The following is a 72089-nucleotide window of genomic DNA, read 5'->3' on the forward strand; positions in this document are numbered from 1 at the left end:
AATCATCTATCATTAGTAAGGAGTAAGTTTATTAAATAATAAGTATCAAAATATATATATAATTATCAGCAAAATTTTGATACCCTAGTGGTATGTATACATTCTTAACTTGATATAGACTCATTCTATGTCCAGAAACGGTTAAACCTGTAGTGCTCTGATACTAATAACTGTAACACCTATGACACGTATACTTATGTCAATACAAGTTATAGATGTCACATGAATTTCTTAAAACATTTTCCAACTCAAAAGTGATTTAAAATTTATTTTCTCCAAATTAAATTAATGATATAAAATATTTATATCACATAAAACTATCATATGATATTTAAAACATATATTAATATCAAATATGTCCATTTATGAAGTAATATTGGTTAATACTATCCATAATGAAATAGAGTAAAACAATTTAGTTTAGCCTTACAAACCAGTGCCAAAATAGTTCAACAGAACAACTAGGACATTCATAAGTACATGCCATAAACTAAGCCAAAATCACATCAATGATGTCTTATTGATATTGTAATATACTCCTCGATGCTCGATGTTGCTCAGTAATCCTTACTTCTACTCTTGATCTTTACCTACGTGTGAAAATCATTACATGCTAAGTATATACTTAGTGAGGCAATTAAAATAATAAAACAGTGAAATACAACACATGCATGAAATTAAATGTCATTTTTCTAATGCACTAAGATCATCTTACCTGCATGTTCAATAATTCACCATAATCAATATGACAATGATATAAGTATAATCATTTTCACCAATAACTATAGCCCAAATTATTAATCCATTAAGAACCCAGTATAGGAGTCAAATATTGCACAATAGTTCTGAGGTCGAGCCTTGCTCACCTAATAATGCACCATAGTGCTGAGGTCGGACCTTGCCCACCTGACTTGTACTATGTGTCTTCACTAGACACTCTAATACTACTTAAATTTGCAGCTGCTAGACTCTATGGCATGCCATTAATACCACTGAACCTCAATAACATACTTAGGTATCTAGTCATGAATTAAGTCATCCATGGCAATGTATAACGTATATCGATATGGATTTAGCGATGGTCAGTTCATACCCGAATTATCATCCATGGCATATCATTACAATATGAGTAACCAATGCATTATATTTTCAATCTTGACATTTTTAGGATATGTCAATAATATGATGAATAACATAAAATTTCATGCTAATAATAAAAAATATAAGGCATACTCATCACAAATCTTTCTACTGATGTATCAACATCCATGTAAAATATCATGCATGCATTGTACTCACCTTGACACTTTATAAATATATAGCAAAATATTAGCACCACTAAGCTTCCAACTTGTTCCTTTTTATAAAGAATTAGTTCCGAACACAAAATCAGTCACGATATTTACAAAGTCACAAATTATATCGATACATATATCAGTATTGTACTAAAATAAATACATTTCCAAAACAAAATCCATAATCATACTTGAAACTTATTCACTATCAAAATATTTCAACACTTATTAATTAGTTTAGTTTTGGCACCAACTTTTCCAACTTATATAAAATGGTCCTTCACCATTTTACCACTTAAATGTTGAATACCAAAATTCCAGCTTTGAAATAATTACCACCCAAGTACATTTATAAATGCATAATTACATTTAAACACTCCAAACTATTCAAATATTGCATATAAATCACTAAACTTTCCAAAGTTCCATAATGATCCAATTTCACATCCTAACTCTCATTTCAATTCACAAACAACAATTTCCAGCATAGTACATCAACTATAGAATAATTACACAACACCCATGATTTTCTAAAATTATCGATTTGGTCCCCTAACTTTTCAAAAATGACCAAATGGTCCCAAAAGTTTTATCAGGATTGTAGAATACTTCCTACAACATTTCCAACCCTTACATAATTTTCCATAATTTTTCTTATCCATTTAAGCCATGACCGAAAGTTACAAAGTTCCTAGACTAGGTTTTTCATGATTTTGCTCAATTTCGATTCGATTCGATTCAAGCATGAAATCAACCTCCATCCAACCTTATAACATCTCTACAATCAAAGTCCTAATCAAATTTCATCAAAACATAAAGTTACCCAACTTAATAGTTTGGTCAAATCATAAGGAAACATTTATAGTAAGATTGAATATGGTTTAATCATCAAACAAGCTTGAAAATGAATCTAAAACCTTAAAAATATCAAGATTCATCATTAATTCGATAAACCCCAATATGAACATACCCCTAGAATTTGATTTCTTTGAAATCAAGCAAGATTAACTAGCATAAATGGTTCCAAAAGATAGCTTTTTCGCGTAGAACAATTTTCTTTCTTACGGCATAACCCAAAATCTAAAGGAAATTGCTCAAAAATTGAAAATAACCTTTATCTCACATTTGGAGGAGTTCACAAATTAAAGGAGAAAATATTAACAAGGTTTCATGATATTTTAGATAAATTTCATGTTAATTTACCATTAATTTAAGCTTAAATGAATATTTTATTCATTTAATTGGGAAAAGACTAACTACCCTTAATGAAACTTCATATTTACCATAAAACCAAGCCACATCAATCTTATCATCTTCCAAAAGTCAAATATAAAAAAATATTTCCCACTTTACCATTTTACCCATGCAACTTTCCAAAAATTATAATTTTGTCACTTTAATCCACGATCCAGATTTAACATGGAATTAAATCTTCAAATCTAATGATTTATATAATTTTCCGTAATTTTAAAATGTGGAAATAATATTTTTAAGCCTAATTTTTCATCCTTCAAATTTTCCCAAAATTTCTATTCAATCCGATTTACCGATTTTTTACCAAACTTTAACACTTTTCTATTTTTTAACACAATTTCCAGATCAAGAATATGATTTCAACAAAACCCCACTCTCAATAGTAAACTATCCATTTATGGAATAAAAATTATTTTTTGGGAAAATTACTATTTAGGTCTCTAAACTTTTCCTAATTTTCTACTTTGGCCACCAAACTTTTAAATTTTACATTTTTGGTCACTAACCAAAATTTTGGGGTATTACACTACTAAATCTCCTCCTCCTCTTGCTTCGGCATTTGGGTTGCCAATTGGATCAACGAGTTGGTCTCCCATTGTTGTTCGTTGCTCGCATCTTTTTCTATAATAAAAAACTTACTCTATTTCTGGTTCAAATGGATATTTTGGTGATGTTGGTCTCGTTCTGGTCATACACAGATGAAAAACAACAAATTGTAATCCCCTTGAATCTAAAAATAAAGAAAGATGATAATAATAATAATAATTAAGGTGCGAGAAATAAAAATCAAAGTCGTTATTGTCAATTTCCCACAACTGTGCCAAAAACTTGTTGCGTGATTTGAGTGCTTCGCAATTGATGACAGTATACACGTCGCAAGTTATAGTATATAATAGATATCACCTCCACAGGATTGGTGTAACTCTATGTTCTACTTCCTTGCACTGTAAAAAGGAATAAATTGATAATAATAAAAGTTGAATTAACGAGTAAAATAAAGATGCAAGTAATAAAAGAAGATTATGATTGAATAAGAGAGATGACCATGTTATCGTGAGTTGTGGTGTGTTGACTGTATGAATAGTTTGAGTAATTTATTGTCGAGGTAACTCGATTACCATGACAATGATTCGGTTGTTATAGCAACGGGGTTTCTTCCTTCAAATCTCGGAGAAGCGTTATTCAATGTCTTCTTGTTATCTCTAACCCGAAGAACTGGTCAATTGTGAGTGCTTTGGTGACATATCCCTGCGTTAACCATGGGTGAACAACAACCGATATTGCACTCCTTTTAACCGTTGAAATTTGAATCTTATCCCTAAGATGGATTAACCTTCACCAGTGTTCGTTAGAATGAAGATCATGCGCATTTGTTTCTTGAATCCAACTTTTCTGATATTAGATAAATGGATAATTCTCAAGATCATCTCCCAATTCACTCGAAATCAAATTAAGAACCAAGAATGAACAAACTTTGAATTAAAATCACAATCACAGAACTTAAACAAATCCAAAAGTTTTAACAACCATAAAAACCCAATAACCCAATCCAATTTAGTTTAGTTCATGGTTGGGTGCAAAAGAAACATAAGATAAAAATTCTCAAACATGAATTGAAAAGAAACAATGAAGGAATGCGCTAAGCCCTTATCTTTTCTCTCTAGACGATCACCTCTTGTAGATTGCGATTTGATTGATATTTATAGGAGATGATTAGGTGAAATTGGTTTTTAATCAGGAAGAGTTTTAGTTGGAATAAAAGATGTAATAAATCTCTTTTATATTGATCCTTAAACTCCTTGCAAATCAGACTACTTTATCTCCTTAAATTATGTGTGGATTTCCAGATTTTTAGGATTATTTCCTTGTTTGTCGTTCTGATTAGAAACTAGCATCCAATGCCACGAAATTCCTTATTGCCAAAGCAATCCCTAACATGCACAAATTAACACACACCAAAAGTGTTTGTTCCAAAAACAAGAACCAAAATGTAATATCAGCTTAACAATGAAGAGTGAAGGAAACTATGAAATCGTGCATGAATGGCTAATAATGCAACTAAAATGGGCCTAAGTCTAACAATAATTATAAGTAAAAGGTAGAAAATATAACACTTTTATGCACTTAAAACTATCGTAACCAAATTTTGTCCGGAAGCCAAATTGGATTGAGGACATCCAAAGAGCAATTTGAAGATTACTCGGATGTCAATTCAAGGGGCATTATTGGCATTAGAGTAAGTGATTCGTGTCAAGGTTTAATTAATTCAAGTGGCGAAGGGTTTTGGTGAAATGCCAACATTGGAAATCGGGAATGGTGGCCATACGTGATCGTTTTTAAAATTTGGAGTTCAATTGAAATAAAAAAACTCATTAGAACCCAAAAGAACCAAACATAAACCAATCCCAAAATTAAGTGTCCATTTACATTAAACTCCAAGTCCATAAAATATTACTACCAAACAACCAGGACCCAATTACACCCCAACCCAAATTGGAAATAGCCCATTCAGACATTACCCAAATCCTTGAACCCATTTACATAACTCTTAACACAAAGCCCAACAAGCCCAATGTTTGTGAGTTAGGGAAACCCTAATAATCAATCCCTCCGATGCTCAAGATTCCAGAGGACCTCCACCGTCCGATTAAGGTTCCATGCACAAAGATCATTATCTGACGGTCACCAGAGCTCCACGTTAGCAGTCCCCTCTTCTCACGTGAACCGACCTTCTATCCCTAACAGCAGTCACAATCGCTCGTGCTCCATTGTCGCTCCTGCCCATTTTGTACCAAAGGACCACATCAGGTCCCTCTCATGCCAACCGAGCGTGAGCAGCCACCACATCATCACCAGCAGTGGTCCCTCTCCCATTCTGGTCTCCTCTCCAGCAAGCATTCAGCATTCCCTCGTACACCAACAACGAAATCAAGATCACATGCAAAACAAGCAAGGAAAAATGAGGTTTTTTATTTTATTTTTATTTTGATTTCCTTGTAATCGGGTCTATAAAACCCACAACAAAAATTGTAAAAGGAAACTCCCACGAGTCGAAAAAAAGAAAAAGAAAAGCCAATGTAAGGAGATTTCTCCCTTGAAGTTTTTTCTTTTCGTTTCAGCAACCATATTTGTCTATTTTCTTTTATTTTGAAATAAAAAATCAAAAAGAAGGGTTCGAATTTTTCATTTTGTCGATGAGGAGAGGTTAGTTTAGCTTCTAGGCTTTTGGTTTTAGGGTTAAAAAAGGCAAAGCAAAGAGAAAGGGGTAGAGTTCACCTTAAGGAGAGAACCATCGTCGTTGAAGTCCGAGAAGTGTCGGGGGTTGAACATTCGTCTACGAGTTCTTGCATGTTGGTTTTAGAGTCTTGTTTGAGGGTTAGAACCGAAATAAGGAGTCACCGCAGTCCTGGGTCACCGAAAAGGGTGTAGCCGAGGGGTCGGGAAGATTTTTTTAGGCCTTTTTTGGTTCAATTTTGTAACTTCAACACCAAATCGGGGTTTGTGGTTGTGATCGAGTGTTTTTGGTCAGTTTGGGGAGTCGATTGGGGTCTCCGGGCGTCGTGGACGACGATCGGAAACAAGGGATAGTCACCGACGTACGGTGGCCATGTTCTTTGGGAGCTTCAGCCGGCGAGGGAGATGAGAGGAGGTTTGAGAGAAAAAGAGTTCTTTTTTGTGTGTTTAGGGTTAGAAATGGGATTAAAAAAATCAACTTTTATAGTTGTGGTTTAGGGTGAAATCGCTTAATGGTCCCTCTAGGTTTAACGTCATTTTACGTTTTAGTCAGCTGTGATGTTCTTTTCGAATTTAGTTTAATTATGATGTCCTGATTTCATAATTTCACAGATTTCATTTGTTGATGTATTTTAGGTTTAAAATTTTGAAATAATTATACTTTAGTCCCTTTAGTTTAGGCACGTTTTTACACTTACATCATTGCTATAATTTTTTGGGCTTAATTTTGACTTGTATTAATTTAGTCACTATGCTGATTTGTATGTCTTATTAAAATTTGGTCCCTAAACTATTCTATAAGCTTTTAATTTGATCCTTAGATTAATTAGTCCTAGTATTAATTTTGTTAGGTGAATTCATTTGGTAATTTGTGAATAATTAATTAGCATTTTTAGATTAATTTTGTATATTTTTAGCATTTTTTTACTTGTTTAAAAGCATGTTTGTTTTTAGATTTTATGGTTAATCTTTTAGTTTAGGTTCTTTAGTTTAGTTTGTAATTAGGCCCTTAGATTTTAGATTTAAACCTTAGATTTAGGCTTCTCACACTTAGTCTTTTAATTTAGGGAATAATTCAATTTGATTCTCGCATTTAGATGCATATGGTTCATTTTGATTATTTGATTCAATAGTTGGTAAAACTAATTAGAGTTAATGTTAGAACCTTAAATTTAGATCATTTACAATTTAGTCCTGGAACTTTTAATTAGGTATTCATTTGACATAATTAATTAGGCTACTAATTAGAGTTTCCACTTTAGGTTTAGTTTTACCTTAATTCTTTAATTTTGGGAATAATTTGATTTGACTGTCACATTAAGATGCCCGATGGTTCAAATTGATTATTTGATTCAATAATTGGTTAAAATAAATTAGAATTACTATTAGAGCCTCCATATCTAGGTTTAGACCTCTAAGTTCTTTAATTTTCATAATTTGATACTTTAGGTTAGAGGAATCCTTAATTAACCCACCTAGAGTAATTCGGTCTTTAAAAAGTTGTTCAATTGCATTTGGTTTATAGGACAAGGCAATGTTTTACCAAGGAGTTAATAGCGTATCCTCTGCATTATGCTCAGGGGGTGACTGCTGGTAATTCCTAAAGTAGGTGGACATTCTTTTCAAAACCTCATGTCATGATTTCTTAAACTCCGAGGCAATGTTCATTTATAAGGGTCAATAATTGAGCTTTCGCATACATGCTTGAAGGTGAATGTTATTGGTCTCAATAAACGAGTATCATTCTCAAATTTGCATCCATAATGATTTTTAAATTAAATAAAACCTTGAAGTCAAAATTTTCGATTTTAAATATAGGATAATCGACTAGGTACCAATTTCTGAGCATTTGTGGGGTTGTTAGTCATTTCCCACACATAATTGACTTTTGAACATGATTTATGGTTTTCACAGACAAAACTAGTATTTTTGATAAAATAAAATGTTTTATTAAAATTACCCGATATTTGGTCTTCCAATCGTACTTTAAAATGATTGGTGGCGACTCCAAACATTTTATTTGAAAATCATTTCAAAAACCCCATTGTTGCAACTAATCGATCTTTCCCCTGAAGGGTGGATTGCAACCTATCATAAAATATATAAATTTTTCATAAATTAAAGTTAATAAATAAAAATTAACAATTATTTCTTTCATTAACAAAAACTAAAAATATATGAAAAAAATATTATAAATTATAGTTAATAAATAAAAACTAAGAATTATTTCTTTCATTAATAAAAAATATATTATAAATTGTAATTAATAAATAAAAAGTAACTATTATTTCTTCCATTAACAAAAGTTAAAAATATATATAAAAAAATATTGTAAACTACGGTTAATAAATAAAAATTAAGAATCATTTCTTCCATTAACAAAATTTAAAAACATATAAAAATGTTGTAAATTATATTTAATAAATAATAATTAAAAATAAATTCTTCCTGTAATAAAATTTAAAAAATACAAAAAATATTGTAAATTATATTCAAATATGTGATTGGAGTTAGGATTGTTTGGTAATGCTTTATAAAAGCACTTTTAGTTAAAAAGTTCATTTTGACCGTAAAACCAATGTCAAATGTGTAAAATGAAAAAAATTCGATAGAAACAATAGTTTCAAATCAACTGCAAAAACTAAGATTTCTAACTTTTTCATTTTCTACTTTGAGTTTGGAAGCAAATTATGATTTTACCCTTAATAATGCATGGACTCCATTGAATTGTATATTTACATTTTATTTTAATAATTTAATACTAACATTCTTAAAAAATAATTATTATTTAATAATTTGTTTAAATTACTTAAAAATAAATAAAATTAATGATATATATATTAAAATATTAATAGTGAGTTACTATAAAATGTATTTTTATTACAGTTAAGCTGATATATTTTATATACCATAGTATTAATAAGTGTAAATATATAATTTAAATTTTATATTTTTATTTTACAACATAATGTCTATAATGTACCTCTTATATTTTCAAACTCATTTTTAATAGCAATCTTAAACAATTAATTTTAAATTATACTTTTAAAAAACACTTTTAAAAATCACTTTTCAAAACTAATACCACTATGATCCTTAATAGTTGAAGTAAATTCACTTGTGCTTCAAATCCATGTGCCTTTCAATTTGCATTTTTTACTTTTTCCCTGTCGTTAACTGGAATATATATATATAACATGTTGTAATATAGAAACAAATGTCGAGCTTAGTTCAAATCCCCCTTAGTGCATAATTCATTTTCTTACTTAATAAGGTGGTAAATATATTGAATAAATAAAAATTTAAGAAAATATCATCTAATCCAGCAATAACATGTGACACTATCTAATTAGAAATTAAATTTATTTTAATTAAATTAAATTATGACCAAATTGATACGATGTATAAATTTATATGATCAAATATGTAATTATACTAAGTTTTTAACTGTCACATCACTTCATCCATTAAAAATTGTTAGTGGCTTGATTTAAATATTTAAATAATTGAGTGGTCAGATGGATTAAATTGGAAAACCTTATTTGGGTTTTAAGTATAAACGGGTAATGAGGAAATTTGTCTCAATTTAGGTAAAATAAGCAAACTGCAGGATCTGCCATCAAGATTTCTAGGATTTTAGAAACAACAGCCATCTTTTTAGAGCAATTTTGATCTTGAATGCTGAAACTTTGTAATTTGGTATTGAATTTGCTAGGTTTCGCAATTTAACCCTCACACTTCTAGATTATTTTAGAAATATCCCAAACTTCAAAAACCTACAATTTGATCCCAAAGTTCTAAATCTTATTAGTGCATAAAATTTAAATTTTCCAAGTTAAGCCCCAAAATTTAAACTTAATCCAATAACGTTATGGATTATTACGGCCAAAACTGTCTAGTTTGGATTTTGGGTTGTAACATTATCTACTCCACCCCAAACTCAACTCGCCCTAATAAATTATGTACTCGTCCCAAAATTGACTTACATTTTTTATATGGGGTCTAAACATATTTATTTTGGGTAGAGACATTTAATATTAAAAAATTCACATTTTGAAATTTGTTTAAAAACATTTTTATTTTAAAAGTAATTAAAAAATTAGTGATATTATAAATAGAACAAATTAAATTAAAATAATTATTTTAAGATAAAGAATATTTAATTTAAATTAATTAATTATTAATAAAACATATATAATTATAAAAAAATATTATTAATAATTAGTTAGAATAATCCAAAGATTAATTTTCCTAAAAATAATGGTATGTCTTCAGGTAGAAATTGTTAGGTAACGGCTGATTATCTCAATCACAATGATTTTTGCTTGAGTTTGGTGGCTAAACCGGACGGGACAACCTACCAGCAGTTGCGGTTCTCTCAAGTGAACTCTTTTCCCATGCAAAATCGATTTTATTTAAATATATCATAATTTAATTATTATCTTAATGGATTTAAGGTGAATATAAATATTATTTCAAAAAAAAAATACAAATATCAATTATTAATGCTTCTTATCTAATTTTGTTTTCCTTTTACACATAATGAATTCGTGTTGTTATTAACAAAAAAATAACTTTAGCTCTGTAAAAACGAATTTTCTATTTGATTCACTTTAAAAAAAATAATTTTAATAAATTCAAATATAAAAAATGCTACTAAAATTGTATTTACATAGTAGTATTCAAATTTAATACTTATAATAAATGAATTTTATATTTTAAAATAGTTATTCAAAATCAAATATCATAAAACTTATAATGTCCACCAAATAATGATAATAATAATGAAGGTAAATTAAATATTTAGTCAGCTAACTATGTTTATAGTTTCATTTTGATCACCTAACTATTTTTTCAAAAGTGTAAGGGGCTGTTTGTTTGGCTCTGAATGGAACCATTCAGCGTTGAATGCTGAACCGTTAAGTATTCAACGTGTTTTTTTCACCTCTGAATGATTCAGAACTGACTGATTCAGCAAAACAATGCTGAATGATTCAGCATCAAAGTACATTCTGAATGATTCAGAGCCATTATCAAACAACATGTCACATTCAAAGCTAATTCATACAAAGCCTCTGAATCATTCAACATTTGAATCATTCAGCGCTTAATCATTCTGAAGTAAGCAAACAACCCCTAACTAAAGTTACATTTTAATCACCTGCTATTAAAAATTTAACGATGATGTTGACATGTCACCATAAGATAATGTCACATTATCATTGAAAAATAAAAAAATATATATAATGTCAACAATTTTGTTAATTTTTTTAACAATGAGTGATAAAAAATGTAACTTTATATTTGATTTTGAAAAGAAAATTTGTGACCAAAACAAAAATGCAAGAATAATTAGATGACTAAATATGTAGTTTACCCTATAATAATAGTGTTCACAAAATAATAATAAGAGTAAACTACACGTTTAGTACCTAAACTATTACTCTTGTTCCATTTTGGTACCCAAACTTATTTTTAAAAAAACCATACATAACATTTAGTTTAGGTTTCATTTTGATATCAATCGTTAAAAATTAACAGAACTATTGATGTGATATTTTTATGTTTTCAATGATGAAGTTGTATTACTTTATGGTGATACTCAATATCATCGTTAAAATGTTTTAACAGTAGTGGTACCAAAATGAAATCTAAACTAAACGTTAGGTATGATTTAAAAAATAGAATTTAGGTACCAAAACAAAATAAAAGCAATAATTTAGATACTAAACATGTAGTTTACCCTAATAATAATAAGTACAACAAGCAGCCGCAGTAAGAAAAGAGTGAATAAAATTTGCAGTAGTATTATATTACAATATATAAATGTATTGAGAGCGAAAAGGAACAACCAACAATCAATTACAATAAAAAAAAAATCTTTATAGACAGAGTGTATAGTAATAGTATTGCTATTTGGAAGGATTCTTTCCACTTCTCTCTCTGTCTATTTCTCCAAGTATTCTTCCCTCTAAAATGTCTTCAAATCTCCTCATTTCCTCCTCAAGTCTCTACTCTTTCACTTGAGGTATGCCTTTACTTTCACATAACTTCCATTTTCAACGACTCTTCAATTTCTCCATTTTCTCTTTGCTTTTCTCTTCAGATCTTCCCCATTTTCTTGGTTTTTACTCAAAATGGCGATCTGGGTATTGGTTTTTTTAGCATGTAAATTTGCTTCTTTTATATCTTGTTGTTAAGTTTTTTTTAATACTAGAAAATTACAGTCATTTGGTATGTTGGGGGATGTAAAAATGTAATCGAAATCTTAGATATTGGGCTCTGTTGTAGAAAAGAGAAGTTCCCTTAGGTGGTTCGCTATGCATGTGATATATGTCTCTTTCTTAGATATCCTCGATTTTATCCATTCCTGGTGAACAATAGGATGAGGTCCGGTTAGTTTCTTTGATTTGGATTGCAATTTTTTTTTCCTTCAGATTTTAGGTGAATGTAATAGATGTCATTCTTTATTTTATTATGCAATTATTACTTTGAAAATTGTGAAAGGCTACGCCTTTTAGTTAGTAGAAAGTCCCATGTTGGGTTTTGTTCTTTATGAGAAAATGTTTTAAAGAGAGATGAGATGCTAACATTGAATCTCAAGTTTCCCATAATTTTGGAGCTTTTTGTGGTTTTGTGTTAGATCTCATCCCCTTTTGATTTTGTTTGAAATGTTGTTTTGGGTGATTGATTCTGGTGGTTGATCACTGGAACATTACTTCTTATATGCTTTTAGTTAGTAGAAAGTCCCATGTTGGGTTTTGTTCTTTATGAGAAAATGTTTTAAAGAGAGATGAGTTGCTAACATTGAATCTCAAGTTTCCCATAATTTGGGAATTTTTTGTGGTTTTGTGTTAGATCTCATCCCCTTTTGATTTTGTTTGAAATGTTGTTTTGGGTGATTGATTCTGTTAGTTCCTGAGAAACTGTGCAATAAAGCAAGATAAAGAAGGCCTTCCTTCAACATTTTCTCATTGCACTGGGTTGTCATTCTCTTTTCATGCCTTGAGATCTTTTTGTTTCTTTTAACTTTCATTCAAAATCAAGAAATGTTTATATATTCCTTGATTGGATGTGGTTATTAGATAGATGACTAGTTTGTGAACTTGATTTCATTTATCGTTGTGAATACATACTTGCACATCTTCATATATTGACATTTTATGGTGCCATATGCTTCCTGAGTTGCATGTATCGTATTTTATGATGCCACATATTACATTTTTTTGCTTACTTTGTTTTAGTTAGTAGGTTATTATGCCTTTTTACTCAATTTAATTAAGCCGTGATATTTATCTCCTTTCTTTCGAGTGTTCAGCAACAAATTAGTGGTTATGTTTTGAAGCCGTTTCCTTCCCGGTTACTACTATTTTTGAGTCATATTTTCTGGGATCCATTGAGTTAAGCAGTTCTTTATCCAATCTGTGTATCTGTTCTGAAATGTGAATTCAGCCTATCTAGTGCAAGATTTGGAGTTGGTCACTGTCTTGGATGCTTTATTCTGGGGCACTGTTTCTATTGTGGTTTACTTGCTTGGTTTGACCAAAAAAATTATCTTTGTTACGAGGATACAATAATGCAATAGTCTTGAGTAATTTAAATCTAACAAACTATTGAGGGATGCTGTAGAGCATTTGGTTTTTATAGCGTCAAATGATTAATTTTTATTTCTGTTTGTTGGTCATTTAGCAAACAATGCTATATCTAAAAAAAATTTAATAATGCAGGTGTCATTGGTTAATTGCTTTGAACTGTTATTTTCATGAAGTTTTTCTTTTTAATAACAAGGTTTCTTTGGCGATAATAATTTAATGATTGTTCCTTGTCAAACTCTTGTCAAAGATTATAAATTTTCAAGTCTTATCCTTTATTTACCCCAAAAATTCCTATCCTTAAGATTGTAATATGTCAAATCTTCTTCAAGATCCTCCTAATCTAATATCAGCTTTTCTGCCATTGAATGCTTCAATAGAACTTTTGATCAATGATCTTCTATATAACCTTCTTATTATTGTGATCCACCCTTATACATGTATCTGATGAATATCCTATCTGAGTACCCAAAAATCTGCTTGCTCTAGCACAAATGTAAAGCTCAGATCAAATCTAATTCTGAAACCCTGTTGTTGCTTCTATCTACATGGAAGGAAATTTGCTTGAATAATTATATTTTGTATCATGGGCAAGATTAACTTATGTTCGCCTTTCTACTGCTACATGTATTTGTGCCGTTTGCCTCTTTTGTGTGTCAATTAGCTATTCAACTTTTGATACCTAGTCTGTGACAAGTCCATTTACATATATATCTATATAATATTTCTGTAATCATTTGAATAACTCAGTCACTTTCTGTGTTCTCAGGGAGGCTTTGAGTTTCTTGTGTGTGCTGTTGCTAGCAGTCTTTCTTTTGTGATATAGCGGTGCATTCTCTATATAGGAAGTTAGATGGGTCAAATTCCCATCTCATAAGCTCAGCAATGGGCTTTATGTATCAGGCAGACCAGAGCAGCCTAAAGAAAGGGCTCCGACCATGAGCTCAGTGGCCATGCCTTACACCGGTGGAGATATTAAGAAATCCGGAGAACTGGGGAAAATGTTTGATATCTCTATGGATGGTTCTAAGTCCCGGAAATCTGGACCTATAAATTCCGCTCCTTCAAGGAACGGATCTTTTGGTGGTGCTGCTTCACATTCTGGACCGATCATGTCTAATGCAGCACCTCGGGCAGGCTATACCACATCAGGTCCTGGTGCCACTGGAGGCATGTCCAGTTCAGCCTCATTAAAAAGGTCAAACAACTCTGGTCAACTGAATAGACATGGGGATCCTGTAAAGAGATCATCTGGTCCACAGTCTGGTGGTGTAACTCCGAGTGGACGTCAAAATTCTGGTCCGATTCCTCCTGTTCTCTCTACAACGGGCCTTATTACGTCTGGACCCATCTCATCAGGCCCACTGAATTCCTCTGGTGCTCCAAGAAAGGTATCTGGTCCTTTGGAATCTATGGGATCAATGAAAGTAAAGGGTTCTGCTGTTCATAATCAGGCTGTCAATGTTCTTAGCCAAGATGATGACATTTCTTTCAAGAGGAACTTCCCAAAACCAATATTATGGGCACTAATACTGCTTTTCATTATGGGTTTCATTGCTGGTGGTTTTATTCTTGCAGCAGTCCACAATGCCATTCTCCTTGTTGTTGTTGTGGTTCTTTTTGGTGTCGTCGCTGCATTATTTGCTTGGAACTCCTATTGCAGGAGAAAAGCCATTACAGATTTTATTTCTCGTTATCCAAACGCAGAGCTTAGAAATGCTAAGAATGGGCAATTTGTGAAAATTTCTGGGGTATGTAAGTTAAGTTCTTTATTTGATATGATATTTTTCATGATAACTATCATTTTTTAAACTGAGAAAGATTGAAAGAACTGAAAAAAAAAATCACATGATTGAAAGGCTCTATCTATAATTATTTCGGTCCTAAGCCTGTTGGATAAAAACCGGTACAAATGTAGGCATAAATGAGCATTTATTTTATGCACATAAGATTCCTGTGTCTGTTGCACATCATCGACTATGGGAAATTGAATAATTGGTTGTTTATGTTGTGTAGATCCACTTTTTATTGAAATAATTTGATTTCAACTTGCTTCTTAGTGTGTAGATGGAATTGATTAAGTGTTTGGTTTTAATTTTGAAGGTCGTCACATGTGGGAATGTACCTCTCGAGTCGTCCTTCCAAAAAGTTCCAAGATGTGTTTATACATCTAGTAGTTTGTATGAGTATCGAGGATGGGATTCCAAAGCTGCGAATCATACTCATCGCCTTACGTGGGGGCTCCGATTGTTAGAAGTGAGTAAATGAACTGTTAATTTTTATTCTATTATTTCCTGATTTTTTTAATGAAAAATTGTTATTTTCCCGTTGTATTTACAAGTCACAAAACATGTCACAACTGTTCTGTAGGCTTCTTTCTTGTTTGGAATTATCAAATTTATTAATACGGTGATCTGTTCACCAAGTAGTTCAGAAGCTTGGTCAACTAACTTTGTGATACTGTCCGACTAAAAAAACAATAATAATAAATTTTAAAAAAAGAAAGAAAGAGAGAGAAACGGACTCTTGTTTGTTATTCTCTGAGAAGTATTCTCTTTTCTGTGGCCTAAAATTCAAGTTTATCTTATTGTAATCGTAAGAGGGTATTCTTTACACTCTCCGTCACCATGGGATCTAAGTCGAACAACAAAATCTTTGTTTGTTTGTTTGGGATGTCTTTGAACATAACATTTGTGTATGTCATTTTCACAGAGGCGTGCAGTTGATTTCTATATCTCAGATTTCCAGTCTGGGTTGAGAGCGTTAGTAAAAGCAGGCTATACAACTAGGGTGACTCCTTATGTGGATGACTCGATTGTTATAGATGTCAACCCAGCTAATGAAGCGTTGTCGCCTGAGTTTGTCAGGTGGTTGGGAGAAAGGAACCTTTCAAGTGATGACCGAGTAATGCGAATGAAAGAAGGGTAAATGTTCTATCCTATTCATAGTTTACCATAATATTAACTGCCTATGCTGCAGAAACCTTTGGTACTCAAACTCAAATTTAAGTGTCTGGTACGGGTATGGGTATGGTCAGATATTTCTACGTCCTTTCCATCTATTTCGAGGATATTTGGAGGATATCTTTGTGTATCCTTGTTTCGGATATGAGTGCCAGACATGGGTTAATTCAAGGAAAACATAAGGAAATTGGAACAATTGATGGCTGATAGGGCTTATTCTTGAGTTTGTGAATTTTGAGAAGTCATCTTCTAAAACTCGGTTGTTTTTCAAGATGAGTAGTCTTTTTGCGACATTCTCTAGTTGTAAGGATCGAGTGACTCGGTGCTGGGATAGGGGAGTGAATACTGATGGAATTGGCCTCGGTAGAGGTGCAAAAATCTAATCAATCCTGTAAAAGTGTTTCGAATGATCCGAGAATGAACCTGTTTCTTTCCGAATTGAATGAGAAAGTCAAAACCAAATCTAAAACAATTCAAACCAATCCAACCTGAACTCTAAAACAGCCTGAACCTGAAGCCCTTGAACCAGAAGTAATCCGAACCTGCAATGCCTGACCAAGTTTGAGACCAATGCCATCTAAATCCCAAACCTATTCAAATAAAAACCAAAAATGAATTGAACTGTAATCAACCCAGGTTTGACCAAATTTGAAACAAACCATATATGATGGTCCAAAGTCGAGATGATCCAAAATTGAACTAGTATGAGTTGAAGACCGATCAGCTCAAACCTGCCCGATTGCTACCTCTAGGCCTAGCATGAGATGAACATTAAGCTTTATATTGGTGTGGATTGTAAATTATTGAGCCTGGTTATCATTGGGTTGTCTTATGCAGTAGCATCATATTCATTTATGGCTGAGCTGATCTAATTATTGAATTTAACTATGAAAGAAACGATACACAAACTTATGGCTGTCTCAGAGGGAAGTGTGAAAGGTTTTTTCCTTTGGGGTCGGTTTTCTACGACGGAACTACAAAATAAAAAGCATTTAAGCTTTGTATTTCTATCCCGAATCATCAAATAAGTTGGTTTCAAAAACTAGAATGGTGTTTTAAACTATTCTGAAACTGGAATTTTATATTTTTACAGGTATATCAAGGAAGGAAGCGCGGTGAGTGTGATGGGAGTTGTTCAGAGAAACGACAATGTGCTTATGATTGTTCCTCCACCTGATCCAATTACAACCGGATTCCAATGGGCCAAATGTATCTTCCCGTTGACCCTCGAGGGTATTGTATTGAGATGCGAAGATACATCGAATAATGATGCCATACCAGTCTAGAATCATGTGCATTGTAAACTTTTTTCTCAACCACAACTCTTTTAAACTTCATCGACGTCACTTTTTTATTCATATTTGTCAAAGGTGGTTTTGATATAACTCGGAGCAATGAGCCCGAGTCGAGAGGCAGCAGGGTGGTTCTTGATCCTTTTGAACTTGTTGTATAGCTTTTCCAGGTTGCTTTACTGTTATGCAGTTTGAGGATCTGATGTTTTAGAAGATTTATCAGATATTGTTATATAGAGAAAGATAAACGTTACGTTACATTACTTTCATTACAAGATATGTCTGATGTTTACTCAACTGTTTGGGTTGGTGTTTGTTGGCAATGACTTGATGAGAAAAAATGGCTAAAATTGGCATGAAAAGGCGAAATAAAATACATTAATAAAATGAGTCTGGATTTTATATAAGATTAGATTGTTAGCGTTAGGGAATACGACTCGATTGAAAAAAAATCAATTTTTTTATTTGAGTCGATGCTAAAAATCTCTTGACTCGATTTTTAATTTTATAAATTTGATTTGATTAAAAAAAATTATATTCGAGTCAATTTATAAAATAGAACTCGAATAACTTGAAATTTTTAATAATTAATAGATTGGTTTTCAAGTTCGAGTTGAGTTATATGTATATCAAGAGTTAAATTTAAGTGACACATGACACTATCTAATTTGACTGTTAAGTTTATTTTAATTTATTAAAATTACGATCAAAATGATAAAATATGTAAGTAACATGAAACAATTGTGTAATTAAATCAAGTTTTTTAACTATCATGTCACTTTTCTGTTAAACGTTAATGATCAATGACATGATTGCAATACATAAATAGTTAAGTGATTTGATTGATATAATTTTAATATTGGTGCTCAAAGTGAAAAGGGGCCATAGTTAAGTGGTCATATAAATAGTTTACCCATATTTTTCTTGAAAGGTTATATTTTATTTTATTTTTCTAATTATGTAATACTCTCACCTAGGATGGGCACGGGTCGGGTTTGGATCGGATTTCGATCAACCTGATCCGACCCAAAAATTTTACATCATCCACTTGACCCGAACTCAACTTTTTCAGATAAAATCCGAAATAAATTACATTTTTCTGAAAATATCTGGAAAACGTTTTACGGTGTTTGGAAGATGTTGTTTAAACTTTTTTTCTACTAGTTGATGAGTTTTTTTTGAAAATTATTTATTACAAATATTAAATACAATAAATAATATTATTTATCATAAAAATTTATATTATTATTTTTAAAATATTAAAATAATTTATTTTATTAAATGTTATTTTATAATTTTATTAACAAAAATTAATATTGGTATTTTTATTGAAATAAAAATATTTTAAATTAATTAATTATTTATTAAAGTAATAGTGTTTATTATATTTTAAAATATTAATTAGTATATTTAATATCTTTATTAAAATATATAGTATTAGATTAATATAAAAATAAATAATATTCATAATAATAATAATTATTTCTATGAAAATAATAATAATATAAATTATTAATAATTATTATATATTATTAAAATAAAATATATCTTATATTATTATATATAATTGATTATTTATTATAATATTAAAAATATATATTATTAGAATATTAATAAATATATTTTAAATATTTTAATAATTAATATTTTGATTAAAATGATGTTAAAATATTTTATTAATATTGAATTCATAAAATAAAATTATTTTGAGTCTAAATTTCATAATATATATATATATATATATTATGAATATATATATATTATGAAATTTAGCTGTCTGCATTGTGCATTTTATATCAACATTTTTTCGTGCATTGTGCATTTCATAATATATATATATATATTATTATTTTGCATGTTAGTGTATATGTTTTCCCTCAATTATACATGTTGTTTATTATTATTATTTCTAGGGTAGATGTAAGAAGATATAGTTTTTATATTTTTTATAATTTTTAACTTTTTAGGGGTATTTTAATCAGTCAGAGGTAATTAATTCGAATTGAATTTTTAAATTTAAATTTAAATTTCTCATTTCTCGTAATTAAGACAATCGATAAATTAATTAGTATTGAAAGGGCAGTTCAAGGGTGCTAATCATTCCTTGACTGTAACCGACTCCCGAACCCGACACATTTTGGTATAAAGCGCAGATCAGGTAAGATGGTGTTCGATCTACTTAAATATCGTTTTGAAAATGATCGGTGGCGACTCTAACACTTTTTATCTCAAGTCGAAGCCCAATTCTGAGTACAACCGAAAGACGATTTCAACACACTTCGGTGCAACACATGTACCTTGTATTCTCAGTTGACATACATTGGACAAAATAAAAGATAATTGGAAAAATACTGATAGATAGGTATGATGCTGTCAACACACCTTTTCGTCCGGGTACAACACTCTCAACAACCCTGATTTAGTAAGATTCATAAAACAAACATAACATTAGAGTTTTATTAGGATTCAAACTCCTAAAAATAGGATAAATTTTACTAGGATTCAATCTCCTAAAAATAGGATAGAGTTCTATTAAAACTCCTAAAAATAGGATCTACAAGCATTATAAATAACTATTGTAACTCACTATTGTAAGACACTATTTACATACAAAATACAGAGGAAAGCACGAAAAAAATACAAAGGCAAAGCTATTGTAAACGATTCAAAAAAGAAATAAAAGGTAGCATATTTTTTACATTGATTTGTTCATTTCTCGCATGTGTACGTTATTTTTCTTGAGATTTGGTTCGAATAGCCTAAAACGTGAGTTGCACCGATGACCAAAAAGGGGCGGGGTTTCGAAGTTTCGAACCTAGATCTACCCCTGAGGTGTGTTCCTATTTTTAAATATTTAATTCTCCCCCTAAATCATTTTTTGCTTCGAAATTTGCCTATCGATTTGTTTTTGCTTTAGATTCGGTCCCTTACATTTACGTTTTAATTATTATTATTTTATTTATTTAACTTTATTTATACACACATTTCCCTTATTACTCATTTTATTTAATTGTTTTGTTATTTTTTTCTTTTTTCTTTTACATTTTATGCATTTCTTTTTACTTTAGTATATATATATATTACATATATATATATATATTATTATATATTATATATTGTTTTATTAATTTATATATATTTTACTATTTTTATGTTTTATTTATATATATATATTATTTTTACTTTTTATTATTATTTTATTTATTTATTTATTTATATTTATATATTTTTTTCTTTTTTTTTTTTTTATATTTTTACTCACATTTTATCTTTGCTTTCTTTATCTTATCTTATCTTTTATTTAATTTGTTTTTTCTTCATTTTAATTTAATTAATTTAATTAATTTTTACCTTTTTTCAAACATGGTTTTTTGACCTTCTTAAGGGTACACCTTTAAAACTATCTAAGGTAAGTAATTGTGATCGTATTTTTACCTTTTAATTTTAAATTACATTTTCTTAATTTAAGACAACTGGAAATTACGTAGTACCCAAAGTGCAGTTCAAGGGTGCTAACCCTTCCTTGACTGTAACCGACTCCCGAATCCGACACATCTTTGGAAAGACGCATGTCAGGTAAAAAATAGGGTATCTGATCAACCCATTTGTTTTAAATAAATGATCGGTGGCAACTCCAATTAATTTAATCCATGTCGAAGCCCAATTCCGGGGCCTAACTGAAAGACGACTCCGACAGCTTGGCGACTCCGCTGGGGAAAGGTAAGTGAGTCAGGCTAAGGTAATTTCCAGTTATCTTTTTTAACGAAAATGGTAAGTTTAAATTTTAAGGTAACATTTAGATCCTTATTGCTTACTTTTGATTATGTTTTCGAGTAAATAGTTGTACTAACCATTTTCTAATGATTTTAGCCTTCCAAACTTGTTTTTCACTTAAGGCTCTAAACCCGAGCTTCGAACCCTATTTAAGTGGGGTGAAAGCGACACCTTCGTGTGAATTTAATCACCACACAGACCTAGCAAGTAGCCTTCGGGATTCATATACCTTATGTCTTCGTGTGAATTTATTCACTGCATAGACATAAGGGAATATGTCCTCTCGAGTTTAACTTAGTCCACACAAGCTTGTAATAGGCTTAGGACTAAGGGTCTGGCAAGCCCAAGGGGGCACCAGCAAGGAAAACTCGGGTACCGGTTTTTAGAACAAAAACCAGGAGACCATGAAGAATTAGAGCCCACCCAAAACCTCATTTCAAACCCTAGGCTGGTTCGAGATTATTTCCTGCTTTATTTTCCGTTCCAAAGCATGTGAACTAGACAAATATACAATTAGAATTTGTTTGAAATTAGCATGCGGGATAGAGATCATGTCCGGGTAGGAATAATAATCATGTGGGGTAGATATCATGTGGGGTAAGACTTTTATTTTCATGATTGTTTTGAGTATTTTTTTCCTCACTAACTCTTTTCATTTTTATTCTCTTTTATTTTATTTTCATCATTTGCATCATTCATAAGAGGTGTTGATCCACCAAAAATGTGTTCGTTAAGCGTAAATAGTCTGCATTAATGGACAAAGGGGTTGTAATACAAGAGATTAAAATACAGAGGACAATCTACAAGGCGACTATGTGTCACATTCAATCCCGAAGACATGGCGCCCACAAGTGAAGAGTATATCACTCTGTTGCGTTATAAAGGACTCAGAATGAATCAGGTCTATATTAAGCACAATGAAAGTCTATCTTGGAAGAACTGACTGGCAGAGGTTGCAGGGGCAAGATGAAGGTTACTGATCTTGGGAGTCTCTTCAAAGATAACAATGGCAAAACGATAGCTGAAATTGGAGACCATTGATGACAAATTCAAGAAGCAGACAAATGAACTTTTTATCAGTTAAGGGCTCCAATGGCGTATTCGTTGGGAACATGCTCAACAAAAGATAAATGCCCAAGATACAGTCATTCGAGACTTCTTGGGCCAGTACATAAAGCAACTCAACATTTGCACGCTTCATCCAGAGAAGCCGGAGCGGTTCGACAGGTTATTCAATCGGTGACAGACGAAGGCAGAAGACTAGTCAATATGTCAGAAGCTGTCAGGATATTTTTGTCTCTTAAAAGATAAAACACTTTTGTCCCCAATAAGGATTATTCATAATAACATAAACATTTTTTGGATCAAGGCCTCGGATATTTAATGCATTATGCATTTAAACATATTTTACATTTTGTTATTTTCATTTCTTTATATTTACATTATTTTTCTCTTTTTTATTCACATGTCTCATAAAAAATGAGAACATTTCGATCGCATTCCCATGACTTACAAGGAACTTTACCAATAATATTTTGACACTCACGTAGTGTCGTCATACCCGGTGAACCCCCATACCCCAAGTAGTATGATGAGAGTGCTCATTTGTGAATATCACGGCGGTGTCCCAAGGCATACTATTGAGAACTATTACGCATTCAAGAGAGTCGTACAGAAGATGCATAACCAGAACTGGATCGACTTCAACAACTTGGGGGCATCCAAGTGAGGAAGATCATTTCATCATTTGAGGCATTCTGTTTGAGTTTGTTGTTTTTCATTTTTTCTCAAGTTTTTGTAAGAACATTTGAATAAATTTATGTTACTTTAATGATGACGAGCAATGAATCATATTTGCAAACTTGCAATTCTTTGAATATCAACTGAATTAAGAAACTCTATAAATGATTCAAAGATACAGATCTTTGACAAAGTAACATGATTTAAAACAAGGACTTTGACCTTACCTAGAATATACCTTCAAACACCGTACCCTGCTCTTACAATTAACCAATATAACCTTTTCCTTTCATAAGGTGCAGACAACATGGGGCATCCTTTTGCATATGACATTATTATACTTTTTATTTAAGACGTTAAATGATGATCATGATCTTCACATATGGAATAATCGAGTAGGTAAATCTAGTTTAGGTCAGTTGCTTGGAAATTGAACTCTAAAGATGAGATTTCTTGACTTTAAAAAACACCTAGACTATAACATGTTCTTCTTGACAAACTTAAGAAATTGGATCCGTATACACAGATTATAATATTATATATACAATAAAGCTTGAGTTGTCCCTCTAGAGCAATTGGCTAAACGCCCCGGCTCTATGGATAATATTCAGCTAGCATGATAAATGTAATTATACTATACAATAAAGCTTGAGTTGTCCCTCTAAGGCAATTGGTTAAACGCATCGACTTTATGGATAAGACTCAGCTAACCTGATAAAGGTGTTTTACATATTAAGCTGTCCCTCTAGAGAAATTGGTTAAACGTCCCGGCTTTATGGATTCAGCTAGCCAGACAATGGAAAAATTTAAATAAGGTGTTTCGGTAAAAATGGACTAAGGGAGTTAAGGAACACCTGTTATAGTTAATTACACACGAGCACTCAAGAATTTCATTTTTAGACCAATATTTCTGCACTACCTTTGTTAGAGCTTACAAAACTTGAACAAATGGAAGATTTCAGAGAACCGAAATAAAAGGTCTAGTAATTGATAATACTAGTTGTGTCATTTTGTCTGCGTCTAATTAAAATGCCAAGCCAAAGAAAAGCATGTTGCAATAACTGAAAAAATGACCTTTTTATGGCTGAAACCTTAGGTCAACTCATCCATTTGAACATTTGTTAAAGAGCCATAGCTCTGAAAGTATAAAAAGAGCTATTGATTCCTTTGATATACTTTGAACTCATGTTTACAATTTGATTCAATTGCAAACAATATTTTACAGAATTTTTATCCTTTTCCCTCCTAAAACAAGAAAAAGGAGAAAAACATTTTCAAACTGGACAGTCTCAAATATGAAATGTCTGTAAATCCAAAGCTCGAGAAGCAAATGGGGCACGATCAATTCCATGAACCAGATTGGCAGGCAAAACACGGGATTCCAATCCAAGAGATAAAACATAACTCATTCCTGTTGCATGCATCTTAGGCATACTTAAGAGCATCACATTTATTATTTTTCGCATACATGATTTTTTACAGCTTTTAGAGTTAAGTTTCGACTTCAAGATGAAGAATACTCGATTCAAAAGAACCTTTAAAGATTGATGGTGGTTTCTTAACTCAGCAGCAAGAAGCTACACCTCAATCAATTCGACAGATTGAAAGATCGATAATCAACTTCAGATGAGTTCGAGAACCAGTTCAGCTCAACTCAACAACGAGCAACATATTTCAAGTTAATATATTCAAGCCAGATTTCAATTCCACAACGGAAGATATCAGCTCTCAGAATTTATCATTGAGTTTTCCCGTAAAAGGGGAGTCATTCAAAGATCATCTCATTTAGGTTAGATTCGCTCAAAGGAACCGCCTGAAGAATCATGACCGACTTCGACCCGTGAAGGGAAACCATTTTTTAAATACAACATTTGCAGCATAACTTAAGTCGAGAAGGGTTATCTGCCAACCAAAGACCTTTGAGTTCGACTACGCTCAGCTCCAAGACACATCATTTGCAGCATAGCTTAAGTCGAGAAGGGCTATCTGCCAAAGACCCTCGAGTTCGATTACACTCAGCTTCGAGGGCACATCATTTACATCATAACTCAAGGCTAGAAGGGTTATCTATCACCAAAAGACTTTCGAGTTCGACTACGCTCAGCTCCAAGACACCTCATTTGCAGCATAGCTTAACTCGAGAAGGGCTATCTGCCAAAGACCCTCAAGTTTGATTACACTCAGCTTCGAGGGCATATCATTTGCAACATAACTTAAGTCGAGAAGGGTTATCTGCCAACCAAATACCTCCGAGTTTGACTACGCTCAGCTCCAAGGCACATCATTTTCAGCATAGCTTAAGTCGAGAAGAGCTATCTGCCAAAGACCCTCGAGTTCGATTACACTCAGCTTTGGGCACATCATTTACAACATAAATCAAGGCTAGAAGGGTTATCTGTGACCAAAAGACCTTCGAGTTCGACTACGCTCAGCTCCAAGGCACATCATTTGCAGCATAGCTTAAGTCGAGAAGGGCTATCTGCCAAAGACCCTCGAGTTCGATTACATTCAGCTTCGAGGGCACATAATTTACAGCATAACTCAAGGCTATAAGGGTTATGCAACGCTTTGCACGAATGGGGAAGGAAAATTCTTGAATGCTTCATCTTCTGGACTATTGATTGTTGTTAATGAGATGATATTGTAAAACATATATTGGAGATATAAAGGGGAACCACAGGCTGTTGACTTGCTGTAGTGCTACTGGTGTGTGTTGAGGCCAATGTTCTGCCAGGATTGTTAACCCAGGCAAATTAGGGTATTAAAAAAATAAAGAAAATAAAAATTTAAGGTTGAAAATAAATATGGTAAAAACAACCTCAAGCCTCGCTTTGACTCAATTTCCTTCAGATCATAGAATTAGATTTTCCCTTTGAGATTCACGTCGGTTACTTTGTCTACAAGGGCAATCCTCGTGACTTTTCTTTGTATACAGAATACCTAAGGCAATCTTTGATTTCGTCTTCGATTGATCACATCAATTGTCGTAGATCAATAATCGTTTAAGTTCGTGAAGACCGAATCAGATTGTTGTTTCAATAACTACTAATTCCGATCTCAATTCCCTCTTGGAAAGGCTATCTCGCCAAGTGTGTTTCTAGGAAGTCAAATGTGGTTTCAATAAGCTGATCCTTCCTCCCATACATTTAATCGCAATAACATCTTGACCAAAGTTTTCTTTGATTTTGAAAACTATTTTGATTTTTTAAAAAAAATGCAGAGATTGAGAGAGAGATTACGAAGTTATTAAAGTATTTTTCAATTCTCACGTTGGAATTGAGTCATCGCTTCAACTCTCAGCTTATGAGAAAATTAGCTAAGCTTAGCATGTTTAAAAATAAAACTTAAAATAAAGTACAAACGAAAACTTGAAAAGAAAAGAAAAGAAATAACTTTATAAAACTAGAAAGAAGAAGAAAAGTAAATTCTGAGTTGTCTTTAGACTTACCCCAAGAGGGTATTTATAGCCTCTAAAAACCTAGAGATAAACATATAAATAAAAATAAAAATAATCCTAAAGATAATTCTAAATGTTTTCTAAATTCAAACTTTAAATTTTAAAAATAAATCTCCTAAGATATTTCTACCTATCCACCTTCCAGAAGGCACTGACTAGATCTTCTAGAAAACTGTTGCTGACTGGGCCTTCTAGAAACTACCACGTCAGACCATGTTATGCCCAGAGTTGTGCCCATGTCTTCAGCCATGACCAAATAATAAAAAAATACAGAATGCACCCGTTTTATTGCTAATTCCGAAAAGTAAAATCCTGCATGAAAATAAGCATAACACAACCAAATCAGCATCAATAAATTCATAAACTCGAAGAATTAACGAGCAAATATTATCAATTCAGAACACTCATCAATCCACTACAGGTAAAATATTTAAATCCATACCCACCCAAGCGAGTATATTGTCAAATCCACCCCCACCCACTACCTAACAGGATATCTACCACCCATCTCATACCCGCCTACACCAACCCATACTCGATTGGAGCAACCTCACAGGTTACATAAGCAACAAATTATAAAACAAACACATCCATAAGTATAATAAAATAACCGTGATTAATTGATTTTATATCGTAGCATTTAGTTAAATTACAAGTCATGTCCTATAAAATCTTAAGATTCATAGATATCTCTGAAATTATACCTAAATTCATAATAGTGCAAAAATTTATAGGTGGGTTATTAGTGGCGGGCGGATGTGGGTTGGGCGGATGCGAGGCGGGTAATGTCTTAAACCAATCACCTACCCATTACCCACGGCGGATATGCCCTTTTAAATCCACACCTGCCTACTACCCACTAATCTTATATCCATCCCCACCTCAATTGGAGCGGATGCGGTGCGAAATCCACAAAATTATACTCGTTTGCCATCCCTATTCTTATATGATTTTCATGACATCACAAATTAGTTGCCGTGTAGGGGTGAGCATTCGATCGAGTCGAGTTGAGTCAGAAAATTTTGAGTTATTCGAATTGACGAGTCTTATTTTACAACTCGAACTTAATTTGAAATTTTTTCGAATCGAGTTTATAAAATTCGAGTCGAGTTGATTTTTCAAGTTTCCGTGTAGATTTAATTGTAAATATTTATAATATTATTTAATTATAATTTAATTGACTTTCTATAACCATATATAATATAAATATATTCATATTTTTTTCATATGTGATATACATATATCATACAAAGTCCAAGGACTCGACTCAAACTTGAAAATAAATCCACTAATTACTAAAAATTTTGAGTTATTCGAGTTGCATTTTACAACTCGATTTGAACTTGAAATTTTTTTTAGTCGAGTTTACGAAATTATAACTCGAAGTCAATTCAAGTTAAATCTAATAAAAAAAAATCGGATTTAGAGTCGAGTCGAATTTTACTTACTCCTAGCCGTATTTACGGATTCGTACTTCTATGTTTTTGCATTCGAATTTTACTCATAAAGCTGCTTCGTATTGTTACCTAAACTTTGTGGAGATGATTTGGGCTCTCTCTATCTCTCTGTATGGAGAACCCCGATCAAAGACTGCCAAGGCTCCTATACGACAGAGGAAATATGAAAATCAAAAGCTCCAATGTCCACTCCCAATCCCTGTTTTCCATAAAAATGTTTGTAGTTATGTTATAAAAAAATTTACAGTATAAAAATAAAGTTAACTACAAAATAATACAACATAAAATTAATCGAATTTAATTATTAGAAATGGTTCAATTTAAAAATAAATAAATTTAATATTAGATATAAAAGATAATTTAAAGAGAAAGAAAGAAATCAAATAAAATTAATTAATTAAAATTGATAAAATATTATTGACCTTTTTTTAAATGATTAAACCATCCTTGATTTTGTTTTACAAGAAAATAAAAAAAAATAATTTTTTATTTAATTAAAGGTAGTTGTGAAAAACTTTAAAATTGTATAGTATAATATGCAAAAATCATAAACATAAAATAATTAAAATAAAATCAAATGAAAATAAAATAAAAAAAAAAATCTATCGAACTAAATTATATAAATTATTCATTAAAAAAAAAAAACCAACCAATAATAGATATAAAGTAATTTGAAAAGTTTTTTTATAGAAGTAACTATTTTTATTCAAAATAGGAAATATATCAAATTATAATAAAGATTTACAATCACAATCATAAATTAAGCGCATAATTAGGAAAATTTCTTATAATCATTGAAAACAAAACTAGCAACTAAAGATCACCTAAGGATTATACAAGGAAAGATTAAATCTAACCATGAAACTCGAACAAAGATGGATATAAACAGGTCTGATCGCATCGACAAACGAACCACAAAAAGAGATCAAGCTATTAAAAAACCACCGACAAACTATAAATCAGACTCGAGCGACATAAAAAACTATCCACGAACGCAAATTAGGTATCCAAATTAATCTGATGGTCCCAAGCAGAGAAGATAAAAAAAGATAGCAAATAGCACTATCTTGATCAATCGTGATGATGTCAAATCAACAATTAGAAGAAAAATAAATGAAAAAAGACTAAAGACCTGAAAAATATGGCAAAAAAATAAGAAAGATGAAAAATGTAACACAGACAAACTTATTAAAAATCAAAAAAAATAAAAGAAAATAAATATATATAAAAAAGAAAAAGACAATAAAGAATACACACGGTCAACAACCAACAATAAAATTGTTACCATCGTCGATTAATAAAGACGAAAAAGAAAAAAGATAGCGGTAGACCGATGGAGAAACTAAGTTTTTCGTAATTTGAAAAGATAGATAATATAAATTATATTTATTAAAATTAATAGAGTGTTATTGAAATTTAAAATAACAATTAACGTTGAATTTGTCTTAATAAGAAAATCAAAATAAATAAAAGATAAAAATAATTTTTTAATTTACTAATATATCATTAATAGATGGTTACAATATAAGTGGTAAGACACATATAGACAAAAATAATAAAATTAATTTCATAAATAAGATTATTAAAGGTGATATATTATTTATAACATATACAAAGTAAAAATAAAAATATATATACTGACTGAATTAAATATTATGTGACCATCTCCAATTTTTTCAAATCATTACAAACTTGACAAAGATAATTACAAAGTCTGAACATAATTCTTTGTATTATATGCTAGGGTAAACTACACATATTTTTTTTTATGTCTAATTTGGTCACTAATTTAAAAAAGAGTGATGTCGGTCCATTGTATTATATGTCATTTAGTTTAAATCTCTTGTTCATTAAATTTATTAACTCGTTAATGAAAGTCTAAGTTGATAATTAAAAAATAAAGGTAAAAAGTATCAGAGACTTATAATTTTTTTAAAAAATAATGTGGTCTTTGACCAATGTTTTATGTCGTTGACTATTACAATGCTGACGTGACAGTTCCGGTGCTAATGTGACAATCAACAGTGCTGATGTGGTAGTACATTGTGGCTATGATTGGCTGATAACATTATTGATGGGTTAAATTGGGTTTTTTGGTTTTGTTCGAGGTTCAATTTGATTTTTTTGGGTAAACTACATAGTTGTCACTTTTGTTTCAATTTTATAAACGTATAGTCACTCGATCCAAAAACATAATATATGATCACTTTCATTTTAATCAAGATGTGGTCATTAGGACATTAGCTGTCGTGAGTTGGTAAACTCTTAAATAAATTTTTAATTTTTATTGAACCCTTAAACTTAAATAAATTACTAATTATGGATCTTTTTGTAAACTCAAAATAGTTTAGGGATAAAATATCAATTTACCCCTTTTTTTTAAATAGACCGAGTTGCCTGCAAAGCCTTAGTTGAGAAGGAACATTTGGGGGTTGATGCTTCTCATTGCCAGTGGGTCTTCTCAGTTCACCGTCATCAATCACAAGGTTTTTCTTTTTTACTCCTCCATCTTTTCACAATTCTTACCTTTCTTCTCTCTCTAATTCAATACGCATATCTCAATTTCTTTTTCCCCACCCTCCAAATACGGGGATTGCTTCTGATTACACTTGAAAATTTCAGTATTTTAGATTACTCATTGAAATCAAGATGGTTGTAGTATTTATTCTTTTTGGTAATTATTGTTATGCTTAAAATTTTAATATTTTAGATTACTTAATGAATTTCTCGAATTCATATGTAATCGGAAAGATTATATTGGAATTTGAAACTTTGTTGGATTAACTTATTAATGTTCTGTGGTAGATAAAATTCAAAATTGAATCTGATTAGAATGCGAAGTTAATGAAATTCTTTGTTGGAATTTGAATCCTACTTAACAGGGAGGCAATGTTAAATGGCATCTTTCGTTGAAGAGAGATGCTCTTAGCCAAAAGCGGACAGGTAATGTTGCAGAGGCAATGACCCAGTTAAAGAAGGCAAAGATACTGGAGAAGGACCTTGAAAGCTTTGAATCTCTGCCAGTAATCAAAATGTTCCAACTCCTCACACTGTTGATATATCAGTAAAGTCAGCCAATTCGGGTTATGACGATGTTAACGCTATGAAAGATATGAAAGTAAAACCTGCACGAAAAAGTAGATTGGCAGTTTAGAAATAGCTTCTGAGTTTGAAAACGATATTGCTTCGTTGAGGAAGCGGTGCCGAAGATAGGGTTGAGGAATAAAACATATGGAAAAAGGGGTAAATTGATATTTTATCCCTGTACTATTTTGAGTTTACAAAAAACCCATGATTATTAATTTATTTAAAGTTTAAGGGTTCAAACAAAAATTAAACCTTTTTACTAACGTGCCACATTATCCAACTCATGGTATCTAACGTTCCAGTGACCACATCTTAATTAAAACGAAGTGAAAATAACCATATATTATGTTCTTTTGGATCGAGTGATTATACGTTTATAAAATTAAAATAAAAGTGACTTAACTCTGTAGTTTACTTTGTTTTTTTATTTAATTTTAAAAAAATAAAAGTTATTTTAAATTTTAAATATAAAATTAATTAAATATTTAAAAAATTAAATATAAAAATACTAAAATAAAAATTAAATTACTAAAAAATTAAATATACATAAAAAATACTAAAACTATTATAAAAAATTATTTTTTTTAAATGTATATAATAGATTTTAAAATGATAACTTATGAATTATTAAAAAAAATTAAAATATACTTTTAAAAAGATATATTATGCATAATATGCACATGTAATATATATGAATATCATCAACATTTGTACAAAGTATTTTTTACTGGATTAATGAGACTTAAAAAATTTAAATTAGTTGAGACTTATAAATTATTTCTTAATTGAAACTTATTATCTATTCTAATTATCTTTTAGAGAAAATAACTTGAGAAAATAACTTATAAATTTTTGCTTAGTTGAAACTTATTATGTATTCTAATTATCTTATTATGTATTTGTAGGGGATGAATCGATCTTTTGTCTAAATACTTGGATGCGATTGTTTATTGGACTAATTCAGGAAACGAGACGCCGAATAAGTTAAACGTTACAATGATGAGAGACGAGATAGCGCCACAACAAGCGTTAATAACCAGAGGGGATTGTGGTCCGTTTGTATGCATGTGCTTGGAACATATGACGAGAGGAGGCAAACAGTTTCTACCTCCGACAGATAGAGATAGATGTGCAGTAGGGTTGTGTTTCGGCATTTTATGGCTAGAGAGATATATGCGAGACGTTGTCTACCTGCATCCGGTGGTTGATTTGCGACCTATGACCATGTGAGAATTTCCTTTTGCCTTAGTTCATTATTTTCATATTTGTTTTTGGAATTGTAACTAGACGTTATAGATTAACACTTCTAATTGTTTTGGGAATTTCTGCTTTATGCATGTTTGCCTAACATCGCATTGTAAACTAAATAAAAGACAATGAGAGTTAGTGCAGGTTGCAGAGAAAGGGAGAGAAAGCCACTTTCAATGAGTGTGTTTCTTCTGTTTATCGGACTGATGATGATACCATTTTCAGGATATGCATACATGGGTCATTCCAAAAATGGGGACTACCTCTGTATCTTACAATGAAATTTTTACCAGATACAGATAGTACCAAATAGTGCTATATGAGATTCTCCCACCCCCTTGGATTTAGGGTTAACAAGCATTGACTTTCACCGAATCCTATGATCTTGTTAAAGTACTCATTCCTAACTTTCTGATAAGCTTGGGATTTGGGGTGTCAAACTTTCTACAACATGCGATCTAGTTTTTGTAATTAGGGTTAATTTTCTATGGTATTAACCTAGCTACCTAGTAACTTTTAGTTTGCTTAGATCCAATTTGTATTTGCCATATCAACCATTTCACAGCATAACATATTATCTGCTAGTGATACATAGGTTAGTGCTTTAATATACAATTGTTTACTGTCCCCCCCCCCCCCCCAAATACTTTGGTCAGGTTGGTGACATTGGCAATGGAGTAGAAACAACAAGGAAATCAAAGGCAAGCTGAGCATTATGATAGTAGTAATAGTATGAAGAAGAATACATATTGTAGCAGCATGCAACTAAACCAATAAGCCATGGAGGACCTCAGCTGGAATCAATAGCCTTCATCAGCGGCGTGCATTCTCAACTCAGAACTTGGCCATAGCAAATCCCCTTTCACCTGATGTATTTCTGGTAATTATTATCACGCATGCACTAATTGCCTTCAATAATAGTTATGTGCAGTTGCAACAGTGACCTTTGCACTGCTCATTCTCCCCCAACTTATGTATGGAAGAAAATTCCAAATTCTTCACTGTTGATCACGCTACTCTTTCATCACCCTGGACTTGTTCCCACTCTCGGAAAATACATTGTTCCTTAACTGTTCATGGCCTTCCCCTCACTTTTTGACATTGACAATTCGATACCGGTAAGATTCTGTTGATAACTCCTTTAACTACTCCTTTTTCAGATACAAGCCTTTTTGATCCCATACTTGAGCTTGTCCTTACCCCATTAATGTTCACTGTAAATTTCCATTCTTTCACTTTACAGGATGGGAGAAGAAAATGGGGACCCTTGTCAAAGAGGATTGTGGTCGACCAGATAGGTCTACTACTAGTACTATGGTGAGAACTGAGCATGGCTTCACTTGATTGATGATTTTTCAACTAGTTGAATATCCATCATCTAACTAGTTGAATATGTATTCAAGGCTTATTTACTAGTAAAGTTTGTTTTTGTTCATATATGTGGGTATGAAAATCAACCACTCTGAATACTGTCTGGGGCACATACATACCAATGTGCTGTAAAGTGTAAATAATTTGAAAATTTTTTTTTTTGTTTGATTGATTTTTTAATTGAATCTGTATTATATTGAAGGAAAACTATCAAAAGACTTGTTGAAGGTAAACTATCTTTAAGAAAATCAAATTCACAACTCGAAAATCGAATTCGTAACTCGATTTCGAGTTGTGAATTTCATTTTCGAGTTGCGAATTCGATTTTCGAGTTGCGATTTTCATGTTGCGAATTGCGAATTGAATTTTCGTGTTACGAATTGCGAATTCATAATACAACGTTTGCATATAAAAATCACCTAAGTTAATAGTCCCAAAAGGTAAAGACGATTGTGATTGATGCACCGACTACATGTCGATATCTTCTTCTCTTCACCCTTAGACCGTATACGATCGTGATTTTTTGGTCGGCCAGGTAGCCTTCTATCCTTGACTGGTGGCAAAACTGTTTGTAAGTCATCTGGTATGTCCCACTCAGAAGGATATGGAATAGGGTAGACAATCTCGACATGAGTTTGTCGATATACTTCTATAGTGTAGCAATCCATAGCGTATGCACTTGAATCATCTTGGTTTAGATGAAGAGCAACTTTTATAACATGGCCACACGGATAACTAGATGTTTTCCATTTCATACAACTACACATCTTTTCATTTAGATCGACAAGCCCATTTAAGTTATTATCCAATACTTCAAACAAAGTGTCTGAACATGGTTCAACTCTCCATGACGTTGACTTCACAACACGTTTCGTTATCGTTTTTTCAGTCCATGGTGTAACACGACGTTCCAATGTTCCTGTAATTTTAAATAAATAATACTTAGTAAAATCTATTAAATATGATAAGTTACAAATTTAAAGAAATAATACCTACATTGTTTCTTTCTTATAGTACCACTGAATAGAGGCTCGAAAAAACTCCATTAACATAGTAATGGGTAATTTTCGGGAATGACGACTTAGAGCGTTGATTGATTCTGCACTATTAGACATCATGAAACCATATCTTGCTCCAAGTTGATGTAGTCTTGACCATCTTTCAAACCCGACATCTTCTAGTGTTTGAGCACATTGAGGCAAAACACGTCTTAAACAATTATATGCTTATTAAAATCCACTTCCCGATAAGCTTTTACAACCTTCCAGTATGTCAATTTGTGATTTTTTATACCAGCAGACCTTGATTTTAGATTTTTGTACAAATGAACCACAAAGTCCATGAAAATCATATGGAAACACCTTCTAATAGCGATATCAATTGAGTTTCCCTATCAGATATGATTGTGAGATTGCTAGGACCTATGCAATCCCAATATGCCCCATAAACCATTTCCATGAATCAGAGGTTTCAGATTTGCCAACCCCGTAAGCTATTGGCAGTATCCCATTGTTAGCATCCATGGCTACTGCTAATAAGTTTGTTCCAAGATATCGACCTTTCAAATGTGCTCCGTCAACTATAATAACTAGGCGCATGCAAGTAATAAACGAACGAATCTACAAAATAATACACAAAAATATAATCATTTAATGCATGTAACTAACAAAAATGAGTCAACAAAATTATATTGATTTGCTAATCGCATCACTAATGGCGATAAACAACAACTCAAAATGTCCATCTCTATCTATTTTGATATGAGTTACCGACCCAGGCTTTTTCAGCTTTAAATTGTAACAATAAGCCGACAGTTGGGCAAACGATCTTCTGGTGACCCCCTCAACAATTCCAAGGCATAACATTTGGCTCTCCAAGCTTGAGAATATGAGATACTAATCTTGAACCGAGCATTCATGTAAGTCATAATTTCATGACCCTGATATACCCTGCCATTCAAAAAACATCAACTCAGCCAGAAAACCACCCAACACCTTTTGTTTGCCTGTCTATGGTGAGGAAAAACTTGGGTTCTTGAACATGTATGTTTATCAATAAAAGTCCTAACTTGAAACATTTCACAATCTTTTATCCTCTTTGCAATCATACGCCACGTACAATTTTTGTCAATCCTACACTTTGTTTCGAAATGACTTTACTTGATTTGCTAACTTTTAGTTGATAGCCATATTCCACACGTTTCGTATATAAAGCTATCTTCAAGTCTTCCTTTGTATCAAAACAATCATCTTTCTTGATACGAATAACTGTTCTGTAACAATCAACTGCTATCTTTACCAACTCTTATTCCGGTATCGGAAGTAATTCTGGCATATTCCAGTTATAGTCACGTGGTCTTCTTCTTTTCTTCTTTTCTTCAGGGACTTATTATTCTTCTTTTTTTTCTTCTTAGGGTTATATGAATTACAGAATGGATGTTCAACATGTTCTTCACAACTTAACTTCCTCCTCATTATCATCAACAACATCTTCCTCGGCAACGGTTGTTTTCATCATCAAAATCCAGGTATTGACCAATATCAAAATCATTATTGTAATAAGCAGGGTATGTTTCTTCTTCTTTACTTTTACCCCAAATCCGAGTATTGACTAAGATCAAAGTTCGGGTATAGACCAAGATCAAATTTCGGGTATTGACCAAGATCAAATTTCGAATACTGACTAGTACTCACATTTTTATATGTGGCTCATCATCATCTAATTGGTCAATATGAAAATCGGAATTTGGGTCTGTAAATTGATTGAGATTTGGATTAGGGAAAAGTTGTGTATTTTGAGATTGTGTTTGATATTGGAAATGTGGTAAACAAAATTTTCTTGGTGATGAAATTATGGTGGAACCATGAAATTTAAGGTTGATAACAACGTTGTACATTGTGAGCACCATAACTGGGGCTGAAGAACTTAGTTGATTACTACCCGTTACTGATCCAACTTCACTTCTAGGTTCAACAACGTAAAATGTAACATCATCTTGCAAAACACTAATGTAAGTAATGAATCGTTCAACATCTTCATTGTCGGTTAACAAATAAACTTTACCCTTTCTCTGATAAGATAACTTAAATCCACTTAGAGGCTCTAAACTCAATTTCTTTGAAACACGTAACATTAGATTTTCATAAGTTAACTTTTTAATGACAGTTTTAGTTAAAGATTCATGGGTAAAGACATATATTGTAAAACACCATTAACATTCGATAACACAAATCTATCCAAACATGATCAACATTAGATGCTTTCATTCTACAAATTGTAAATAAAGTAATTTACTAAACAAACGAGCTATAAACTAGATATCATCACTAACTTAAATAAAAACATACCTTTATTAAGTTGATACTTGATAATTTGGGAGAGAAATCTTTGAAAAATTATATAGAAATAAAATTATGTAAAAAATAGAGATGGGGAAGGATGTCGTTGGATAAGGGGACAGATTTCGCAGGAGAGAGTGAGAGATGGAGATTGACTGAGTTACAATTTAGGGGTTTAGGTTATGAGTTACTGTTGCTGTGTAGTTTATATACCCAAAACATTTGTGTTGCGAAATTAAAATTCACGTAGGAATTCAAAAATCGAGTTGCGAAAATGAAACTCGTGTTACGAATTAGAAAATCTTGTTGCGAATTTAAAAATCGAGTTGCGAAAAAGAAATTCTTGTTGCGAAATTGTCAAATTCGAGTTGCGAATTCGACTTTTGTGTTGCGAATTCGAAAACTGTGTTGCGAAATTGGAATTCGTGTTGCGAATTCGAAATTGAGTTGCGAATTCGTTGGTTATTTTTGCAAATCCAAAAAAAATTGGTTAAACTCGTATATTATAAGACATTTTCGGTCACTAAAGTTATTTCCTCTTATCTTTTATGTCAAAACTTATTATATAGGTTTTAAATTAGTTGAGACTTACGAAAATATAATTAGAAAATATAATAAGTTTCGAGTAATCCAAAAATTATAAGTCTCAACTAATTTAAAATTTAATTATCAGTTAATATAGTAAAAATACTTTGTAAGTTTATATACCTATATGTTATATGTAAATGTTAAATATTTTTATTTTTAATAGTTTATAAATAATTATTTTATAACCTATTATATATATATATATATATATATATATATATTCAATTTTTATAAAAATTTGATAATAGTTTAATATTTTTAATATGTATTTCAAATTTTTAGTAATTTAATTTTATTTTTAGAATTTTTATATTTAATATTTGAATAACTTTTATTTATAATTAAAATAACTTTTATTTTTTTAAAAATTAAATAAATCCCTAATCTTAAAAAACCAATTTGACCCTCGAATAATTTTTTTAGCCCATTTGTCATGTAATACGCCACATCAACAACCACCATGGACTTCTATGTCAGCACTGTGGACTGACATGTTAACATCGTGAATTGTAACTCAACACCATAATGGTTAACAATAAAAAATGTTAGTCAAAGGGCTATATGAGTTTATTTTTTGAGTTGGAGGTCCACATTGAAAAAAAGTAATATGAGAATCACAATGATTTTTTAAATATAGGGTGCTTGATGCCTTTTTACAAAAAAATATGTTTTTTATATTTCTCTTCATTTCTCTCTCGTTTCCGCATTGCAAGCAACCAAATATTTTGAAATGCATTCCATTTGCTCTCAATCTACCTCAATTCCTAGATCAAATTTCGCCTTCAATTCTTGTTCTCCATCTTTAGCCATCTCCAAGCAGATCAGTCTCCATTTCTGCAGACTTATAAAGGAAGCCTTCATGTTCTCTAGTTTAACTCACTGTTATTCAAGTCGAGTTATATTCTCGTGCCATAGGCATTCAAAGAAAACTTTTTTTTGTTGAAAACAACAAAACTCCGGCAAAATCATTCGATTATGATTTGATCACTGGTGCTTCTTTGAACAAGGTGGGCCAATAGAAGCCAGATTGGAGTACCTTTACAGCAGTCCTCATCCCATCAAAGTGCCCTCTACATGGGGATGTATAGAAATGAAATAGAATATCCTTGTGTTCTTCTTCGGGGACGTATATCTGGATTATTTGATCTCCACATTGTTGGAATAAGAACGATTCATCCCAATAATAATGACGCACATCATGTCTGAACTTTTTCGGCCGTGGAAAGATAAATCTGGAGGCATAATAATACTAACAAGAAACTTAACTATATCAGCATACCACTACACTGTCGTGGAAAATAATATTTTCTCGGGAATTCCTCTTGAATTTCTTTCATGTCATGGAAATTTTTTTGTTCTCTAGCCTATACAAGTGATCTGCTATTTGGTTCTCGGTACCCTTCCCATCCTTCACCTCTAAATCAAATTCTAGCAATAAGAGTATCCATCTAATAAGCCTAGGTTTAGTATTCTTTTTATTCATTAGGTATTAATGGCTGAGTGATCATTGCATACAATGACCTTAGTGCCTATAAGATATGGCCTAAACTTATCAAAAGTGAATACCACGACAAGTAATTCTTTTTAGTGGTGGTGTAGTTAAGTTGTGCATCATTTAAGGTATGACTACATTGAGTAATGACATTAAAGATTTTACCTTTTCTTTGTCCCAACACTGCCCCTACTACATAGTCACTTGCATCGCACATGAGCTCGATAGAGGCTTCCCAGTTAGGTGGAATAAAATTGGTGCCGAGGCAAGTTGTAATACCCTAAATTTTTGGATAGTGACCAAAATAAAAATTTGAAAGTTAAGTAGCCAAAGTATAAACCTTGGAAAAGTTTATAGAATAAAATGGTAAGTTTTAAAAAAGTTGCAAGCTGGCCTGTAAATGAATAATTTACCTCAATAATGAAGTTTCCATGGGAATCAAATTTTTTGTATGGATTTTTTATTAAAAGCTATAAGCGATAAAGTTTGAGAAATATTTGGTAAATCAGATCGAATAGAAATTTTGGGAAAGATTTAAGAATGAAATTAGACATAAAAATATTATTTCCATATTTAAAATGAAAAATAATATAACCATTGGATTTGAGGATTTAATTCCATGTTAAATCAGGACCGTTGGATTAAAGTGGCAAGATTGCAATTTTGGAAAGTTGCATGGACAAATGGTAAAGTGTGAAATAGTTTATTCATATTTGACTTTTTGAAGATAATAAGGTTTATGTGTCTTGGTTTAATGGTATATATGAATTTAATTAAGGGTAAATTGGTTTTTTCCAATTAAATGAATTTAATATTCATTTAACCTTAAATTAAAGGTAAATCAACATGAAATTAATCTAAAATTTCATGTCATCTTGTCATCTTTCTTCTTCAAGCCTTGAACCCCTCCAATGGAGAGGAAAAATTTCTTTTCAATTTTTGATCAATTTCCTTAGGATTTTGAGTTATGTCATGAAATAGAAAATTGTTCTACGCAAAAAACGCTATTATTTGGTACCAATATTGCATGCTAATCTTGATTGTGATCAAAGATCTAAAATTTAGGGTTTGTGTTTACAGTAGGGTTTATGAAATTGATAAAGGATTTTGATGCTTTGAGGTTGTAGAATCATATACAAACATGATTGTTGATTAAATTCACTTGTACATGACTATATAAGCTTATGATGAATTTAGCCAAACCCTAGCTTTAAGGGAAAGAGATATTTTGATGAAATTAATTTAGGGGATTGATAGAGGTCTTAAAATGTTGAATAGAGGTTGGTTTCATGCTTGAACCAAGTGAAAATCATGAGATTAACACCCCTAAAGTATTCGGCCATAAGGAAATAAGTTGGAAAAATTGTATAAAATTTCCATGGCTTAGAAATGATATTTGGAAGGTTCTAAACACCTTAAATTTTTTGGATCATTTTATAATTTTTAAAAAGTTGAGGGACCTATTTTTAATTTTGAAAAGTATGGGATGAATATTTAATTACTCAATAATTGATGTATGTTACATGAATTATTGTTTGAGGGCTGAAATTAAAGTTAGAATATGAAATTAATCCATTTTGTAAAGTTGGCAAAGTTTAAGTACAAATGGTAAATATTGAGAAGTTATTGGCTTAAGTGGTAATTATGGTATTGTTAAGATGATGGGCTGGAAATTAAATGCTGGAAATTTATTGGGCTTGAATTAAGAATTTATGACAAGGGCCATTATGAATAAAAAGGAAAAGTTAAGATGAATTTTAAAAGAATTCGAAATAATAATACTTGCGAGTATTATTATTTGTATAAATGTTAGTAAGGATACTAACATTGTATTTTATATTTGTATGTGTGAATATGGATGCTTGTGTAGATCGTAATCAAATTCGTGAGACAAGCAAACAAAAAGGCAAGGGAAAAGTTCCAGAATAATTGGACTACCAAAAGGCATAATAGTGAGGCATACCAGGTGAGTGCATTTATTATGTACTTATATGGTATGAGGATGACTTGTGATGAGTTAACCTTGAATGTTTTTATAAAAATATATTTTTACTGTATTTTGAAATATTTCATAAAGTTTATGAAATGTTTTTACGAATAATTTTAGGGTATGATCTGCCCTAAAATAGATAGATGAACTTATATATTATTTTAACAGCTATCGATATTTCAGAATAATTGTTTAATCTAAGAATTGATTTAAAGGCCTATTGTATGTGGATTGAGAGTCGTAGATGCATTTTGGCATACTTTGTATGATGGTTATCGATCGATTTCGTTTAATGTATATATTGCATTTTCGTATCAGTACTTTGTGTGCTTTCGAAACTATGTGGCATCCATGGTATTTGTATGATTTGTGAATTACCATTTTGTTATATTAGTATAGTGTTGCTGTCACTATAGAACCTATGCTTTCATTTAGCACTAAGTTGCACTTAGTACCTTGCATTCTCATTGACATAAAATGGGCAATAAATGGATATTTAGAAAATGCTAATTGATAGGTATGCTGAGCATACTAAATAATGTTTCGTAGGTTGTTGAAAGAAACTTGGTTACCAAATCAGTTTTATGAATTATTATGATTATACGATTAAATTTGTATTTGATATTTATGATATACTTATGTTTTGGTTACACCTTTTTATATTATATGCCTCAATATGTGAATACTTAGCATGTGATGGTTTCACGCATAGGTAATGTATACAATCGAGTAAGGAGTGCAACTGACATCGTAAATAAAAGATTACCTCATCAGTAATTGTATGAGCTCTATGTCTACTTTTATATCACTAGATGGCATGTAACAGATATATGATGATGCTCTGATATGTATTTGACATATGGGTTGTAGTATTACTATGTTTGAACTTAATGCTATTTTATATACTAGTTAATGAACATTTTTTTTATTTTTATTAGAATGTTTTATTTAAAGAAACAAAATTTTACTGGTTTTCAATGACAAAAATGTTTTAAAAGTCTGTGACATCTATGACTCGTGTATGGGGATGTATAAGGGAAATGAGTGTTATATTTATTGGTATTAGCTATAGGTTAGCTGATTCTCGATCGAAACTGAATATATTTTACATTAAAAGGGTATACATCCACTAGGAAGTCAAAGTTACTGATATGATGTCGTATATGATTGATGTCACTCTTACTAAACTGAGTTGTTATTGTTATGTGTTGTATTAGATATCAAAATATGCGCATTCACGGAGAGTGATAGAGCAAGAAGTTCGAGAAGGGTCGGGCATCAAAAGTAATGAAGTTAATAGTGAGCATTCAGTCCAGTATGGACAAGCTAGTGCACTAGTACATCAGGACGTGCCTGTGCAAGACCATAGAACTTTTATTGCATACTCTCGATGCGATCTTGGCTAGATATCAGACTCCTCCGCCTCCCCGCTCCTCCAACACCTCGTATGTCGATTTCGAAAGAGTTTAAAAGTTTAGGAGCACCCGCGTTTAGGGGAGACGAAGACGAAGGTACCATAGATGATGACTTATGGTTAAACGACATCAAGGTGATGCTTGAAAATTTTCACTGCTTAGATTCTAAAAAGTTGGATGGACCTGTATCTTTACTTCGAAGATCAACCTGAGTGTGGTGGATGAACACCACAATGTATGCACTGCCTGAGCAAGTGACTTGGCAGTTCTTTCAAGATGAATTTAAGAATAAGTACATCAGTGAGAAGTTTATATGGGTGATGATGCTGAAGTTTCTTAATCTGAAATAAGGTGATCGAACATACATAATGTACGAGGCTGAGTATAACAATCTAAGTCATTTGATATTGAAGTATTTCCTAATGAAAGGCTCGACGTGATTGGTTCATCGAGGGTTTGAGGCCTAAGATGAAAGAGATGATGTGGCTTTAAACTTATCTACTCTGTAAAAGGTGATAACTGGGCTAAGGCAATTGAAAGAGCTCAAGAGAGGACTTAGCAGCAAAGCAGAGTATGCAAATAGGGAAAAGAGCTAGAACATCTTTAGCTTTTAATCATACAAAGAGAGGGAAATGTTCAGGTTCCCGATACAAAAATAGATAAGATTTTGCTGCAGCTTCGCATAAGAGTAAACAATCCCAATAATTTTCTGCTGGTTTGGGTAGAGCATCCAGAGAACGAACTAGCCATGTCAGACATATGTCAAATTTCATCGTGAAGTTGTAGAGTTCTCAGTGGAGCTTGTTTTCAATGTGGTGAGACTGGCCACTATGCTCGAGATTGTCCTATGAGATATGGGTTCAGATCAGTATAAACTGAGAGATCAGTAGTAACATCTTAGAGAGCCAGAGGAAGAGGTTGATCTAGAAGATAATCTGAGTCAGTTTAGCTACCAGAGGCGCGTGGAGTAGCCATAATTTATAATAGCAAAACTAATGAGGATTGTGATGACACAGAGATTTATAACAGGTACGTTCCACATTTTTGATGAACCTATATTGTTTTGGTGACCTGGTTCTGCATTCTTATATTAATAAAAATTTGGTTAGAGCTAGAGGAATTCCATTAAAGCCAATCTCTATTGATGTAATAGCATTAAACCATAGGGTCATAGTGCAAGGATAACTTAGATATGTTGAAAATGGCCGATAAAGATTAAAGGGGTTGTATTCCCGGCAAACTGGATGAAATTGCCTTTCGATGAGTTTGAGATTATTTTGGGCAGGATTAGTTGTCTCCATATCATGGATGGGTTGATTTTCGAATGAAGCAATTATTTTTGAAGGATATGGAGGGTTCAAAAAATCATAGTAACTGGTGAAAAAGTGAAAGCACATCCAATGTGATATCAGTAATGACTGCAAAGAAATGATGTCGAAAATGTGTACAACTTTTGGCTAATTTATTAGACACTAAAATATCAGAAGCAAAATTTGATGATATTCCAACTAATCGAGAATTTTAGATGTTTTTCTGGAAGAATTATCAGGTTTACCTCGAGACTATGAGGTGGAATTCAAGATTGATGTTTACCCATGTAGTGAACCGTTTTTATGACTCCATATCGAATGGCCCAAATGAGCTAAGAGAATTAAAGGCCCAATTACAGGAGTTACTCGATCGAGGATTCATCAGACCCGTTTCACCTTGGGAGAACCTGTACTTTTTGTGAAAAGAAGAATGGGTCTATGCGATTATGCATAGATTATCGACAATTAAATAAGGTAACAATAAAGAACAAGTATCCTCTTCCGAGGATTGATGATATGTTTGATCAATGAAAGGCACAACAATGTTCTTTAAGATATACCTTCGATCACGATATCACCAATTAAAGATTAAAGAGGAGGATATTCCAAAGACAACTTTTTGGACTCGGTACAGACACTATGAATTGTGGTGATGCTATTTGGTTTTACTAATGCTCCTGCAAATTTATGGATTTTATGAATCGAGTATTTCAACCTTACCTGGATTAGTTTATGGTGATATTTATGATGATATTTTGGTGTATTCAAAGTTTATAGAGGAGCATGATGCTTATCTTCGTATAGTTCTTCAAACTCTTGAGAGAAAAAGTTGTACGCCAAGCTGTCAAGTGTGAATTATGGTTATAGAGGTTACTTTCCTTAGCCAGTTGTCTCGGGAAGAAGGCATAAGAGTAGATCCTAAGAAGATTCAAGCATAATGGATTGGAAAACCCCAAATGTTTCTAAGTTTAAGAGTTTCTTGGGACTTACTGGTTATTATCGAAGATTCGTTAAGAACTTTTTGTGTAGCTTTACCGCTAACTAAGTTTTAACGAAAAATGCGCCTTTATTTGGACACAAAAATGGAAAGAGAGTTTTGAATGCTAAAGAAGATTTTAACAGGCACCAGTTCTTATACAATCTGAGTCGTGTAAAGACTATGTTGTTTTTAGTGATGCATCTCATGACGGCTTAGGATGCGCTTATGAAAGAAGGAAAAGTGTGACCTATGCCTCAAGATAGTTAAAGACCATGAGAGAAATTACCCAATACATGTTTTAGGTTGTCAGCGATCGTGTTTGTTTTAAAGATTTGGCGTTATATCTGTATGGTGAGTGGTGCTATATTATATAGATAAAAAAGTCTAAAGTATTTATGACTCAAAAAGAATTGAACCTGAGACAGAGAAGAGGATAGAGCATTTAAAAGATTATGATGTGATCATTGATTATCATTCAGGGAAGACTAATGTGGTACCTGATGCACTTAGCCGAAAGACTTTGTAGCTTTAAGAGTTTTGGATGCATGTTTATAATTAAAGAAAGATGGCGCCTTGATTGCTAACCTAAAGTTTAAGCCGATGCTTTAGATCGGATAAAAGAGCTATAAGGAAAAGATGAAAAGTGTTTGGAAAGAATTGCATAGGTAGAAAAAGTCAAAACTAAAACTTTGAAGTCAGGACTGATGGATGTTTATATTATCGTGGAAGACTTTGCATCCTTGTTAATGAAGAACTGAAGAAAGATATTCTCTTTGAGGTACATTACAACCATTCACTATGCATCCAGGCAAAAATAAGATGTATCAATATTTAAAGAGTCGGTATTGGTGGCCTGGTATGAAAAGAGCTATCATAGAATTTGTGGCAAATTGCCTAACGTGTCAATAGTTGAAACCTGAACATCAAGTGCCTTTCGGATCGCTACAACCGATATCCATTTCTAAATGGAAGTGGGAATGAGTCACTATAGATTTTTTCACAAGGCTGCCTTTGACACCCAACAAAAAGGACTTAATAGGGTGATTGTGATTGACCAAGACAACTCACTTTATTACAGTTCGGACAATTACTCGATGGATAGATATGCTAAATGCACATAAAGGAGATAGTTTGACTGTATGGAGTACCTATATCAATAGTATCTGATAGACATCGAAGGTTTACTTCGAGATTCTGGTATTCTTTGCACAACGCCCTGAATACTCGATTGAATTTCAGAACGACTTTTCATCTACAGATAGATGGTCAGTTACAGCAGATTATTCAAATTGGAGGATATGCTTAGGGCATGTGTGATTGGATTCAAAGGATCATGAGAAAAATATTTTCCTTTAGCAGACTTTGCCTATAATAACAACTATCAATTGAGTATCAAGATGGCTCCGTATGAAGCCTTATATGGAGGAAGTATCACCACCTTTAATTGGTTTGAGCTAAAAGATCGAGATCTAGTTGACCCTGACTTGATGAAAAAAAAATGGAAGATAAAGTGAAAGTTACTCAAATAATCTTAAGATAGCTTCTGATCGACAAAAGTCTTATGCTGATATAAAGAGAAAGAGATGAATATCAAATGGGTGATAAGGTATTTCTTAGGTATCACATTCGAAGAAGGTATTGCGGTTGGACACAAAGGAAAGATGATCCAAGATTTATTGGACCTGTGAGATTTTGAAAAAAGTCGGACCTAGCTTATCAATTATCTTTGCCTTCTGAAATGGGCTGGATCCATAATGTTTTCATGTGTCGATGCACAGGAAGTACCGATCAAATCAGTCGCTATTATCACTCCAGAGCAAATAGATATTTGACCAGATTTAACTTATGAAGATAAATTGATTGAGATCCTAGCTAGAGTAGTCAAAGAATTACGAAACATGATGATTCCTTTAGTCAAAGTTTTGGAGGAATCATAAAGTCGAGGAAGTACTAAGAAAGAAAAGAGTACATGAAAAGACAATATCCACTCTCTTCACATCAGGTATACACTAAAATTTGAGGAAGAATTTATTAAGGGGGGGATAGTTAATACCCCAAATTTTTGGATAGTGACCAAAATGTAAATTAGGGACTAAATGGAAATTTTTAAAAAAGTTGCAATGGCCCCAGAAATGATAGTTTACCTCAAATGATGTTTCCGTGGAATCAATTTTTCGTGGATTTTGTATTAAAGCTATAAAGTGATAAATTTGAGAAAAATCGATAAATCAGATTGAATAAATTTGGGAAAAATTTAAGGATGATAAATTAGAATTAAAAATATAATTTCCACATTTTAAATTATGGAAAATAATATAACCATTGGATTTGAAGATTAATTCCATGTTAAATATGGACCGTTGGATTAAAGTGGCAAGATTACAATTTTTGGAAGTTGCATGGACAAAATGGTAAGTGTGAATAGTTTTCATCTTTGACTTTGAAAAATGATAAGGTTAAGGTGTCTTGGTTTGATGGTAAATATGAAGTTTCATTAAGGGTAAATTGGTATTTTCCCAATTAAATGAATTTAATATCATTTAAGCTTAAATTAGGGTAAATTAACATGAAATTAATCTAAAATTTCATGTCATCTTGTTCATCTTTCTTCTCCAAGCCTTGAACCCCTCCAAAGATGAGAAAAAAAATTCATTTCATTTTTGAGCAATTTCCTTTGGATTTTGAGTTATGTCTTGAAATACAAAATTGTTCTACACGAAAAATGCTATAATTTGGTACTAATATTGCATGATAATCTTTCTTGTGATAAAAGATCCCAAATTTTAGAGTTTGTGTTCACATTAGGGTTTATAAAATTGATGAAGAATTTTGATTTTTTGAGGTTGTAGAATCATATGAAAGTATGATTGTTGATTAAAATCACTTGTACATGGCTATACAAGCTAATGATAAATTTGGTTAAACCATAGCTTTAGGAGAAATATGTATTTTGATGAAATTAATTTAGGGGTTTGATTGTAGAGGTCTTGAATATTGAATAGAGGTTGGTTTCATGCTTGAATCAAGTGAAAATCATGAGATTAACACTTATAAAGTATTCGACCATAAGGAAATAAGTGGGGAAAATTGTAGAAAAAATTCTATTGCTTAGAAATGATTTTGGATGGTTCAACAAGCCTTAGAAATTTTTTTGGGTCATTTTATAACTTTCAAAAATTAAAGTACCTATTCAAAAAATTTAAAAAGTTATGGGTTAAATGTGTAATTACTCAATAATTGATGTATGTTACTGAAAATTACTGTGTTAGGCTGAAATTGAATTTAGAATGTGAAATTAAGCCATTTTGGAATGTTGGAAAAGTTTAAATACAAAATGATAATATTGAGAAAGTTAGTGGCTTAAGTGGTAATTATGATATTCAGATGATGGGTTGGAAAGTAAATGTGGAAATTTATATGGCTTATTTGGGCTTGAATTGAAGAATTTATGACATGGACCATTATAAATAAAAAAGGAAAGTTAAGATGAATTTTAAAAGAGTTCGAAAATAATTGTACTTGTGAGTATTATTATTTTGTATAAATGCTAGTAAGGATACTAACATTGTATTTTATATTTGTATTTGTGAATATGGATGCTTGTGTAGATCATAATCAAATTCGTGAGACAAGCAAACAAAAGGTAAGGGAAAGTTCCAAAATAGTTGGACTACCGTAAGGCATAATAGTGAGGCATACCAGTTGAGTGCATTTATTATGTACTTATATGATATGAGGACGACTTGTGATGAGTCAGCCTCGAATGTTTTTTTATAAAAGCATGTTTTACCATATTTTGAAATATTTTCATAAAGTTTATGAAATGATTTTAAGAATAATTTTAGGGGATGACTGCCCTAAAATAGATGGATAAACTTGTATATTATTTTAACAGCTATCGATATTTCAGAATAAATGATTAATCCAAAAATTTGATTTAAAGGCCTATTGTATGTGCACTGAGTGTCGTAGGTGCATTTGACATACTTTGTGTATGATGGTTATCGATCGATTTTGTTTAATGCATATGTTGCATTTTTGTATCAGTACTTTGTGTGCTTTCGGCATTATGTGCATCCATGGTATTCATAATGAGTTTGTGAATTACAATTTCGTTATATTAGTATAGTTTAGCACTTAAGTGCAACACTTGTACCTTTCATTCTCATTTGACATAAATTGGGCAATAAATGGATATTTAGAAATACTGATTGATAGGTATGCTGGGCTTACTAAATAATGAATCACATGTTATTTGAAAGAAAATTGGTTTACCAAGTCAGTTTATGTATTATTATGATTTATACGATTAAATTTGTATTTTGATAATTTATTATATACTTATGTTTTGGTTACACTCATCTTTATTATTATGTGTCACTATGTGAAAACTTAGCATGTGATGGTTTCACTCGTAGGTAACAATGTACAATCAAAGTTAGGACTGCAGCTGACATCGTAATCAAAGATTACCTCATAAGTAATTGTATGACCTCTATGTATCCTTTGATATCACTAGATGGCGTGTAAATATATATGATGATGCTCTAATATGTATTTGACATATGGTTGTAGTATTTACTATGTTTGAACTTTATGTTATTTTACATACTAGTAGTTGAGCATTATTATTATTATTATATTAGAATGTTTTATTTAAAGAAACAAAATTTTACTATTTTTGAAGGACCAAAATGTTTTAAAATTCAGGTGACATCTATGTATTATGTATTGGGATGTATATGGGAATGGGTGTTACACAAGTTTTTTCTTTAGATCTATGAAAGCGCTGAGGCATTCATCTTTGAACACAAACAATTGATTTTGCTGAAGCAAAAGACATAAAGGCTTTGAAATCTTTGAAAAAACGTTGATGAAACGCCTATATAACCCTGGATGCCCTAGGAAACTCCTTATGCCCTTTATAATGGTGGGTGGAGACAGGTTCTCAATCACCTCCATATTGGCTTTATCAACCTCAATATCGCAGTGAGAAATTTTTTGACCCAACACAATTCGTTCTGTCAGCATAAAGTGAAATTTCTCACATTTTAGCACAAGGTTGGCCTCCTCACATCGCTTCAGCACTTTAGATACATTGCTAAGGCATCGGTCAAAGTTATTTCCCGAGACGGAAAAATCATCCATGAATATTGCCAAGAAATCCTCCACCATGTCTGAAAAATGGCTATTATACACCTCTGAAATGTTGTCGGGGCATTGCTTATTCCGAACGATATCATCCTAAAGGAATAGGTGCCATATAGGCACGTGAAAGTGGTTTTATCCTAATCTTCTGGTTCTATGGCGATCTGATTATACCCAGGATATCCGTCAAGGAAACAATAAAATGCCTTGCCCACCAAACGATCAAGCATTTGATCGATGAAAGGGAGGGGAAATGGTACTTCTTCGTTGCTTTATTTAGCTTCCTATAGTCCATACAAATCCTCCATCATGTGATGATTCTTGTTGTCAAAAGCTTATTGTTCTCGTTCTTTATCATGGTCACACCTTATTTTTTCAGCACGCATTGAATGGGCTGACCTAATAGCTATTGGATATGGGATAGATCTCCCCAACATCAAGATATTTGATGATTTTCTTCACCATTGCTTTCTTCATCAATAGGTTAATTCTCTATTAGGGTTTTAAAAAATTACTATGGCAATCATCTAACTGGACCTTATGCATGCATATGGTAGGGATGATTCCTTTCAAGTATGTCATAGTCCACCCGAGAGTTTTTTTTTATGTTGTGACAAAATATTCAACAAACTACACTCTTGCTCGGGGGTTAGACTAGTATAAATTATAACTGAAAAAGTATCATCACTACCTAGATAAGCATATTTCAAATGTGATGGCAAAGGTTTAAATTCTAATGTAGGTGCATCCTGTAGCGAAGGTTTTGGAGGAATAAATTCATTGAAGTCAATGGGTTCGAATCTCATACCTGATCTAGCTTGAAGTAAGCTAGACTGTTCCACCTCCAATGAATAGTCTTTAAACTTCGCATTTAATTAATCTTCATTAAGTCTTTTATTTTTCAATCGGGAAAAATATGCATTGGCAAATTTTGTTGTTTGCCTCATTCTGAAAAAAATTCACCTTGGCCAAAATTGTTGTGTTCCTCTGGCTATAAAATATCATCACAACAAAAATTTTCACACTCCTCCATCTGGAAAATATTGTCTTGACCTTGAGTATTAACTCTTCTAGATGTAAAAATTTGCTCAGGCAAAAACGTTTTGCCCCAGCTTCCTCCATTGAATCCATGTCTTCAATGCAATAGCATTCTTAAAAATCATCAATATATTTATGAGTGTTGAAGACATTGATTGTGATGCTTTGATTAGCCACCCTCATCGTGAACTCTCCCTTCTCACAATCTATTAGGATGCACCATGTGGCTAAGAAAGGCCCAAGAATAATAGGCACATTGTTGTCGGCCTCACAGTTTAGAATAAAGAAGTTTGCTACAAAGACAAACTTGTCCACTTTTACGATGACATCTTCAATTCTGCCCTCGGGACAAATGTGTTATCAGTCAGCTAGTTGCAAAATCATAGTGGTTGGTCGAGCATTACCCATTCTAAGATTAAAAAATATGGACTTGGGATCAGATTTACACTTGATCCCAAGTCACATAGGGCTCTCCCAACATAATTTTCACCGATGGAACATGGTATAACAAAGCTTTCAGGATCTCTTCGCTTCGGTAGAAGCTTATTCAATATAGAACAATATTCTTTCGCTGTGGTAATAATTTCTAGTTTTTCCACCATTCTCCTTTTCGTGACAATATCCTTAAAAAATTTGTCATAGGAAGGCATCTTCTTAGTGGTCTCGAGTAGTGGAACGTTAATATACAACTTATTAAGGACATCAACAAACTTTTTAAACTAAATCTCATCGTTATGTTTCTTCAACCGTTGCGGGAAGGGGGCCCGACTTCATCTGCTACAGGTGGGGGTAAAACTTTTTCCACGGTAATAAATTCTCCTACATCAGTAGGATGACTTGTTGAACCCTCATCCTTTTCCTTCTCCTTAGGCAAATCCTATTGTTCAACGATTTCAATTTGTCCTTGAGACTCTTCATGTATAATGTTGTGGTGAGAAATTTCTTGCTTCTTCTCCCAAAACTTATCTTCCATATTAATTTTGGTACCAATCATTAGTGTAAGAGCATTGCATTTCTCCTTTCCATGAGGCTTAGTGACCTCAGTATCACTAGGGAGGCTTTCTTGCATGTGAGAATGTAATGTCGTGGCAATTTGGCCCACTTGGTTCTCCAAGACTCTCAAAGATGTGCTATGACTTTGCAATAAAGCTATTTGGCTTTGTAACAAAGTGCCTTGGTTATTGATTATTGAAGAGGGTTCATGCAGCAGGTCCTTTATTGAGGCCATAAATTCTTACAGTAAAGCTTCGGGGGAGTTAGAATTTGAGGAAGATGTTGAACCCTTGTAAATATTTTGCCAGAGCATCCTGTTCATGCTGAAAATTTTAAGGTTTAGAAATATTTTGTTGTGGTCTGTTAAGGTTTCCTGCATGGTTGTTATTGGTCCCTTGATTACCCCATGAAAAATTTGGATGCTCTCGCCATCCAAGATTGTAGGTATTAGAGTAGGGGTTATTGTTGCTTCTAGGGAAATTGCCGACGAAATGGAGAAACTCCTAATTTTTTGGGCATTCACTCTCTTGATGGTTTCCGCGACAAAAAATGAATGATGAGCTGGTTCCCTGACTTTTTTCACCTCACTAGAACGTTGCAAATTTTTTAACATATTTTTTATGACAGAAAGTTGGGCAGACATTGAATCCTTGGCGTTAAGTTCAAATACCCTAGACATTTTCCTTCCAAGTCCAAGCCTTGTAGACGAGAGTTGATAATCGTTTTTCGCTATACTTTCAAGGATATCAAAGGCTTCCTCGAGTGACTTGTCAATCAAAGTACCATTTGTTGAGGCATCAAACATCATGCAAGTGGGTGCGTTGACTCTATTGCAGAACAATACAACTTGAGTCCAGTCGTGGAATCCGTGGTTGGTGAACTTGTGAAGCAAACTTTTGTATCAGTCCCAGCACTTCTACATAGACTCTTAATCGCCTTGGCAAAAACTTGCAATGTCATTGCGAAGATGGGTATTCATGTTAGGAGGATTATATCAAAGCAATTTTTTTTTGTACAAATCAGGCCAAGACTCCATTGAGCCGGATGGGACTCCACTAAGCCAAGCTCTCGTTTAATCGCGCAAAGAGTAGGGGACCAATTTTTGCTTCATCACATCTTTATGCACACCTTGTTTCCTAAATTCACACACTTCAAGGAAAGCACGTACATGCTACCTAGCATCTTCATTAGGCAAGCCATTAAATTGACCAATAGAGTTTAACATGTTAAACATCACCGATTTGAGTTCAAAGTGGGTTACCTGTATTTCCGGTGCAACAATTCCAAGATTGAGATCATTGAGAATAGGAGTCAAGTGATCTTGTATCGCTCATGGTCTTGCAACATTTCTAGGAAGATTATTGTCGCGACCACAAAATTTTTCTGATCCTCAATCAATTATCATCCTAATATGGCAGTTGATTCGTATTACCTCTGGCACGCTGAGCATGTCTCCTTTGTCTGAACAATTGCTTAATCTCAGGTTTAATGGGAATTAATAGTTCATTAACAGATCTTATGGTCATGTAATTTCAAAATACCTACAAAAGAAATTAAGAAAGCAAACAAATAAAAAATTTGTGACAAGAAAATAAAATTTGCTAAGGAAAAACTTATCAAAATTCCTCCAGTTGACAATCCCCGGCAACGGCGCCAAAAACTTGATCTCGTGTAAATGTGTGTGTTGTGTCATGCAAATATGTTCAAGTATACACAATCGATGAAAATAATATAATAGTAAGTGAGTTATCGTCTCCACAGGGATTGGGGGAAATCTTTAAAGATTGCTACAACTAGAACTAGATGTCACTAACTAATCCTAAGTTTCTTGTCTAATGATATTAATAAAGGAAAAATAAGTAGTAGGAAATGGTATGAACAGATGAAAAAGTTATGCCGAGGCAATAAAAGTGTAAAGTGAAGTGATCAGAAAAGTTTTGTTGTGGCAAGAGAAATATGGAATAGTAAACAAATAAAAGTTGCTAATGCAAAAAATGTTTGAGTTCTGAATATACTCTGAAAACCTTACACAATCAGAATTCTAACGGAGCATTTGGGTTGGATTTGCGGGAAATTAACCTATGTTTAGGATGATCTAGTATGCTAAGCCTATGTTGCCCGATAGGATTTACTAAAGTGTTCCAGGAGTATCTGTAGCACGGAACCTGAAAACTATTACTACGAAAATACTACTAAATGTGAACTGGAACCCTTGGTTTGTCAAACTGTTACTACGACAATACCCCTCAGCGTAAACAATAGCGCTAGCGTATCTACTTAAGCATTTATCTTCTTAGTCGTATGAAATCCTCACTTTATTTCTAAGGTGGATTAGAACCTTACCATCCCGGATTTTTCCCTTGTTCACGTAGATCTAACCTAACTCTCTTGATATTAAGTATAACTCCAAGAAAAATGACTATCTTTCGAAAGCTCTTACAAAGACTAGGAATATTTTGCTAAGGCACCAGACAATCTTTCAAAAGCTCTTACAGTGTCAAGAAAAAAGATTAAAATAGCGAACAAAACAACAATTAACAAAAACATAATTAATCATTCATTAACCATAAAATAAAATATCATCCAAACATTTCCATCACCAAATAGTTTATGGTGTGGATAAAATCATCCCAAAAATATTCATTAAGTACAAGCCCTTAAAATATAAAAAATGGAGAGCAAGAGGAAGAAAAACTCCAGAACAGAGCTCTACCGTGACATCAGACCATCACCATGACTGCTCTAGCGAGCTAACCTTTCTCAAGGGCCTAACCGTTTCTCTGGTGAAGCCTGGCTATGGAGGGCACAAAGGACGGACTAGATGGGGAACGATGAAAAAGAGGTGTTGCAGTCTCCTTCTTTAAATCTTTCTTTTAGGGTATATGTCCCTCCTCCTTTATGGAGGATATAATTTTCTATTTATAGTGGGAATTTATGGGGTTTAATGCCCTTGAAATTTCCATAATTGCCATTGAATTCACACCCATTGTGTGAATAAAATGGCAGCTGACAGTGATGCCAAATCCTTAGCAGGGGAAAAGGTTCACGTGAGGTGCCTTAGATAGCTGGCCATGAGACGTTAGTAATTTTGTCTCGTATTGAGTCAAACTTGCGAGAAAAAACTCGTCATGGCAAAAATTATTCCTCACAGTCATCATTTTCAGTTCCTCTGGCCCTGGCACAGAATTTGTCTCGGCAAAAAAAAATTCTTCCTCGGTCATTTCCTATCACCTGCATCATCACAACCAACACACAACCCTTCTCATTAGCAACATCAATTTAATAAAATAAACTTTGCTGCTGTAAAATCTTATCCACCACATGCAACAATGTCCTAAATGCAACTATATACAACTTAAATGCTATGTCAATGGCTTTTAGACAATCAATAACTTAAGTAAAAAGAGCTAAAATATAGTCTTTTTTACGGAGTTATCAGTTCTCATTATCAATGCAGTAGGGAACTTTCCAGGTCCTCCACAAAGACAATACAACCCATACAACAATACTTATAATCTAGGATGGCGAGACCACCCAAACTTCAGCTACGTGGCAAGTCAAAGACCATCATTGGAGGAACTCATAGGAAAGTAATTTCACAAGAAAATTTCATTGTATCCCAGGAAAAATTCCAAAGCTGAACTGAAATACATCTTCAAGAGTTAGATAACCAAGTAAGCTGACTAGCTCAAACTATGAGAAAATTGGAATCACAAGGAAGACCACCTTCTCAAACGGAGTTAAATCTGAGAAAGAATGTTAGTTCCATCACACTCCGAAGTGGAAAAGTTATCTCACCCGAAGTTCCAGTAGAAAAAACCGCACATCAGAAAGAACAAGAGAACAAGCCACCTTTAGAAATACAAAGTACGTCTAACACCCATCCTTCTCTTTCTTCTCTTGAAATCACACCACCACCTTTCCCGTCAAGATTGATGAAGCGTGATAAAAGACCTGAAGAAAAGGAGATCTTAGAGTTGTTCCAAAAAGTTCAAGTCAACATACCTATTCTTGAAGTAATTCAACAAGTACCAAGGTATGGTCGATTTTTAAAAGAACTTTGCACTACAAAGAGGAAATTAACGGGGCACGAAAATTTAAATTTGGGAGAACATGTATATGCAATTTTTCAACGAAAGCTCCCACCAAAGATAGAGGATCAAGGTATGTTCGCTATACCTTGCAAAATAGGTGATTTTAAAATTAAACGTGCAATGTGTGACTTAGGATCTTCAATTAATGTTATGCCATTTTCTATATATAAAATGATTACTAACGAGCCTTTGAAGGAAACAGGAATAACCATACAGTTGGTGATCGATCTATGATCTAACCAGTGGGAGTAATGGAAAACGTCTTAGTAAAGGTTTATGTATTATTTTTTCCTATAGATTTCTATGTCATTGACATGGAACATGACAAGTCGGATACTTATTCCGAGGTACTTTTAGGATGACCCTTCCTAAGCACCGCACATATAAAGATCGATGTTAGAAGTGGTATACTGACAATGAAATTTGATGGTGAGATCGTTGAATTTGACGTTTACAAAGTAATGAAATGCCCTGATCATGTTGAAAGAATTAATTATGTTGATATTATAGATCCTTTAATTGATGAATATATTGAATCTAATTTTTCTTATGATCTTTTTAAGGATCCTGAACTTTGCCACGAGGAGGAACAAAAGGAGTTTGAAAATATTAATTCAATCAATTCTAATTTATCTTTATCTTCCTCTAAAACTAAAATTTTACCTTCTGTATTGCAGGCACTTGAGGTAGAATTGAAGTAATTACTGGAGCATTTGAAATATACTTTTTTGGGATAAAAATGAAACTTTGTCTGTGATCATCTCAAATAAATTATCCGAAGGAGAAGAGTAAGCTTTGGTAGTAGTGTTGTGCTCTTACAAAGAAGCCATTGGATGGACCATTACCGATATTAAAGGATTAAGTCCCTCGACTTGCATTCACAAGATCAAAGTCGAAGAAGGAGCAAAGCCATCATGAGAAAGACAACGCCGATTAAATCCACCGATGATGGAAGTAGTAAAAAAAATTCATAAACTCCTTGATGCTGACGTAATATATCTAATATCGGATAGTAATTGGGTAAGTCTGATTCATGTGGTTCCCAAGAAAACGGGAGTCACAATGGTCAAAAATCAAGAAGGAGGGTTAGTGCCCACAAGAATTCAAAATGGATGGCGAGTTTGTATTGATTACAGGAAGTTGAACTCTCTTACTTGAAATTATCATTTTCCTCTTCCTTTTATAGATCAAATGATTGAAAGATTAGATGGGAAAACTCATTATTGTTGCCTTGATGGTTTTTCAGGTTTTTTCCAAATCCCAGTGGCGCTAGAGGATCAAGAAAAAATGACTTTTACTTGTCCCTTAGGTACATTTGCATATAGACGAATGCCCTTTGGTCTTTGTAACACACCGACCACCTTCCAAAGATGTAGTTAAGTATATTTTCTAACTATGTGGAGAAGGGCATCGAAGTCTTTATGGATGACTTCTCGGCTTATGGTAATTGTTTTAATGAATGTCTTGATAATGTAACTAATGTGCATAGAAGATGCTTAGAATATAACCTTGTTTTAAACTATGAAAAATGTCATTTTATGGATGATAAAGGGTTAATTCATATTGTTTCCTCTAAAGGGATTACGGTTGATAAAGTTAAAACAAATGTTATACACTCACTTCCTTACCCTACAACAGTAAGGGAAATTCATTCTTTTCTTGGCCATGCAGGATTTTACTGCAGGTTTATTAAGGACTTTTCGAAGATAGCACAACCTTTATGCAATTTACTTCAAAAGGATCAAGACTTTGAATTTAATTCAAAATGCAAGGAGTCTTTCGATTCATTAACGAAAAAGCTTATTTTAGCTCCAATTGTTCAGCTGCTAGGTTGGAATCATCCTTTTGAACTTATGTGTGACGGATCGGATACTAGCGTTGGAGCTATTTTTGGCCAAAAAATAGGGAAAGAGCCATATGTCATAGCCTATGCATCCCGAACTTTGGACTCCGCTCAGAAAAATTATTCGACTACAGAAAAAGAACTTTTTTTCTTGGCACTAAAATTACTATTTTTTCCTGATCATGCAGCTATAAGGTATTTGATGAGCAAAAAGGAGGCAAAACCGAGGCTTATCGGATGGATCCTGCTTTTACAAGAGTTTAACTTGGAAATTAAAGACAAAAAGGGATGTGAAAATCTGGTAGCATATCAGTTGAGTCGAATTCCCCTTTCTACATCTTAACCACAACTTAGAGAAAAATTTCCTGAAGAAAATCTAATGGTGGCGCAAAGCATAACCTCATGGTTTGCAGACATGGTTAATTATTTAGCCATAGGTAAGTTACCATTAGACTTGCCGAGAGTTGAAATTAATCGAATTAAGCGGGAATGTCGATACTATATTTGGGATGATCCTTATTTATGGAAGCACTGCTCGGATCAGGTAATTTGACGATGTATTGCTAAAAGTGAGGTCAATTCAATTTTACAATTTTGTCTTTCTTACTCTTGCGGTGGCCATTTTGGGTCAAAACGTACAACCCATAAAATTCTTGAATGCAGTTTCTATTTGCCTACTATCTTTTGGGACTCTTATATGTTTTGTAAAACTTGTGAAAGATGTCAACGTATAGGTAATTTAAGCCGTAGGAATGAAATACTGCTTAATTCTATACAAGTTTGTGAAATTTTTTATGTTTGGGGAATCGATTATATGGGCCCTTTTACTTCGTCAATTGGAAATACTTATATTATTTTAGTTGTAGATTATGTTTCTAAATGGGTAGAAGCTAAGGCCACTCGAAATAATAATGCTAAAACTACAGTTAATTTTTTGAAAAATATTTTCCCAGGTTTGGCCGCTACGGGCTATAATAAGCGACAGAGGAACACATTTCATAAACCGAGCCATTGAGTCAATAATGAAGAAATTTGGAGTAACTTAAAGAATTGCTACAGCTTACCATCCACAAACAAATGGACAGGCAGAAGTATCAAATCGAGAAATTAAAATAATTCTTGAGAAAATTGTTAAACCGGACAGAAAAGATTGGATTTTAAAATTAACCGATGCACTTTGGGCATATGGAACTGCTTATAAAGGTCCCATTGGGATGTCACCATACCGGCTTGTTTTCGGTAAACCATGTCATTTACAAGTTGAGTTAGAACATCGTGCCTATTGAGCCATTAAACAATGTAACATGGTCATGGATGCAATTGGTGAAGCTCAGAAATTACACATTCAAGAACTTGAGGAAATCCGAAGAAATGCCTATGATAATGCTCGGATATTTAAAGAAATAACTAAAGAATTTCACGATAGTAGAATTTCTTTTAAAACTTTTTCTGTCGGTCAAAAGGTTTTATTATTTAACTCCAAATTTAAACTTTTTGCGGGAAAGCTCAAATCAAAATGCCTCGGACCGTTTACATTAACTCAAGTATTTCCTCACGGTGCTGTTGAAGTTGAAGATAACTCAGGAGTTCGATTTAAAGTTAACCGTCAAAGACTAAAGCCGTATTATAAAAATGCTCCGGTTGGTCTAATCGAAAAAAAATCAATTTAGAGGAACCCACACTTTGAAAAATCAAGTCGTCGAGCTAACGACGTTAAACAAAAGCGTTTGATGGGAGGCAATCCATTTCATTCTATTTTTTATTTTATTTTATTTTATTTTTTAGCAAACTTTATTTTCATTATATTTATTTTATTTTTAATTAATTTAATTTTTCTTTGAACATATTCAAATTCTGATAGAATATTTCTTACCTTCGCCTGGGCTCGTCTCGACATGACTGTGGCCGCGGTCGCCACTAGATTGGGGAGTATTCCTTTTTCACTCTCTTTGTTTTTAAATTCAACATACGTTTTGGGACAAAACGGATTAAGGGAGGGGGAAAAGGATAAGCATGTGTCAAAAATTTCTTGACTTGTTTAATTGTTTGAAATTGAGTTATTCATATTGATATGTTGGGATCGTTGGTTTCTAGTCTTGAATTTCACTTTATACTCTTACTTCCTTTTGGATTATGACCATGTTTTTGATCAAATTTAATTTGCATGATTGGTGATTGATATAGCTGGTAAATTTTTTGTTGAGTATTGATATTTCATGCTTTTATCGATAGAGATGAACTTGACTAAATGTATATAAACTTTTCTTGTGAGATTTGAGCCTAACGAGCACACATTTTCTTTCTTGCTCATTGTTTGACTTGTGTGTGCTGAGCTAATTAGGATATTCTAGAACTTGTAATCATAATGCATATCGAGACTACATGTTGAACGTAATGTTTTAATGTGATAGGGGCACCTAGGATAAACCCACTCTTCCCAAAAAGCCTACCCGTTTATATATCCACTAGTGAACCACATTTGATCTATTTCCCTTTCTTTGTTTTACACCTCATAATTAAACTCGAAGCCTTTCTTTTTATTTTTCCTCTCTTTTCACACCCTTGCCGAGACTTGAGATCTTGTATCATTGTTGTTCCACGAAAAAAATTCAACGTTTCAAAAAAACCCGAAAAAAAGTTGTTCATTATTTCGAACAAAAAAAGACCATTTGTTAAAAAAACAAAAAAAAAAAAAGGGAAGGAAAAATCGATCGCTTCAATTGTCTTTCATCTATTCTTTTTCCTTGTTTTGTTCTTCATGCTCTTCATGTTAATTAGTGGATTGTTCTTAATTATTTTGATCTCTTGTTTCGGTATTTTAAACCTTTCTTTTCGGCCTTTCCCTACCCTAACCTAAGCCTCGTTACACCTTGTTTAAAGACCCATTGATTATTGCATTATGTTCATTTTTCGTAGTGTAGACTTGATTGGATTCCATGCCTATGGTAATATTTTGGTTAGTTTAGGTTTGAACGATTTTATTTACCCCAAAATACTTTGAGCAGATATGTATGAATCTTTGTGAGGTATTGAGTCATGTTTCATTGAAGCTGGCAATTAATTGAGATATATTGCTTACTTTAAATTTTCTTGGTTTTACATTTGCTTGATTTTTACTTGAATTCGGCAAATATCATGGACTTAGTTCGATTGGAAGTTTGAGGAATAAATTAAAATTGAAGATGACAACTTGTGATTTGGATGTATTAATTGATGAATGCTTGAGGACAATCATTGAATAAGTGAGGGAGAATTTGATAAGTTCTTAATTTAGTTAATATTTTGCTTTTAAATTACTCCTTAATCATTTATTTTTGTGGCTTATTTGTTTATTTTAATTAATTTTCTGTGCGGGACGTTAGATTTTAGAAATTGCACTAAAAGGACGAAATTCTGTAGTTTTTTTTATTTTCGGAATCAAAGCTGGATGGAATTCGGATTTGGAATAAACTCAAGTTTTAGGATAATATTTTAAACATTATATTTTATCTTTGTTTTAGGTATTTTAGTTTAAATAGGTTTTAGTAATTTAATTAAGTTTTAGGATATTATTTTTATATTTTATCATTGTTTTAAATATTTTAGTCTAAATAAGTTTTAGTATTTTAATTAGGATTTAGAATATTATTTTAAATATTATTATTTTTAGGTATTTTAGTTTAAATAGTTTTAAGTGTTTTAATTAGGATTTAAGATGTTTTAGTTTGTTTTTAGGAATTTGAAGGCTATAAATACCCTCTCAGGGTAAGCCCAGAAATATCTCTCTCATCTGAGAATAAAATCTTCTTTTCCTCGCTAGCTTTCTCTCTATTTTTTGCATACTTTTCAATTATGCTAAGTATGACTTTGGTCATGCTTAGTTAATTTTCTCTTAAGCCGTAGACTGAAGCGAAGACTCAGTTCCAAACGTGAGAATTGTAAGATACTTAAATCGCTTCAGATCTTTCTCTTTGTTTTCTGAGCTTACTTTTCAAATCAAAACGATTTCGACATTGGTCCGGATATTGTTATGGTTAGTGTTCGAAGAAGGATTTTCTTATTGAAGTATATTCAACTTCATGAGAACACACTTGGCAAAATTGTTTGCTAAGAGGAAACTAAGATCGAAATCAGTAGTTATTGAAACGACACAATCCGAGTTGGCAGCGAAGAATTGTCCTTGTAAGCCGACGTGAATCTTGAAGTAAAAATCTGTTTCGATGATCCGAGGAATTTGAGGCGAAGCTGAAGTGTGAGGCTGCTTTCACAATAAGTTTTATTTATCCCAATTTATTTATTTTATTTATTTGTTTATTTAATTTTTATCTCATTATAATTCTTTAAATAATTAAAAACACCCTTTTATCTTTATTACTATTTTTAATTCATTATTTATTATTTTATTTTTTTTTAATTTATAATTAATTATTTATTTATTTTATACCTTTTTATACCTTTTCAATTTTACATGAAATTCTATATTTTCCTAAAATCAAGAAACAGTTTTACTAAATCACAAAAACCATAGTCCCTGTGGATCGACCCTGCTTCTCTATATTACATTTTCCTTTCTATTTAATTAAGAAACTAGAATTATTTTGATAACAAAATGACGATTATCAATTTACAAACCAACTCCCAATTAACGAGATGATTGTGTTTGTAATATGTTCCACCACCCTAAAGAAAATTTTTATTTATTCGATCGAGTTGTTCGCATGTTGCAGTAGCCAGTAAGGTGCTTTGCATGATATAAACTGGAATAACATCTGTCACAGATTGGATTAGTGTCCTTCTACTAGCCATGGAAAGAACTTTTCCTTTCCAACTACTAAATTTCTTCACAACTTTCTCGATTAGAAGAGTATAGGTGTTTGTATCGGCCCTTTTATGCAAACTTAGAACTCCCAAGTATATTCCCAGATTATTGGTTAGAGGGATCTCGCTAAGCTGACTCAAGTAGTTTACCACCTTGTTGTTGATGTTTGGTGAGACAAACATCTTTGATTTTTGTAAATTTATATCTAGCCCCAAATCCATACTGAATTCCCTTAAGCCATTCCTGATCGCACTCACTTGTTCAGCCGTCGCATCACCAAATAATAGTAAATCATCTGCAAAAAACAGATGACTTACGTTAGCATTTCTTCTAGATAATTTGATTGAATTCCATTGTTTGCTTTCTACTTTTTCTAAGATCATATGAGATAAACGTTCCATTACTAAGAATAAAAAGAAAAGGTGAGAGAGCTCTCCCTAACGAAGGCCTTGTTTCGGGTTTATACTTCCATTCCTTTCTCCATTCCATAATGGCTCGATAGTACTCCATCTAACGCAGAACATGATTATATTGACTGTTTCTTCAGGGAAATTAAATTCTTGTAAGGTTTCCTACAAAAATATCCAATTCACATTATCATATGCTTTTTGTAAATCGATTTCCATAATTATAGCTCCTTTACGTCCCCATAAGTTCATAAGAGTATAGACAACTTCCTGAACGATCATCATATTATCAGACGCGTTTCTGCCCGCTAAAAAACTGTTTTGAAAAGGCTCTATGTATCTTTGAAGAGTAGGTCGAAGACGATTAACCAAATTTTTTGCTAAAATTTTGTATGAAGTATTAAAAATGCTAATGGGCCAAAAAAGACTTAATCTGTCTGCAGAATCAACTTTAGAAATGAACACGAGATATACATTCAGAATTTCAGTATCGATTTTCCCCGTATGAAAAGCTTCTCTTACAAAATGGAGTAAAGTGATCTTCACAGTGTCCCAATTAACTTTATAAATGATAGGCTAAATACTATCTGGCCCAGGAGCTTTAAGACTTTTCATAGAAAACAAGGCTGCCTTAACTTCCTCCATCAAAACTTCCGGAGTTAAATCCTCTTGTTCACTAACTGTCATTTTGGGTTTGAATCTGCCATACAGTCTGTTCAAATTAATGACATCTTTTTGTCTAAATAAAATGGAGTAGAAGTCCACTATATATTTGATAATATCCTGTTTTTCGGTAACCCACTCTTCACCAATGTGCACCTTATAATTCTATTCCTTTTTCGCCTCATTTTCTTCGATAAATGGAAGAACTTTGTTTTTCTCTCACCCTTTAAAACCCAATCAAGCCTGGATTTCTGCAGCCAAAGGATTTCCTCTTGGTTTAAAATCTGTTCTTCATTTAACATTTTCTCAAGCTCTTGAAGACGTTTCGAACGATTGTAGTTAGGGGATCTTTAAATGCCTTTACCAACTTCAGCCACCGCCTCCACAATAGAGTCTCACTTTCTATCTCAAGCATTTTTAAACACCTTTGTGAAATCCTGATGTGTAGTTCAAAAAGCTTCGAACCAGAAGGGTCATTTGTTCTTGTTAAGAGACGGCATGTTATTCATATCCAAGAGATTTGAGTTGTGATCTGAATAGTATCTACGGAGATTGGTAACCAGCAAGTTAGGGAATAATTCCAAGCCTTCAACATTGTATAAAACTCTGTCAAGACGTTCTTGAAGAATAATCTGATCATTATATCTTCCCGTCCAGGTATACTTATTACCGATCCAGCTCGCGTCAATAAGATTGCATCTATTTTATCTCTCTCACGGAAAAGGGTAATACGATCAATACAATTTTCATTCCCTCCTTTATCCTCCATTGAAGTGAAATCATTGAAGTCACCCATGAAAAGCCAAGGTTTATTAACAGAGTCCGAGTAATTACCCATCTCATCCCAAAATTCGGCCTTTTTATTTGTATGGGGTTGAATACAGACAAAGTAAATAAGCCACACCGTGCCCTCTTTCTCCACTTCGCAGTAGATATTTTGATCCGTGGCTTGATTGATTTTAAACCTAGTTAGACTCGAGTTCCATAAAATGATTAAACCACCCCTCATACCCTGAGAAGGGATTTCGAAAGAATTCTCAAAATTCAAAGATTTTTGCAGAGCCTTGCCTCTTCCAGCAGTGGCTTTAGTCTCCAGCAAACCAATAATCGACGGATTATTATCTCTAATCAACTGTTTACAGTTTCTGATGAAGACTTGATTTCCAGCACCTCTACAATTCCAAGAGATAATCTTCATAGAACAACACTTTCAGGGGTCCTTTCCTGGTTAACAGGATTTTTCTTTTCCGAATCATGCCAATAGTCAGCACTTGTCCCAGTTATCATTGCAGATTGCACTTGAACGTTGCATTTCTCCTTATCAATCAAATTAGTTTTGTTGATGAAGTTCTCCTTACTGATCTTTCTGCTGAGTTAGAGCCCTTGTCTATATTTCTATTATTCGTATCCGTATTTTCTAGCTTCATATCTTCGGTAATAGGCTTATCAACACTAGTTCTGGTATTGTCGTTGGTTGGAATATTCCTTTTATTTCTTCTATAAGTGGTTCTCTGCTTCATATTCATTTTGGGAGTAATGTTTGTGGAAACTCTTTGATTCCCACTGTTCTTCTTACCACACTCGTCTTACCTTTGTCCTTGTAATTCAAATTGTTGGATTTCTGCTTCCTTGCTTTTGGATCTTCAAGGGGATCTTCATGTGTATGATCTTCCACTTCCTCTTGTCTTTGATTATTAATATCATTGGGGTTAGCAGTATCTCTAGATGTGTCTTCGCTCAACTTATTAATCGGTCTCCCTATTGAAACGTTGGGTTCAAACTCTGAATTTTCTTACTCCCTCTGTTTCTTTTGTTTCTTTGCACAAGCATCCAAGGCCCATACCTATTATCTTCTGAATGTTGGCCTCGTTTTTCTCATTGTTATCCATGCTCTCTGTTTGATCCGTTTGTTCGACTTCTTCGACCTGATTCTCCCCTTCCTCCACCACTTGGTTCTTTTCCATAGTCTTTATAGGACACTGCTCAGTTTTATGTCCCACTATCTCACAGTGAAAGCAAATTGAGTGAACACCCTCTTATTCAATATTGAAAATCATATTTACAACTCCAACTTTCAATATAAGAGGTTTGCGTTAATCGATTTCAACACATATTCTAGCAAATTTTCCCATTGTTGACCAGGCAGTATGATAGTCTATCTTCAAAGGGTTGCCCACTAGTTTCCTGATGCTAGCCAGGATTCCCTCGTCAAAATACTCAATAGGTAGGCCCGGAATATGTATCCAAACCGCAGTGGAGGTGACACAGGACAGAATCCGCACAAAAATTTGGTTTCCATTTCTGGACAGTCAGGTAATGGTCCATTATCTTCCATGGACCTTCGGTTAATACCTTCATTCTATCATTCTGACTTTGGAACTTGACCGCATAAAATCCATTTCCCAAATCGATAAGAATCTTATAAGCAACAGTTTTACCGAACACTTCGATGATTCGCTTTCTCCATTACTTTATCTTTTCTTTTATTTCTTTGTTGATCTTTATTGTAGGTATCCCGTCATCCTCGACTGTTTCCTCCGTATCAGACTCTATGTCATCTTCCTCAAATCTTACTGAGCTATTGAATATTCCTGTAAACAAAGGATAATCGACCACCGTATCACTCCATGATTTTTCCCAGGTTCTTTCATCCCCATTGTCTTCCCCTTCGGATGGTCGTAGACGTTTGTTATGAGAGCTTTTGGCATTGTTTGCGTCTCCCGCCCCAGTCACCCCGGTGACCAGTGGGGTTTCCTCCGACATTCGTAACCAGACTGGATTATCAAGAACGCTCCAAGATTATGATTTTTTTTTGAAAGATGGGTAGTTTGTATTGAAGATATACAAGGTATACCACCTCATGAACCTCATTAAAAAACCTCCCTAGACCTAATCGGAGGAAAAAGAATGTACCAGTGGAATAAATCGAAAGCCAGAGCTCTCAATTACAACAAACAATAAAACACTCCAATTCGACCCTCGGAATAATGCTAGCCAAGCAAGAAAGAAACTACACTGCCTGAATGAGACTACCGAGAAACAACGAGCCTCGGACTTCACTAGCCACAGAAGAACCTAACGGGACTCCAAACTGAAACTCCAGCAGCTCCAGAACGGACAACCAGAAGGATTAAATGGTGGAACCCCATTATCTCTATAGCAACGAGGAGAGCCCAACACAAAGCTCTGCTAAAGCCTCCAAAACTTGAAGAAAGGATTACTCAACTAACATCGATAAATCAATCAAAAACACCACGAACAGACCGCATCATCTCAACTTTTCAACATAAGCAGCCCACCTTTTCTTCAAATCCGAATCTGATAGCGAACTACCAGATAATTCAGAGGAATTAAGATCAGATTTCAGCAAATTTAATCTCTTTAATGCTCGATCTCTTTTATTTTTCTCAGTTTTCGACAGAACTTTCTCCTGAATATCCAATAAAGAGCCAAATTTCCTATGCTTCCTTTTAATTCTATTTGTCATCACCTCATCACTTGAAAAAACAGAAATATCCGATTCAGGAAACTTAGACAAGTGCCCCTCTTCAACTGCTCTACAAGATGACAATTCAACACTCGGTTTCTCCGAAGACCTTAGATTGATGGAACCAAACTTGGGTTGGCGAAGAACTACATCACTATTAGAGATCAACCGCCCGCTGTTAACATCCAAGGCCCTATTCGAAAGACCATCAGCACACCCAAGCTGCACATCGATCCCATTACTTCCAAAGTTGCGCACGAAATCCCAACAGCACCCGCTTGCTCCCCACTATCCTCCACCAAAATATTATATAAACCATTAATATGATTCAATGCAAAACACGTTGGTTCCCCACTACACAATGTCTTGGAGACACAAAACAAACGCCTCATGCTTAGAACATCATGCGCATTTACTTCTAAAATAGCCCTAGAATCAACCTCATCATCGACATGCACCCTACTACCGACCTCCAATGCACTAGAAAATCTACTCCTCTGACATAATAAGACAAACTCAGATTCCCCATAATGCACTATCTGGGATTCTTCATGCAAATTGCCTTTAAAGCCAACGCAGAACTCCGCCTCAGCTCCCACGAACGATCCACTACCTGCCTCCAAAGCATTAAAAGAAACACTCCTCTGACATGTAAAGTCGTATGCACCATCCCCATTACCCACTGTCTGGGACACAAATGCATGGGCCTGAAAATCATCTAGACATGAATCAAACCCTGCTACCACCGTAAATGGAGACCACGAACCACCTTCAGCAATCATCCCATCAAGGAGAGCTTGACCTTCTTCCTGACCTTCCTCCAATTGAGCGACAATCAATCCATCGCATACCTCCTTCTCAGGAGACTTTATTGACGATACGCCATCGATTGTCCCCACCTTGGATGACGGAGAGGCAACTTCCATATCCATCAAAGACAAGTCTTCCCAAACAGAATCAGGACTGAAACAAGGTTCAAACTCAGAAACAAAAACTGGAAAAATCCTTTCCCCGACTTTCAAATCAAAAGAATCATCCACTTGAGCTTGGCAGTTCGTAATAATCTGAAGCAAAGCTCTATCAAAGGAGTCGGGATTTAAGGTCCCTTCCTCAATGGAGATAAGTTCTCCCCATTTTCCTGCAATGTTTCTGAATGTGGCATGACTCCACACAAAAGAAGGGATCCCTTTACACGATAGCCATACCCGACGGCTACTACACTAGATATCGTCCGACCACACTTCCACTTTCTCAAATTAGTTCAACAATGCTCCATTCTGATGTTTTAGGGTAAAATCCCTACTCTCTTCATCTTAAAAAATAATTAGGATAGCTAAACCACTTAACCTCATAATTCTCGGACCTAAAATGCCTTCCTTGTGCATAATAGCAGCCAACTCTTTTATTTTCATAAATTTTTTACACCAGCCTACCAGACTGTCTCTAAGAGTTAGAAGCTTATCCTCATCAACAAAACCGCCAATGGGATCCTCGGAACGGCAATCTTCCTCCACTCTACTCTTGACCACAACTGGATTTGGCCCCGAGATCTTCTTTCTCCAGTAAGAATCACGAGGTTTAAATCTCGCCATAAAAACACGAACTTCAGTATCTTGAATCCTAGTTCTATCAGCACATTTGATGGCCTTCCTCGCATACTCCAATATGGAAAAACGAACAAAACCGAACCTTCTTCCTCCCTTACTTCTTTTGTTAGGTATGAAAGAATCTACCACCTTCGCCGTATACATCAAATATTAACCAAAGACCTTGATGATGAAGAAGATCAGGAATATTGAAAACGATCACCGTAAAGCATTTTCTCTCAAACGCACACTTCACCTTACTCGCCATGAAACTGTATGTTATGAAAAGAATGTTGCCGCTCCAAGATTATGAATGATAGTGTCTATATATATTATAATAACTATACCTAATCGTGCCTTATGTATATATTTAATATTTACATAATTATAATTAGTGTTTTAAATATATATTCATACCCCTTATATTTAAAATAGCTATAAAATTATATGAAACCTATACCATAACTTATATATACCCTAAACCGTAACTAAATGCATGTATTAAATCAAGTACGAATTATAGTATACATATTAATAACTTATAATAAATATATAAAAAGGGAACCGGACAAACTCAAAAAAATTGTTTAAACCCAATGCATTGAACGTAACTTCAAAGGGTAGAGCAAAGCTTCCACTCAAGCCATAATTTATATTAGCATTGCTCAATTGGTAGCCACCATCATAATTCCTTTAATGTAATTACCACCAACATATCGACACAAAAATATCAAACTTTCGATGTAGCTTTTCAATGCAGATCCTACTATGCAAAACCCTTAAACCAAAACATGATAACTCAGCCACACGTTACAAAAAATAGTCCGAACTCCCAATTCCACCTCCTCAATATGGATAACCACACAACGCTATTATAGTAACATAACCACAAGACATTAACAATCCTTTGTCGAAACTTGATCAATAAAAACTGGTAATACACAGTTTCTGAACTGAACAACACCAACCCTCCCTATCATGAACCCAAACAGTACGATCTTCAATTACTAGAGAGAGCACTATATTGATTACTAAGACTTCCTCCGAAAGTGAATAAGCTCCAACTTCTTTTGGGAGTTCAGGATGATAATCCTGACAACCAACGCCTGATTGATGAGGTAAAATTAATCAATGATGATAAATGCAAATCCATTCATAGGCATCTTACATACCTAAATGAGATTGGTTCCAAGATTTAAACCCATATTAATTATACCTTTTGATGGTTTTCAAACAACCCAAGTTACCGGGACAACCAACTAATCTTACACACAACCTTAACTACTAACAGTTTTGAACTAAAGGTCAAATAACTCTACCTATGAATCTTACATAATCCTAAACACCCTTGTATTTACCATCCTTCTAACCTCGCAAAATCCATCAACAGTTCACGTTCATCGCCTTCCACCTGAAAAACTAGTTTCTTACAAAATTTCCAAGCTTTCCTAGCTTCTCTAAGAAGTACCCTTTGTAACAATCACTACATCAAAACTGTTATACAGTGGCGTTTTGAGAGTGAATGCTACTAGCTTTAAACATATAGCCGCGTTTCCATTTCAAACGCCACAAATGGTAAATTCAGTGGCGTTTTTATAAAAACGCTGCGGATTAATCTATAGTGGCATTTTTTTCAACAAATGCCGCAACAGAGTAGTACTTTAGATGCGTTGTTATACAAACGCCGTAATAGGGTTAATATATAGTGGCATTTTTTCAACAAATGCCGTAATTGAGTAGTAATTTAGCAGCGTTTTTATACAAATACCATAATAGGGTTCATCAATAGTGGAGTTTTTTTAACAAACACTGCAATAGACTAGTACTTTAGCGTCGTTTTTATACAAACGTAGCAATGAGTAAAATGCATTTTTTTCCAAATGGATGACCAAAATATGATAGACTTAAAATAAAAGTGACATTTGGTGTATAGCGGCACTTTTAGTGGTGTTTTTTGATCAAACGCCGCAAAAGACTCTTACTTTACTGGTGTTTGTATAAACGCCGCTAAAGACTCAAATTTTCGTGGCGTTTGTATACAAACGCTGCTATAAACTCGTACTTTAGTGGAGTTTTTATACAAACACTGCTATAGACTCGTACTTTAGTGGCGCTTTTATATAAACACCGCTATATACTTGTACTTTAGCAATTTGTTTATTCAAACGCCGCAATAATCTTGTACTTTACTGGCATTTTTTAATAAACGATGCAATAATCATGTAATTTAGTGGTCTTTTTTGCAATAAATGCCACAATAGTCATGTACCTTAGTGGCGACCATCATCACAAGCACAATATCATGCCGCCGTCGTCTGTTTTCGATCAGCAACAGGTATGTCTCTCTTCTCCTTCGCACTCTGCCATTTTCGTGATCCAAAACCATCCATTTGGGTGGCATTTTCACAGTGTCGTTCTTGAAATCCTATCAATGTCATCTCCGTTTGGGTGCCATTTTGATGCAGGGGATCCGAGACAGATGATGCTGAGCTGTCAGATTGCACCTTGATGGCGCTGAGATACCATGAGTTGGTAGATCAGCGCAAAGGCGGGAGTTGATTGTGATATGTTACTCATTGGGGACGCTTTGAGTGCGTTTCAGTCTTTTGGCCATAACTTTGGCTACAGGTGTCGGAATCGCGCATAAGACCCCAATTCGAAAAGCCCCTTTCAACATAAGGGTTTCCACATCGAGCATGGCTCCATATGGCCTTTTTTTGGACCTCAAATTCTGCCATTTTCCCCTCCGAATCTATAGTTTTATTTATTTTTTACTATTTATGATAATATTTCGCTTGCCAGTTAGGAAGTCATTTTAAATCCGATTTGGGCTGGATTTTTTGCAGATTGCTTAATTTATTTCAAATTTCAATTTAGAGTAATTTCCGAATTTTGCTATTTTTGGCAAAATTCGGATAAAGACGATTTTTGGCTATAACAGTCCGGCTTGTGGACTGATTTTCGCATTGTTTGATTTTATATTATTCTATTAAACCCTAGAGATTTTTTTCTCTGGTTTTTGGGTGAATTTTCTTCTGTGAATCATCTGTTGGAACTAGCCTGCAGGATAATTGTTATTCTGTCCAGCGTCAGTTGGTATCAGAGCTTCAACATCTTCTTGGGAAATTTCACCAGTTTCAATGGCTGGAGGTCGTG

The 72089-nt window shown here is 33.2% G+C and overlaps 1 protein-coding gene across 1 annotated transcript; it reads left to right on the plus strand.

Annotated features, from left to right (window-relative positions):
• Positions 1-5366: 5366 nt before the first annotated feature.
• Positions 5367-17872, plus strand: LOC120126140 (uncharacterized membrane protein At1g16860-like). The gene is made up of 5 exons (XM_039144416.1): positions 5367-5513; positions 14221-15126; positions 15479-15631; positions 16088-16299; positions 17432-17872. The coding sequence occupies exons 1-5, from the start codon at positions 5367-5369 to the stop codon at positions 17622-17624; spliced, it is 1611 nt and encodes a 536-aa protein (XP_039000347.1). The 3' UTR covers positions 17625-17872.
• Positions 17873-72089: the final 54217 nt, after the last annotated feature.

This window comes from Hibiscus syriacus, unplaced genomic scaffold (genome assembly GCF_006381635.1).
Source record: "Hibiscus syriacus cultivar Baekdansim isolate YM2019G1 unplaced genomic scaffold, ASM638163v2 tig00110450_pilon, whole genome shotgun sequence".
Classification (NCBI taxonomy): Eukaryota; Viridiplantae; Streptophyta; class Magnoliopsida; order Malvales; family Malvaceae; genus Hibiscus; species Hibiscus syriacus.

Coding starts and splice junctions, on each gene's coding strand:
- LOC120126140 (XM_039144416.1), top strand. CDS start 5,367: ATGCCAACCGAGCGTGAGCAGCCACCACATCATCACCAGCAGTGGTCC. Junction 15,127..15,478: donor AATTTGTGAAAATTTCTGGG/GTATGTAAGTTA, acceptor TTAATTTTGAAG/GTCGTCACATGTGGGAATGT. Junction 16,300..17,431: donor GTAATGCGAATGAAAGAAGG/GTAAATGTTCTA, acceptor ATATTTTTACAG/GTATATCAAGGAAGGAAGCG.